We start from the raw sequence: 72,089 nt of genomic DNA on the forward strand, positions 1-72,089 counted from the left end.
GAAGGGTCTCATATCTAAAATATACTTGGAACTCAAAAAATTAAATCCCCCAACAACAAATCCTCAAAGAAACAACTGCCCAATAAATAAGTGGACTAAAGGCTTAAAGAGAAACTTCTCTGAAGAAGAAAGAAGGATGGCCAATAGACCCATGAAGAAATGCTCAACCTCCCTAGCCATAAAAGAAATGCTAATCTAAACAACATTGTGATAACACCTCACCCAGTTAGAATGGCAAAAATCAAGAACTCTAATAACAACAGATGCTGGAGCGGATGTGGACAGAAGGGAACCTTACTTTCATTGTTTGTGGGAGTGTAAACTTGTTCAACCACTTTGGAAAGCAGTATGGAGGTTCCTCAAAAGACTCCACATAGAGTTCCCCTATGACCCAGCAATCCCACTTTGGGGCATTTACCCAAATGTTTACAAACAAGAACACACTAAAGCTACCAGCACAACTATGTTTATTGCAACATTACTTACTATAGCTAAGATATGGAACCAACCCAGATGCCCCTCAGTAGATGAATGGATAAAGAAAATGTGGTATTTATACACAATGGATTTCTATGCCTCCATCAGAAAGAATGACATTGCCCCATTTGTTAGGAAATGGAAAGACTTGGAAAAAATTATATTAAGTGAAGTAAGCCAAGCCCAAAGAAACATAGGTCCCATGGTTTCCCTTATTTGCAATATCTAGTATATGCATGAGTCAAGCAGAAAAGGTCAGATAATGTGATGTTATGAAAATGAACCCTTAGATATGTATTTAAATGTTTTTTTTCTTTCATGAATTTCTTTCTAAAGCTTTTATAACATTAGTTCTTTGTTGCTTTGTATGTCTCTCCCCCACAGTATAACCCCTGCTTTCACTATATTTGATGTTGGCATAATTTGTGGAGGAGATGGGGGAAAACCAGTGGTTTAAGGATACAGGTGGACCCGTTGCAACAATGAGAAGTACAAGTTGTCCTGTCAAAAACGAACGTTACAACTTTGGTGCGGGGGAGGGGGGGTGCGAGTATTGGGTGTGGAGGCGGGGGGAGCCTGGGAAGGGATGTGAAGGGTAAACAAAGGAGGAGGCTGCAATGCTTGATAAGAAATGTACTCATTCTCTTGCCCATGTAATTCTAACCCCTTTGTACAGTATGTTCACAAAAAATAAACATAAAAACTAGAATAAAATTCAACATTGTTCCCTGTAAGACGCATAACCTTTTCTACCTTTTTGCTTATTTGATATGAAAAGGAACTTTATCTTTCAAAATCTATGTTCTTCTCTATTCACAACATATAAACATGCTGTTATTCACCTTTCAAATTTGTTATCTCCAAAACCAAACATTTAGATTGATTGTATTAGACTAACTTCATAGAATAATCTTTTTTCATTAAGATTACACTCAGGATTTTGGAAAGAATGCAAGGAACATGTACTTTCATGCTAGTGGCACATATGACATAATTTGTTGTATGTCAGAGTTTAAATTCAATCACCATTATTAGGTCAAAATGGAAACGTTAGACCAATTCAAGAGTTTAATATTACACTAATTTTGTTATCATACCTAGAAGTGTAATAAACAAATATATTGTTATATATTTTCCCAGTTGCTCACAAATAATTATTTCAAGTCTTTTGGTAATAAATACATCACAAAATCCATACATCCTTCAATAAATTGACTGTAATCACAAATTATTTGTCCTTTCATTCGTTCATCCTCATTTGTTTGTCATATAATTATTTTTCATGCTTTCTTGCGGCTTTTCACTTCTCTCTTGCAGCTTTTCTCCTGGGGACTGTTCTACCATCAAACATTCAATACTATTTTTTAACTACTTAAAAAAATCACCCTCATGTCAAATCCTACTTTTTGGAATATTCAAACCTGAATTTTCAATTCTAATTTCAGAAAGAGTTGGCTATATTTACTTTCTTCTTTCTCACCTCCTATTTCCTTGTGAACACACTTCCATTTCCACAAAGTGACACTTTGTTGAGATTTCCAGAAATGACTGTGTTTCCCCTTTGGCAAATTCTCAATGCTCAAAAAAGATGTGCCACAGATTTTATAGAGTGGATCACACCTTTTTTTGCTACACATATTATTTTCTTTTGATTTCTTTATTTTATTTTATTTTTTTGTTGTGAAAATACTGTACAGAGGGGTTACAATTACATGGGCAAGATAATGAGTACATTTTTATCAAGCATTGTAGCCTCCTCCTTTGTTTCTCCTTCCCATCCATTCCCATCCTCCCCCCGCCTCCCACCCAATCCTCCCCGCTAACCCCCCCCTCCTCGCACCAAAGTTGTAAAGTTCATTTTTCGACATAACGACATGTACATCTCATTGTTGCAATGGGTCCACCTGTATCCCTATTTAAACGATACCACTTTCTCCACAGACTTTCCTTTTATATATGTCCATAGTGATATGTATGCATCAGGACACATTCAAGCAAAAGTATTTTATCTGAAAGTAAAACACACTAAACCCATACTTTTCTTTGCATTATGAACTTAATTTGCTTTTTTTACTCAAGGCTAGACCTTTACTGCTTTGAGCCACCGTGCTATTTCTGGTTTTCTTGTAGTTAATTGAAGATGAGTCTCATGCACTTTCCTGCCTGGACAGACTTTGAACCATGATTCTTAGATCTCAGTCTCCTGAGTAGGTAGGATTACAGGTATGAGCTACCAATGACTGGTAGGAATGCAAAATGTAAATCATTCATAGGGGTACACAAATATAAACTCATTTTGTAACTCCAGCTACTTGGAAAGCTGAGGTAGCATGGTTTGTGGACAGCTAGAGAATAGTGCCACTCCCTATCTTAAAAAGCAAAAGCAAACTAAAGAGCAACAACTTTTCTCCTTTTGCTCCCTAACCAAAACAAAAAACAAAAAAACAAGCAAAGTTAAACTAGTTCATCTATGAATATTTACAATTGGAAAACGGTTAAAATTTTGGAGCCTTTATTCTCTATTATTTTGAAACTTTCTTCCTCATTGTAAAATGCAAAACTCAGCAGGCGCATATAATTCTTTAATCTCTCATTTTTACCATTTTTCTTATTTGTAAATTTATCAAAATATATTTACTTCTGGCAAATTGAATTAGGATGGCTTGAAGACAGCAAATATGAGCCAAGACTCAGTTACTCACACATGGTAGTCAACATGCACAGGAGGTAGATACCAGATTATCATGGTTTGAAGCCAATCCAATCATAATATTGTTGTTTGTTTGTTCATTTTAAGCACTGCTTACTGAAGCTTGAAAATATGATCTCATACTCTCCCATATGTAAGCCTAGAGTGACTACAGATATCCTTAGATCTCAGGTACCAGAGTATCCGGATTAAAGGCTTGGGCCACCAGTGACCAATTTATATACAGTTTTAATATACTTCTTTTACTAGAGCATTTTTAAAGTGGTTTTTTTTGTTAATGAATTTTACAAAGGGATTTAATTCCACAAGCCAGCTTATGAATACAGTGGATCTGAATCACTGTCACCTTTTCTATATTTCTCCCTTTTAGAACATTCTTCATATTTGTAGAAAGCTTGGAAAGCTAACACAAATAGTTCCACTCTCTTCACCCAGTTCTTCCATTTGTATATTATATAAATGCTGTGAATGTCTTATAATTAATGAATTTATGTTCATGCATTATGATTAATTAAAGTACATTAATGAGCAGTTTTAAATAACATTTTTCCTGGGCCTCAAATGGAGGCTCAAGTTCTATTCCATGCTACCTTACCTGTCCAGAAAAACTGCATTGTAATCCCAACTCATGCTAGATGTATGGCCATCGGCAGGTTTCCTAACACTTCTGACCCTTGATCTTGCGTTTGTGAAAACAGACTAAAGAAACTGTCAGGTTGAACTATTGAGAATTATTAATTAATTGGGAATTAATAATTGATTAATTAATTAATCTAATTGATAAGTACATTCATAAACTCAAGTTCTGTTCTGTGAAGTAATCATTAGTATTAAGGAATTTGGAGTGCATGATAAATGTATAGAATATAGTTCAAACAAATGATAAGAATCCACATTCATGTGCACATGTGCACATTCTGCAAGCTTACCAAGATGGCAGCAGTAATTATGTGAATGAGAAAATAGTAATGCAGTTTTTAGTGAAATCTCACCAGGACAAGAAAATGCTAAGTTCTTCCAACCCTAGATATAAATATGTAGCGGTTTGTTATAAGTCTTTTGGAGGAAAGAGTTCTAATTTTACATTAGTGAGTAGCAAATTAAACGGTTGTGTAATATTTTACTTTATTCCTTTTGTGTGCTTGGGGAAAACAAACACACAAATAATGTCAATATGACCTGGGTGGTGGTGGTTCATGCTTATAATCCTAGCTACTCAGGAGACTGAGCTCTGAGGATCAAGGTTTGAAGCCTCATTTCCAATTAACCACCAAGAAGTCAGAAGTGGATCCAGGGCTCAAGTGGTAGGGAACCAGTCTTGAATGTGTGTGTGTGGGGAAGGGGCACAAGGGAGAGAGTGAGGTCCTGAGTTCAAGCCCATGTATAGGCATCCATCCATCTATCCATTCATCTATCCATCCATCCATCAAGCAATCAATCAATAACATCAGCAAGTGAGTGTTTACTTAAAAAAAAAAACTAAAAAGTGAAAGAAGTAAATCAAATACCTGTTTTGGAAGCTAGAAATCTGAGAGGCAAGAACAAACAAAAGCTTGCCACAAACTAGGTAAATTCATGTGTAATATGTCAAAAGCATATGTAGTAGGGAGGCCAAGTTTGGTGGAGCAGAGAGGGTTAGGACCTGAGTAGGTCATGAAATGAGAAAAGTGATACACATAGTCAGGACCCCATCTTTTAGGCCTTATTAATAGCTATATCTGTTTATCCTTCTGACCCTAGATATAATTTAAAAAAATTGAAATCTACTGGAATATAAATCTTTTTCCAACATGATTATTCTTAAATTTAGATATTATTAAAGACTTAAAAATATTGATTAATTGTTTTCTTCTTCTCTTTTCATTTCTGTATCTGTCGTTTTGGGGTATTAACTTAGTACAGTTTATGGTGTTTTATTTACAGCTCTGTAATTTTACTTTTAACATTTCCAATTATGGCTTAACTTGATCCTCTTGGGCCAATTTATTCAGTTGTACTATCATTCTTCATTCTAGAATGGACACTTTCCTACAAATATGAGTTACATTCCTGCTGCTACCTCTTAGATTCTAGTCATTGTAATTAGCATAAATTAAAGTGTTTTTTTTCTAACTACCAATAAATAGTTTATTCTTTTGGGATTAAGAGTTTAAATTGGATATTATAACATAAAAAACATGGCAGAAACAGGTAATACTGGTACAAGTTATGCTTAATTACCTTCCATGGCTAGAAATATTATATGTAAATGTCAATTTTGTTTCACTATGCTGATAAGTATAAATTAAAGTATTATAAGAAAGCTTATGAACAAATATCAAAGTTCTAAATTCAGCACATACAGAGTATCTCTCACACTAAGAAATATTAACTAAAGAAATCATTTTACTTTTAAGTCAGATTTTATTTTTTGAAATAAAACAAGATGAATTATCCAATATGTAACATTGCTATTATCTAACTAGGTAAAATAGCAATAGGCTGTCAATGCACAATTTTTAAGGGACTAGTTTTCAAGTAGTATTTTACATTAACTTCTAACAGTAGTGTAATAATTTTAATGATAATATATTAATTTACAATAATAATGATCCCTACTCCAATAACATTAGTTCCCATTACTGATTTAGGCAATGTGAAGTTTATGAATCAGCTAGCCTTACTTAAAACTCCCCAAGTGAATTCATGTGATTGCATAAACATTGTTAAGAAATAATTGTTAGAGAACACTTTTTGGATATGATATGAACAACATTGCACACTCCCATACATTAGATATTACTTTACAATTAAAATAATAAAGGCAAGAAACCTGGAAAGAAATGACAATTTTAGTAAAGACTTAAAAGTATATTTTAGCCCGTCATTGTGCATTTCTCTAAGAATGTTTGTAAAGGATGATTAATATTGGATATATATTTGTCAATTCCCACCAGATAAAATCACCTTCTAATTTCCACATAAGCAATGTTACCTATTGAATATGACTATGAGCTTGCGATTGATTTAAATTACTTCCCTAAATAAACTTTCTAAGTCTTCTAGCATTCCTCTTAGCTTCTGTGGCTTCTGAGAAAATATTTTACCTCTTTTTTCTCTATTGCTTGTTAAGAAGGAAAAAACAGTTATTAAATGTGTGTTTAACAAGGTGAAGAAGTTGGTATTAGGGAGCAAGAATAATTGAAATAACATTGAAGCATAATGAAAAATCACTCTGGAAGTCAGTTAGCTCTCCAGTGTTAGATTCAGTATAGCCTTCAATTGCTTCTTGCAATTCGTGCATGGGATAGCCACTCACCCCCTGTCTTATAGCCTGCTGAGGAGCATTTGTGATGTCAGAAGTACTGCTCAAGGTTATAGGACTGTTACACTTCAGAGCTCTTCCAAGCTTGTCAAACAATGTACTCGAAGTCTGGAGTCAAAGTCTCAACTTACTCGAAGTCTCTCTCCTCTCTTGCTCATGAAACTTAATCATACACACAGTGGAAAATTATAGCATGAACAGTTCTAGAATAAAAGGTGTGTCACTGTGCTAGCAGAAGGAATACGCACCTGGGAAGGTGGCTCAGTGGTAGAGTGCTTGCCTTGCATGCCTGAGGCCCTGGGTTCATTTCCTCAGCACCACATAAGCAAAAAGAAAAAGCCGGAAGTGGCGCTGTGGCTCAAGTGGTAGAGCGCCCAGAGTTCAAGCCCCACGACCGGACCCCCCCCCCAAAAAAAAACAGAAGGAACACGCAGAGGTGTCTGACATAGTCAAAGTGAGGTACAGTAATCCTTGCAGATTGTTCTAGGAACTGATTTTAAAGGTACTAAGATAATGAGGTTTTCTACATAAATGATTACAACTCAGGAATAAAAACGACAGAATGAACATGTTAAGGTGCAACACAGTTATTCAGTGTTAAAGAAATCTTTTGGTGTGTAATTTTAAAGTATTTATTTATTTTCTGAGACCATTCATGCCAAAATTAATAGTATGATTACTCACTTGACATCATAAGTAGCTCTAAATGAAATTGTCACTGACAAATGCAATTGATTCAATAAAGTGAATTAGTATTAACATATAAAACTAGTTAAAAATTAGTATTTCAAACTAGTTGAATACCAGTTAAAGTTAGTAGTTTACTTTATTGAACCAATTAGGAAAATTAATACACACTTACATTTTAAGCATTTTAAAATTAATATTAGTATATACTTTGAATGTGCCTATAGGAAGAATATAAAAATTCAAGATGTAGTCTTACCATCTGATTTACAAAATAAATGAATGGTCTCAGATGCTTTATTTCTTTATAAATTTTCTTATATTTCTGCCACCAAAAAACCTTATAGTTTGCACTTTATTGAAATAATTCCCATGAAAGGTATAGAAAAAAAACATAAGAAAATAATATATACTAAAATATTTAAGAAAATATTCTTACATATTTATTTTTATATTTTAGTCAAAATAATACATATAACAAAAAAGGTCATAATGTAATATTTGAAGCTGAAAATAATAATAAGTGTAAAAATTGCTTCCCAAACAAGGAAACAGGATGACCCATTGCAACAATGATACTCACAAGACAGTATATTGGAAATGAACTTTACAGCTGCAGTGGGGGGAGGAGTGAGAGGGGTTGGGGAGGGAATGGATAGTGGGACAACAACAAGGGAAGGGGTAACAAGGCTCGACAAGAAATATACTCATTGACTTACTCATGTAACTGTAACCCCTCTGTACAGCATCTTTACAATAAAATAAAATTAAAAGTATTTGAAAAGCTAAGGCAAATACTGGGAGTATGTACTTGTAAAACATTTACGTGGTAAGTGTATGGAATTAGCATATTTATAAAAACATTGAAAATAGGGGTACTGGGAAGTTGGCTAAGTGGTAGAGTGCTTGCCTCTCATGCATGAGGCCCAGGGTTCGATTCCTCAGCACCGCATAAGCAGAAAAAAGCTGGAAGTGGCGTTGTAGCTCAAGTAGTAGGGCACTATCCTTGAGCTGAAGAACTGAGGGACAACGCCCAAGCCCAGAGTTCAGCTTCCACGACAGACCAAACAAACAAACAAACAAAAAAAGAAAACAAAAACAAATAGGCACAGAGTTAATTAACATGGAAACAGAAGAGCCACTATAAAGCTGATGGTGATCAATACAGTAAGTTTCTGGTCAGCCATTCTGATAGCAGTATGTGGAATAAGTAGAAATGAACAATGGAATAGAGGGAACTGTTTCTCAATTTTTTGGATATAAACTTTCAGACAAGGTGCGATGGCTAGAAATGTAAGACTAGAGGGTGGTAGCAGAGATGTTATAATCTCCTGCTTAGCTTAATGCAAATACACCATGGATATATAAGTTCATAGATACTCCTTAGTATGCAGCAATATACCTCCTTATTCTGTCATCTGAGAGAATTTCTAGGAGAAGACATAAAAGAACTAAACCCAATCTGATAAAAGATGATTTGGTCAATATTAAATAAAGAGGGAAATTCAAAAATTCCTAGAATCCAACAAAAAACCCAAACAAACACAACCTCCTAGTCAGGCAGCAGTGGCTCACTGCTCTTATCCTAGCTACTCAAGTGCCTGAGATCTGAAGCCAGTCTAGTCAGACATATACCAGGAAAGCTTTATCTCCAATTAATAAGTAAAATTCTCTAAATGTAGCTGTGGCTCAAGTGGTAGAGGTCCATCTTCCAGCAAAAATAGTGAAAGGAGAGAATGAGGGCCTAAGTACATACCCAGCACTAACACACACATTCCACACATGTACAAACACACATGCATACACACACACACACACACACACACACACACACACACACACACAAACAGAAATTCAAAACCATCCGCTAGAATCGTTGTGATTCAGTGAAGACAATATTTAGAGGAACATTTATAAATATGAGTCATAACTCTGTCTTGAAAAACTATGGATACAATATAGCACTGATTATAAGTCAAAACTTCTGTTTACTATTATTTAATGAATTGTTTCCTAGGGGTCTTTTGAAAGAGGTACTAATTTCTATGGGATTTAAAAGGGCATCGAACAAGTTTGTAAGTGTTCTCCATCCTCGATTATGAGAAGTCACAGCTTACTGCACATATCTATTAAAATTAACTGGTATTTTTATATGTAATTCATCATAATACATAGTTTTAGTAGAAAAACTGCAATACTACAATAAACATGCAACAAAATAATTACCATAACTTATTTAATAAAGCATCTGAAGCATCTATAACTAATCTCATAGAGTTGACAAAAAAAATCCTGCTCTTAGTGGTTGTGAAGTTATTTCAAATGGATGTGTTAATATTATATGCCTTCATTTACTAAAAAATTAAGACTTTTAGAATATAATAAAGCCTATGAAATGAGCAATTGTCTATCATCATAGTTTATGTATACATGCCCATTATTAATTCATCTTTCTATATTTTCTAGGATTCAATATCAATATTATAAATCTATTTATATTGGTTTAATATAGTTTTTCCATAATATGTTTTATCATAAAAATATTATGAATAATGTTATAACAAATAAGGTAACGTACTTTTATAACAAATATATTTTTCCTCACTCATTGATATGGTTGATGTATTCTATAAACAAATAATTTTTGAAAATAATTAAATAACTTATAAAAGATATGACTTTCATAAAACTGGTTAGGTCCTAGATGTATCCACATAAAAAATTCATAAAAAATATAATATGTCCTACATTCCAATATTTAAATTTGTATGCATTATATTTTGTCTTCCCTTTGGGAAAAACTGATATATATATATATATATATATATATATATATATATATATATATCATCCAATGCACAATGATTATTCTATATACTTATTGTTTGAGTGGAAGTATTCATAGAAATCCCTCACTGGTATCAACATTCTATGACTTTAAATCTAACTCTTGGATAAAAGAGAAACAATATGCTACGTGGTTCATCATACTTTAAGAAGCACCCAAGAATTTATGTGCAAGCCTAGACCTTCTAAATTATTGCAAGAAACTGCTCGTCATAAATCCTATAAATATTTCCTCTGATTTTCAGTCTTTGCTAGTGGCTGCCATAATCCTGACAATTTCTATAAGTTCCACTGGCTTCATTTTTTATTTTCTCTAACCCAAATCTCAAAAATCTTATGTTGCTGTAGTTTAGCAACAAACGGTAGCCCCTATCCTTCTGTTTACCCATAATCTCTTCATGAGTGGTAATTACTATGAGAAACATTTAACATAACCCATTATTTTTCTGTCCTTAGGACTGTACAAGGTATCTAGCTAAATATCAAATGTATAACTCTTCCTAAAGGATATATAGAAAAAGTAGTGGATTTAATCAGAAAATTAATATGGCCAGGTTTTCTTTCCTTTCTATTTGAATTAGGAGGGGACATTTTTTGTTGGATAATGATAAAATTATGTGGTTAGTTTCGGCAAACATTTTCCTAACATAATTTACAATGATGAGTAATTGTTATGATTTAATTTCATAAAACATGCACATAAGTGTGACTGGGAGCATTTATAGGACTACTTCATAATTTTCTATGATACAATAAAAGAAAATGGAATCATTACTGCAGAGTTAATTGTTGCACAAGGAATATATTGAAGGCATGACTAAAGGTCCAAGAGACGAAAGATATAGAAGTTTATAGAAAACCTTTTTATTGTCTGAATATGCAATGAGAAAGGAAAAAAAAATTAAAAAAACTAGATGCTACTGGCAAATCACTGTAGGTTTAGATACTAGAAGGCTGAGATCTGGGAATCCCGGAGTTCTCAGTTTGCAGCCAGCCCCAGTGGATCAAATGATAATGATAAAGTACCAATATTAACCTAAAAAGCCCAGCAAAAGTACAAGGCCCTGACTTCAAGCCCAAGTAGCAGCACTAACAATTTTTAGTAAGAATTCATGCATAATAATAATGATATATATAAAAATATTATATTATCATTTTATATGATGTATATATACATTACATAATGTATATATTATGTAATGAATATGATGTATGTAAGATATTATGTTTGTATATAATATTGTATATTGCATATACTCTAATATAATATATTATAATATATACTATAACAGTATATGTTAATATTAGCTATTGTATATAATGTATGATATATAATAGATATCATATGTTATACATTATATTATATGATGTATAGTTATATATAATGTGTTATATATCATACACAATATGTAATGTTATATTATATAATGTGCAATATATAATATACATTATATTATATATTATAATATAGTTATACTATATTATAATTCTATTATTATAAATCATATGGTATATTATACCATATTATATATGTGTTACAATTATTATAACTGTATTATAATAATTATTATTATACTGAAGAAGCTGAGTGCTGGTGACCTGCATATGAAATTGTAGCTATTCAGGAATCTAAGATTTTAGGATTACTGTTTGAAAACAGCCGAGGCAAGAAAATTTATGAGACTCTTATCTGCAGTTAACTACCAAAAAAAGCTCAAGGACAATGTCACTTCCTGAGTCCAACCCCCAGTATTGAGACACAAGAGAGAGACAGAGACAGAGACTTAAATAGATACAGAGAGACAGAGAGGAGAAAAAAGTATAGTTTTCTTAGGAGTAGTGACATATAAAAATTACTGATTGACAACTGTTTGATAGAATCAACTGTTTCTATACTCTATTATTACCATAACAATAAGTAAATAACAGGAAATAACCCATGTACCTAAATGGACAGTTATCTCAATTTCTCTGCAGAACATGATTTTTTAAAGCCAGACCAATGATCCAAAAATCACGGCCTTAGTCCACTATGCTTTCAATAACAAGATAAATGATACAACTTTAAATATTCATTGAGTAGTTGAAATTAGAATACAATGTGTAGTGGTATTTCTGAATATCTAGTAACAATATTCTTCATACCATTAGAATAGAAAGAGGTAACAAAAATCTCATTAATATTTTAGGAACATTCATATAGTATTCTAGATGGCATCATAACTTAATATGTATATTTCTATACCATTCACTACATAGAAAATAGATCCTCTACAATCTCTCTTTCAAAACTGAATGTAAATTGATAGCCTAATCACACACACTTGAGATGAAAGCCATTTATACCATGTTAATCCACTTTCCAAAAAGAAGATTTTTACATGATATCTTTGATAGGGGAATTTTCTCAAAGCTATTTGTCAAGTTGAATATGACCCCCCAGCCTAAGTGAAAATATCTAGTTGTTATTCATGAGAAGAAGCATATCAGTATAACAAGGTTGGCTTATTATAGGAGAATGGCAATTCTAGATTTCATTGTATTACTTTCATATACATGTGTATATTGACATTTTCCCTGAGAATATTTTATTCATGAATGATCTAAATTTTGAATTAATGAAACTATCTGACAATTAAGTTGCACTACTCATGGTTGCAATGCATACTTAAAATAATTACTTTTCTAAAGAATAATGCAACAGGCTATAGATGCTGTTGGTAGTTAATGGAGTAAATAAGCTTTGTGTAATAATTTTATACTAGAATGCTATTATGACAAATTTTAAGATTCAGATACACTGGTTCTTGCATTTATAAATGTATGTGTATACATGTATATCTATGTTTATAATGTATATGAGTATTTCTAACATTTTTTTGCAGATGATAAAAATAACTTTGGAAGACTTTAAACACTTGTCTAAGATTCCTTTTTTTTTTCTTTTTCTATTTTTTATTGTGAAAATACATTACAGAGGGGTTACAATTACATGGGCAAGATAATGAGTGCATTTCTTATCAAGCATTGTAGCCTCCTCCTTTGTTTACCCTATCCATCCCTTCCCATCCTCCCTCCCCACCCTCCCACACCACATCCTCCCCATCCCCCCCCATCAACGTTGTAAAGTTCATTTTCGACATAACGACTTGTACATCTCATTGTAGCAATGGGTCCACCTGTATCCCTATTTAAATGATTTGTTTTTCCCCTTCCCTTCCACAAATTATACCGACATCTAATAGAGTGAAAGCAGGGATTATATTGTGGAGGAGGTGATATTGTCCCATTTGTTAGTAAATGGAAAGGCTTGGAAAAAATTATATTAAGTGAAGTAAGCCAGGCCCAAAGAAACATAAGTCCCATGGTTTCCCTTATTTGCAATATCTAGTATATGTCTGAGTCAAGCAGAAAAGGTCAGATAAGTTGATGTTAGGGAAATGAACCCTAAGATATGTATTTAAAGTTTTTTTTTCTTTCATGTGATTATTTGTCTAAGATCCTTAAAGAGAAGTATTAAGGTCTATACAAAAGAGGAAAAAATGGGTGGTGCTCTGGTTGCTGACATCTATAATCCTAACTACTTGTGAAATTCAGATATGCGGATTAAGGACCAAGCCATTACAAGTAGCAAAACCCACGAGATTCTTACCTCTAAGCAAGCACTAGAAAGCCAAAAGTTGCGCTGAAGCTCATAGAGTTAAAGTCTTGAGCAAAAATGTCTTTTTTCTCAAGTCTTAGGCGAAAAGCTCTGGGATAGTGCCTAGGCCCTCAATATAAGCCCAGAACTGGCACATATATACATATATATGCACACACACACACACACACACACACACACACACACACACACACACACACACACACAACAGAAGCAGGAAGAAACATCTCACTCTTTAGAGCATTCTGATTCTACCATACCACAAACATTTTTCCATCTCTGCCATTTAAAGAGCTTAAGTTATGATATAACATCCATGATGGTGATACTTAAGAGTACTTTCTATTTCCCTGGCATTGTTCTAAATTATGTTCCATCTATCAATAGACAATCTTAGTAACAACCCTGATACAAAGATTCTGTGATTACTTTCAGTAAAAACTAAGAAAAATATAAATGACTAAATTTAGAAAATTACTGAAGTTATCACAGCAGATAACTGGTTTCAGAATGCAGTTTTAAAGAATTACTCGATTTTATCCAAGTGTCTTACTTGTATGATCTAGATCGTATCAATATTGTCCTTCAGAATGTTCTAGATTGAGTTGGTGACCTAAGATTCCTCTTAACCAACTATCTGGCACTGCCCAGTTGAGAACTTGGACTTCCTCATGTTATATCATTCAAAGTTGCAATGTTTCCATATGTATGGCCCTTTATCTCATAGCCAAGATTCCATGGTCCAATGATCAAAGGAAGTAGCATTGTTCATGGTTAATCATAGCTAATTCCAGTAATAATATTTTTTATTTCCTGTGTTGCCTCCTTAAGCTCTGCTCTTATTCTATTTCCAAAGTTAAGAGTGCTTCACAGGGGGACACAAATACTATTCAATCAGAAATCAAACCTTTGTCTGTGTAATGTGAACACCTCCTACCTCTACAGCTGGTGAAGAACAAAGTTATGATACTGGTTTTGGTTATCCTGGATACTAAAAGAAAATTGGACCATTGCTACATAAAAGTGACAATGAATATCGAGTATGGTATTGCTTAATACCACGGTGTCTTGTAAACAGAGGCAGTGGAAAAATTATGACTACTTAATCAAAGACATGACAAGATAATTATGGGCACTACTATAAACCCGGATGTGTCAGTATTGAAGATCATCCCCAAAACAAAGAAAACATGAGTAACTTTCACATTTCGGATTTTAAAAGTGAATAGAAGGCTGATGTATTAAAACATGGTCTCCAGGTTTTGATGCTATTGCCAGTTGTAGGGATCTTAGAGAAATGGGACCTACTGGGAAGTTCTCAGTTATTGGGATTTTGTCTTGTCCATTCCTTGCTGTCTTTTGCTTCTTAATATTCATAGAAGTGTTCTTGCCCTGTCATGTACTGCTTTTACAATGTACAAGAAATGTTACAAGTTAGCCAAAACTCTGTGCTAAAAAACCTTTTCATCTTAATTTAATCATATTAGTTAGGAATTTTATTACATTAGTAGAAAAAAATCTAGTACACCACCAGAGGTTCTTGTGAGGACAAGGTGCATATGAAATGATTAGAAGAATAAGGAAGTAATTCTAAATAGTAATTAAAGCCAAGTGGCTAGTTGTGAGTTTTGGTGAATACATATCTGGAATTGTTATAGTGATTTTTCTTAATATAGTTAGATTATGTACATATTTATGAGAGAGAAAATCTGATATTTTATTTTATTTCCATTCTTAACACTTTATAACCAAAAATGGTATTAGAATAGATTATTTTGTTCCATGTGATTTCAGTTATGGAACTATCAAGAAATATGACTTTCATAAAAGACATGAAGAAAAGAGTTAAGAAGTTTTCAGTTATAGGTATGACAGGCATATGTTGGGTGGAAGTAGGACTTTCCTATTATCTTTATTTGGATAATATGGTGGGAAGTCTTAATTTTCAAATTTATTGGATTGAAGAACACCTAGGAGATTGATAAATAATTCTGGGTGGTTTGGGGTAGACACGTTCAGAGACAATTACATGACAAAGGCTCTCACCTAAGGACTGCTTTGATGGGTTTGTAGCCTGATGAAACTGTTGGGAAGCCGTGCTGAGTTGGATGTTGGACCATTAGAAGTGGCTCACTACTGCATGTTCTCAGGGCTATGTACATCTTGCCCTGGCTCCATCTTATGTTCTTTTTCTGTGCTTCCAGGCCTACATCATGAAAGCTGCTCTGTTCTTCCTCATTCTTACTTCAATGATGAACTGAAGCTTGTGAAAACATGAGAAAAATAAATCTACGTGAATTAATTTGCTTATGTCCAAAACAAGCAGGCAGGGAGCTAAAACAGATCACATTGATATGTATGGGTGATATATGTATAGGTGTTGGTAAGAAAAGAACAGTGGCATGAGTTTTATGTGTCCATTTGCATAAGCAATATTACGTTACTGTCCAATTAAGCACTACTAATATTGGTGCAGATGTGAAGGCATTTTTTTAAAGTTGAGGATAACACATACAATCAATTGACTTTAAGTAAAGTAGATTACCGTCTTATACCTGACTTCATGCATTTGGTTGATAAGTCTTAATTATAAAACTGAAATTTCCCTAGGGAATTATGTTCAAGAATGAAACATCAGTGCCTGGCCAGGAATTTCTGCCTTGAAACAGCTTGCACTACAGATTGAAGACTGGCTAAACTGCACAATTTACATCAGCTGATTATGTACATTCATATATATGCCTTTATGAACTAAAAAAAAGTAGATACACACTCACACACTAGTCATAGTATTAGTCCTCTTTTCTATAGGTTCTACATCTATGGATTCAACTGAGAGCAGATAGAATATAATTATAAAATAAATTATTTCTTTACTAAGCATGATTATTATCAATAATCTCTAAGTAATAGAGAATAACAATGAATACAATTTGCACTTTATTAGATATTATAAATAACATGGAGATTATTTAGAGTATGCAGGGCTGTGTTCACAATTAATATGTGAATACATCACTGTGTCGTACAATGCAATTGATTTTAATATTTAGAGGGTTCCTGAAACCAATGTCCCCTGGATATCAAGGACCATCTATGTATAGATCATCTCCTACTAGCTGTTGTTAGCTAGAGAACCCTAACTGATACATACTTGAAGAAACAAAGATAAATATAATATCAATCCACTAACTGAGATTTGTAGCCTAAAATGGGCAAGGAAATGTGATATGAATTTCTTAACTTCCGTTTATCCACCCCTGGTCTCTGAGGATACAATCATGCTTCACATGGTTTTGCTCAGTGGGTAACATCTCTCTCCTGAATCAAAGTATTACTATATTCATTCTAACTTCCTCTATGTGCTATTTGTAGAAAAGACTGACATGTAGAATTTGGGATCAAAAACCATTATCTCACTAGGAAAACAAAATGTTCATCGTAAGGATCTCTTCAGAGACTCCGTCTTAGATCTGCTCTCTCTGCGTGTGTCCCTCTTCTGGTTATTCTAAATGAACTGCTTCAGTATGGCGCATCTCTCCTATAGTTCTTACGTGATGACTTATTTTCCACTGATTCAGTTAGTCCAATATTTTTTAATTTTAATTTTTGTTGTGAACATACTGTACAGAAGGGTTGCAATTACATGGGCAAGATATTGAGTAAATTTCTTATCAAGTATTGCAGCCTCCTCCTTTGTTTACCCTTCACATCCCTTCCCAGCCTCCCCCACCCCGCTCCCCTACCCAATCACCCCCTCCCATCCCCACCAAAGTTGTAAAGTTTGTTTTCGACATGACAACTTGTACTTCGAATTGTTGCAGCGGATCCACCTGTATCCTTGACGACTTGTTTTTCCCTATCTCCTCCACAAATTATACCAACATCAAATATAGTGAAAGCAGTGGTTATACTGTGGGGGAGGGACATACAAAGCAACAAAGAAATAATCTTATAAATGAGTTAGAACACATGCATGAGAGAAAAAAAGATTAAAATACATATCTAACGGTTCATTTTCCTAACATCATATTATCTGACCTTTTCTGCTTGACTCATACATATACTAGATATTGCAAATAAGGGAAACCATGGGACCTATGTTTTTTGGGCTTGGCTTACTTCACTTAATATAATTTTTTTCCAAGCCTTTCCATTTCCTAACAAATGGGGCAATGTCATTCTTTCTGATGGAGGCATAGAATTCCATTGTGTATATATATAGCACATTTTCTTGGTCCATTCATCTACTGAGCTAGGGACATCTGGGTTGGATCCATATCTTGGCTATGGTAAATAATGCTGCAATAAACATAGTTGTGCTGGTAGCTTTAGTGTGTTCTTGTTTGTAAACATTTGGGTAAATGCCCAAAAGTGGGATTGCTGGGTCATAGGGGAGCTCTATGTGAAGTCTTTTCAGGAATCTCCATACTGATTTCCAGAGTGGTTGAACAAGTTTACACTCCCACCAACAATGAAGTAAGGTTTCCTTCTGTCCACATCCCCTCCAGCATCTGTTGTTGTTAGAATTCTTGATTTTTGCCATTCTAACTGGGGTGAGGTGGTATCTCAATGTTGTTTTGATTTGCATTTCTTTTATGGCTAGGGATGTTGAGCATTTCTTCATGTGTCTATTGGCCATCCTTCTTTCCTCTTCAGAGAAGTTTCTCTTCAAGTCTTTAGCACACTTATTTATTGGGCAGTTGTTTTTTGAGGATTTGTTGTTGGGGGATTTAACTTTTTGAGTTCCAAGTACATTTTAAATACGAGACCCTTGTCCATTGTATGGCTAGTAAAGATCTTCTCCCAATTTGTGGGCTTTCTATTGATCTTGCTAGCTATGTTCTTTGCCATGCAGAAGCTCTGCAAATTCATGCAATCCCATTTGTCCAACCTTTCTTTGATTTGTTGTGTTTCCTTGTCTCTATTCAGAAAATTTCGGTCTGAGCCAAGCAGACCTAGGGTTTCTCCTATTCCATCCTGTAATGTGTTCAGAGTGTCTGCTTTGACTCCGAGGTCTTTGATCCATTTGGGTTGATTCTGGTGTAGGGTGATATATAAGGATCTAGCTTTAGTTTTCTACAAGTAGTTAACCAGTTTTGCCAGCACCATTTACTGAAGAGGCTGCCTTTCTTCCATTCTACTATTTTAGCTTCCTTATCGAATATTAGTTGACATTAGGTCTGTAGGTTCATTTCTGGGTTTTCCATTCTATTCTACGGGTACTGAGGTCTGTTCTTATGCGAGTACCAAGCAAATTCTAACCTCATTCTTCAAGGAAATGGAAGAGGCAATCCAAAAATTCATATGGAACAATAAAAGACCCCGAATAGCAAAAATGCTCCTCAAAGGAAAGAACACTGCTGGTGGAATATCAATACCAAATTTTAAACTCTACTATAAAGACTTAGTCCACATTTTGAGTTGTTGACCCAACTAAGCATATTATTTTAAGTAATAGCATCTTCCTTCAAACCAGATTCAATTGCTTACAGAATACTATTTGCTTATAGAATATTAATTGCTGTAACATTCTATATCAATGCTAAGTATATTCTATGCTATTTTTCTTAGTGAGTAAGCCATGTAATCATGTCTAGGAATTTTTAAAACATGACATTCTCCTTACTTCTTTAAGTATTGACTTTCCAATAAATCAAAAGCTTTCTCTTACAAGCTGTAATTCTGTTTTCTTTTCTTTTTTATTGTGAGAATACCGTACAGAGGAGTTACAATTACAGGGGCAAGATGATGAGTACATTTCATATCAAGCATTGTTGCCTCCTCTTTGTTTCCCCTTCCCATCCCTTCCCATACTCCCCTCCCACCTCCATCTGATCCTCCCCTCATCCTCCATCCAAGTTGTAAAGTTCGTTTTTCCACATAACGACGTGTATATCTCATTGTTGCAATGGGTCTACCTATATCCCTAGTTAAGCGATTTGCTTTTTCCCTTCCCCTCCACAAATTATACAAACATCAAATACAGTGAAAGCATGGATTATAACGGGGGTAGGGATATACAAAGTAACATAGAAATCATCTTATAAATATGTTAGAAACAATTGCATGAAAGAAAAAAAAAACAAAAAATCATTTGAATCTTATCTTGGCGTTCATTTCCCTAACATCAACTTATCTGAACTTTTCTGCTTGACTCAGACATATACTAGTTATTGCAAATAAGGGAAACCATGGGACCTATGTTTCTTTGGGCCTGGCTTACTTCACTTAATATAATTTTTTCCAAGTCTTTCCATTTCCTAAGAAATTGGGAGAACATCTTCACTAGCCATACAACAGAAAAGGGTCTCAGATCTAAAATATACCTGGAAGTTAAAAAATTAAATCCCCCCAAAACAAATCTTCAAAGAAACAACTGCCCAATAAAAAAGTGGTCTAAAGAGTTAAAGAGAAACTTCTCTGAAGAGGAAAGACAGGTGGCCAATAGACACATGGAGAAATGTTCAACCTCTCTAGCCATAAAAGAAATGCAAATCAAAACAACATTGAGTTACCACCTCATCCCATGTAGGATAGCTATAATCAAGAACTCTAAAAACAACAGATGCTGGAGGGGATGTGGACAGAAGGGAACCTTACTGCATTGTTCGTGGTAGTGTAAACTCGTTCAAACACTTCGGAAAGCAGTATGGGGGTTCCTCAATAGACTCCACATAGAGCTCTCCTATGACCCAGCAATCCCACTTTTGGGCATTTACTCACATGATCACAAACAAGACCACACTAAAGTTACCAGCATGACTATGTTTGTTGTAGCTTTATTTACCATAGCTAGGATATGGAACCAAACCAGATGCCCTTCAGTAGATGAATGGATCAAGAATATGTGGTATATATACATATTGGAATTCTATTTTCTTTTCTTTCTTATACTTGCAATGTCAATGACCTTATTTTCATGTTGTAACAGTCCTATTTCTTCAAATATTTCAGTTTATATAGTAGTCATGCTATTTAAAGCATATATTAAAAGTGCTTCCCATATATGAGACACTATGAATTAATTTATTTGAGTAACTACTACAAAGAGAAATTATTTTAAAAGCAAGCTGAGCTGTGAAGCATTACATGAAAAAATATCTAATTAATCAGTTTGAAGCATAGCCCATTGGAACTACAGTCAGTAAATATTTGAGACAATTATCATTAAAATAGAAAAATTTTCTACTACTTCAAAAATATTGTATGAATAGAGCTTTTGTTGGTAGTAAGCTAACCATTTAAATCAATATAGGTAGACTAATTAAGGATATCAGAACATAATATGCTGATATCAACGTGGAAGACTAGGACAGACATGTACTGAGTTGCCAGAAGACAATTATGTAAAATTCAAATGACTAATTAGATTTTCCAGTCCCACAGAAAAAAATAGAGCTAGAACAAACATCAGTCAACCATAGAGACATTTTTTACAAACATTCCAAAAAATAAACCATAAATAGATTTTTAGCTTTATTATTCTTCTCTTAACTAAGAACAAATTGTCCCTGAGAGAAATGTATTGACTAAACATGCTCTAACCTTTCATAAATTAATCCTCCTAGGATATCAGTTTGTCAGAATGAGAAAATAAACATGCATGTATGTGTAAAGGATTATTAAATATAATGACCATGGTGGAATCATAATTACACTTACAAGGAGACTTCACCTAATCCTTCCTCTTGGAAAAACAAAGGTGTTCTAATGATAATAAAGTTTATCTACTTAATTTGAAAAAGAGACATGGATGATGGTGAACAGAAGGTTGACATGTAAATATCTTAGAAAGATGCCACATTTACAAATACTCAAATTCAGTGTTTCACAAGAGACTCTAAGGACAATATTCTATTTTTAACACACAACAGCATGCCAAATGTCATACAAGTGATGTCTGTACTTAATAAATCTTCCATTGCATATACACATCCTTCTAATGATAGATGTGGTTCTGAAAATTAGCATTCCATAGACTTGCTGAGTAACCAATTTGCATGATGGACTTATTGATAGTAATAACTGGATCGGTGCCAATTCATTACCGGATTATATTTAATTCAGTTTAATAATATTAAATTGTATGTGTGTAGAAATGATTTGCTATAAAAAGAAAAAGAATTGTGATTAAACATGTAAAGCTTTGAGGTAAGGTTAACGAGTTTAATCCTTATGTTTATTTTCAGTCCAAATATCGCAAGACCTAAAAACATCATGGTTAAAGCCACCTATATTTGTCACTCTCCTAAGGTCATAATTTTGAGAGAGATATACAGACCCGGACACAAAGAGACTCAGGACACTTAGAAGGGTACAGCAAATCAGGTCCAGTTGCAATATGCTTTTACGGTTAAGAGTGCCATTTGAATCCTGAACTTTTGTTTTTATTTTTTATTTATTTCATTTAATTTTATCTTTTCATTGTGAAAATACTGTACAGAGGGGTTACAATTACATGGTCAAGATAATGAGTACATTTCTTATCAATCATTGTAGGCTCCTCCTTTGTTTCCCTATCCTATCCCTTCCCGTCCTCCCCTCCGACCCCCCATCCAATTCTCCCCACTACCCCCTCATCGCACCAAAGTTGTAAAGTTCATTTTTCGGTATAACGATCTGTACATCTCATTGTTGCATTGAGTACACCTGTATCCCTATTTAACTGATTTGTTTTTCCCCTTCCCCTTCACAAATCATACCGAAATCAAACACAGTGAAAGCAGGGGTTATACTGTGGGGGAGGGAGATACAAAGCAACAAAGAAATAATCTTGTAAATGTGTTAGAAACAATCACATGAAAGAAAAAAAAAAACATTTGAATACATATCTTAGGGCTCATTTCCCTAACATCACCTTATCTGAACTTTTCTGCTTGACTCAGACATACACTAGATATTGGAAATAATGGAAACCATGGGACCTATGTTTCTTTGGGCCTGGCTTACTTCACTTAATATAATTTTTTCCAAGTCTTTCCATTTCCTAACAAATGAGTCAATGTCATTCTTTCTGATGGAGGCATAGAATTCCATTGTGTATATATACCACATTTTCTTGATCCATTCTTCTACTGAGGGGCATCTGGGCTGGTTCCATATCTTAGCTATAGTAAATAGTGCTGCAGTAAACATAGTCGTGCTGGTAGCTTTAGTGTGGTCTTGTTTGTAAACATTTGGGTAAATGCCCAAAAGTGGAGTCTTTTGAAGAACCTCCATACTACTCTCCAAAGTGGTTGAACAAGTTTACACTCCCACCAACAATGCAGTAAGATTCCCTTCTGTCCACATCCCCTCCAGCTTTTGTTGTTTTTAGAGTTCCTGATTTTAGCCATTCTAACTGGAGTGAGGTGATATCTCAATGTCGTTTTGATTTGCATTTCTTTTATGGCTAGGGAGGTTGAGCATTTCTTCATGTGTGTATTGGCCATCCTTCTTTCCTCCTCAGAGAAGTTTCTCTTTAAGTCTTTAGCCCACTTATTTATTGGCTTTTCTGTATGCCAACAATGAGAAAAAAATGTGGCTGAAATTAGGAAAGCAATTCCATTCATAATATCCCCACAAAAAAAAAAACCTAGGAATTAACTTATCCAAAGAAATGAAAGACCTCTATGATAAAAACTTTAAAAACTTGAAAAATGAAATCAATCTGAACTTAGAAAGTGGCAAAAACTCCCATGCTCCTGGATTGGAAAGACCAACATCATGAAAATGGCAGTGCTTCCCAAGGCTATCTACAACTTCAATGCGATACCTACCAAATTCCAATCTCATTCTTCAAGGAAATAAAAGAGGCAATTCAAAAATTCATATGGAACAATAAAAGACCCCGAATAGCAAAAACGAACCTCAACAGAAAGAACACTGCTGGAGGAATATTAATACCAAATTTCAAACTCTACTACAAAGCCATAGTAAATCAAAACAGCTTGGTACTGGCACAAGAACAGACCTCAGGACCAATGGAATAGAATTGAAAACCCAGAAAAGAACCTACAGACCTATAGCCATCTAATCTTCGATAACGGAGCTAAAAACATAGAATGGAAGAAAGACAGCCTCTTCAGTAAATGGTGCTGGCAAAATTGGTTAACTACTTGAAGAAAACTTAAACTAGATCTTTATATATCACCCTGCACCAGAATCAACTCCAAATGGACCAAAGACCTTGGAGTCAAAGCAGACACTCTGAAAACATAACAGGATGGAATAGGAGAAACCCTAGGTCTCCTTGGCACAGGCTGAAATTTTCTTAATAGAGACCTGGAAACACAACAAATGGGTTGTTGGACAAATGGGATTGCATGAAGTTGCAGAGCTTCTGCACGGCAAAGGACATAGCTAGCAAGATCAATAGAAAGCCCACAGAATGGGAGAAGATCTTTACTAGCCATAAAACGGACAAGGGTTTCATATCTAAAATATACCTGGAACTCAAAAAATTTAATCCCCCAACAACAAATCTTCAATGATCTTTTGTTTTTAATTTGGCAGTTTGTGAACTGGCCAGGCTGCCTTGTATACGAACTATTATTTCTTTTTAAGAATTTGAGGATCAAATTTAGCCCAGGGTAACAGAATGCAGCCCAGAATACTGCCTTACCTAGAGGAATGACTGAAGGAAATCTGCCATCAGCAAATTTCCGACACATTCCCAAACAGAGGGAAGAGTCTAGAAATGTATTTGAAACACCCTACATTTGGTCCAGTGGGTAGATGGCAAAACTGGAATCACTTCGTGTTATAGTTTTCTCCTTAACAAATGCTTTAGTTTTCTTTTATCATTTAACTTCTGTTTAAAAACTCTACATGAACTGAATACCAGATACTCACTAGGCTGAAGTCTGTGGATCATAGTTAGAAACCAGCCTAGGCAGGAAATAAATCACATACACACAAAACAAATCAAAACAAAAGAAATAAACTCGGAACTGGAGCTGCGGTTCAAGTGCTAGAGCATTGGCCTTGAGCAAAAATGTTTTGGTAGGCGCTGGGAATGTGGCTTAGTGGTAGAATGCTCGCCTACCATGCATGAAGACCTGGTTTCGATTCCTCAGTACAACATAAACAGAAAAGGCTGGCGGTGATGCTCTGACTCAAGTGGTAGAGGGCTAGCCTTGAGAAAAAGAAGCTAAGAGATTGTGTCCAAGCCCTGAGTTCAAGTCCCAAACTGTCAAAAAAAAATGCTTTCGGACAGCACCTAGTCTCTGAGTTCAAGCCCAAAGACCAGCATGAGAAAAAGACAAAAACCTCATTTCTACATAAACAAGATATCTATGTCCTACGGTGCAAAATAGTATTGCAGCAGCTCACAACTATCTAACATTATTATTAACAGGTTTTGTGAATTATTTTCCCTTTTTTAATAGAGTCAGGCTTCCAGTCATTTTCTCTCTCTCCATTGTCAAGAAATCGGGGAAAGGTTCAGCTACAGAGACTAAATTCCAGACAATTGTAAATGAAAGTTGAGGACTCTTTTTCTTCTATACAATCACACCTTTCAGGGAAAATGTGGTAGAATTGGAAAAAAATAATAACAACCAAATGAAAAGCTAAGTTCTTACATTCTCTTACTTCAGATCAATCATAATGTAGATTTTCTACACTGAGAAATGTGTGAAAAAAGAGGCAGTCATCTCTGTGACATCACTTAAACCAGCATTGTCATTTCTAAGAGAAATAGTCCATCTATTCTCCATTGCAAGCACTAGAGAAGAAATAGAGATTTTTTACACAGAGATGGAGGGCAAACCATAAGGATAGGGAACAACAGAGCTCATAGAACATGTTTACATAACATGATTCTCATTGTGAGTACTTTTGCATCTGAATTGTATATAACTACATCTTAAAGAAATTAAGTCATGGTTACACATATTTTAAATGATTGTTGGTAAAATATTTGATCACTAATTTTCCAGTTGATCAGCTGGCCAAATTTTAAATGCATGAATTATAGGTAAAAGTTACAGCAGAGCAAGGCAAAATATTGCTATTATTTCATCATTTGAGCATAGCTTGTTCTTCATATTAACCAATGGTGATCAAGTACACAATTTTTCAATAAAATAAAATTTATTCTTAACCACACCCCCTCCTAACTACACCAAGCATTGGCTGCTACTCTATAACAACACAAAAATATGGCATACACCACCCAAATTAATGAACCTATTCTGTAACAAAACATAACTTTTTTCTTTTTTTTATTGTGAAAATACTGTACAGAGGGGTTACAATTACCTGGGCAAGACAATGAGTACATTATTTATCAAGCATTGTAGCCTCCTCCTTTGTTTCCCCTTCCCAACCCCTCCCATCCTCCCCCTGCCCCCCAAAACTCCCCGCTGCCCCGCCCCCTCTCACCAGAGTTGTAAAGTTCGCTTTCGACAAATCTTGTTGCAATGGGTCCACCTGTATCCCTATTTAAATGATTTGACAAAACAGAATTTTTAATTTGCATTCTATATTCCAATAGTTCAGGATAATTATGAGAGTAGAAGAGAGAGATTTCTTTTTCACATTACAATCTGTAGCCTTATGAGACTTGGGGATATTTAAAAGTACTGAAACTTTGGAAGAATCTTTTAATATTTTAGTACTATTTTAAAGTTTTTTCTCCAGGCACCAGTACCAAAAGATAAAGAAAAAAATCTTAGTTCAATAGAAGACACATCACAAGTCTTTGTAAAACCCATGAAAAATACATTTCAAAAGAAAGAGAAGCTCCAGTCATCACATAAGTATATACTAGAGGCTTCTGTTGTTTTTGTGGTTTCCTCAAGTGAGAAAGTTAAGAGAAATATAGGAAATGAAGTTATGAAAGCAGCTCAAAATATAATTCGGATGACTTCATGAAGGAAAATGGCATCAGAATCGGATACTTCATCCAATACAGTTGCACTACAGATATCAGATAATAGAAATACAACTTTTAAATAATGACAGATATTTTCTCTTTTTTATCTTGCTTTCTTCCTAATAAGGAATTACTATAGATTTTTGTAATTTTCACACACACAAATTAAATTACTCAATGAAAAACTTAGCTTGAATAACCCCAAGTGCTCACACAATACATAAATTAGTGTTTTAGTAGGTGAAATCATCCAACACAAAGACAATTTCATAATAAATTTTTGAATACCTCCTGTCACTTATTGCACACTTATATAAAAACATACCTGCAACACAGCATCCAGAAGTCAGCTGTTTATGTTGCTTTTACAGGGCTGCATGTGGTTGAGGATCAGCACAGCTGCCCAGTTTGTAACAGAGAGTCATCTACCATATATGTCTAGTCAGAAACATATCAAAATTCAACAACTGAAGTAAAATTACTCCTCAAGGTGTGCCCCTTTCAAACTTTTGTAAACTTCAACAATACAATGTGCACCATCATATGACAGTAAACATGTATATTTAATTGTATACAATGTGTATCAGTATTATTTATAAACATATAGTTCAAATGTGTTTTATCAATACACAATAGATAAAATACACACAAATATATATGTTAATAATATATTCATTTATATTATATATAACTGTGGGTATATTATGTATTTATATACTGGTAAACTTTATTATCAAGTGAATTGCAAGACTCTAGGTATTCACATACAAACAAGAAGTGGAAACATGGGTTATTGTTTTTGTTGTTGTTGGTTGCGATTGTTTTCCTTTTTATTGGGGGCAATGAGAGGGTGCAGAAATCATGAAAATAAACATGAACAAATGCAACCACTCTTCAGTATACACTATGTGGAAAATTCATTATGTAAATTCTCTGCAGGGATAGGAGGGAGAAACTTTGAAAGTGGAAGGAAGGGGTGACATTTCCAAAAAAGTAATGTACTCATTACCTGATTAATAATGGCAATGACATTATATTTTAAAATATCTAACTTAAAAGCACACAAATTATCAGAGACCTCGAAAGAGAATGTCTTCAAATTATATAATCACACAAGAAAAATATGTTTCCAAGAGGTACAGAGCATACTCTTCATGAACATTTTTTCATAAGAATATTTTCTATTGTGCATTTGGATGGTGTATTCAATGAACTTGTTGAATCTGCATTGACATACCATTGTTAATCAAAATCTATAGTTTAAATTAGGATTCACTCTCAGTGTTGTACATTCCATTGGTTTTTAAATTTAATTTTACTTGATTCTTTATTTTGCCTAATCAAGACATGAACACACCAAGATATTAATACTGAGAGATGGTATATATGTGTCTACAATCCCACTCAATACCTCTCTAAAACTACACTGAAACCAGTATAATTTGTGATTTCATAAGTAAATAAGCCGATCACTGAGGCTGCCAGCAAATAAAGATATCTTGGAATATTATGAGGTTATTATACCCAATCTATGAGTCTATGAACACATGCTGAGGTAATAATACACCTAAGGCATTGATTACGTAGAATCAGTTCTGGGCAAAACTAATGTCAGTGATAGTTTAGTTTTCCTTCATTCTTTCTTTCTTGGTGGCTGAGGGCTTCCCTGAACTCTGCTCTCATTTAGAAATAATCCAGACCATTTTATAGTTTATAATAATATTTATTAATCAGAACCAACATCATAATGACATTAGCAAAATAAGTCTGAAAAATAATGTGTTAATATGTATTAATGTCTTGCAGTTTTGTTCTCCTATATAATATAGCTTGCTTTTGAGATGATTTTCTATGATATTTCAATTTTAAGTGTACAGAATGAATATGGCAGCAGCAATTTCATGCGAAGCTTAAATGAATGAGTTTCTCAGTAATCTAAGCCTCTTAGCACTTCTTCTAATCGCATACTTTGGAAAGGACTAAGAAATACATTTCCATTTTTGGGAAGCTAAAATGTTGACCTTTTAGTTGCATCTAAATCTTTGAGACTACACCAGGTATGTATTCTGAGTTGTATCAGTATTCACCAGTGATTCAAACATCTAAAACAATACAATGAAGAGTTCTCTTTCTGAGCTATTTATATGAGGTAGAAGAATCTTTGAAATGTATATGTTGGTTTGTGTATATGTATACATGCATGAATTCATATATTATCTATAAGTTCTACAATGAAAATTCATAGCACACTAAAATAATACAATTGAGGTATAAATATGTATTATATATTTCACATATATCCTAATTTATCCTTGGGATATTAATAAAACAACTAAACTCTAGTAAACAAAGTAAATCTGTTGCTTAATGTTAGATTTTTCTCCTTTTCATTAACATGGTGTTGAGTTTGTTTCTACTTTTTTAATTATCGAAATGGTTAATTTTCTTTCCAAGTCTTCTATTATTTAGTTTAAATCACATACTTTTATCCTGAAATCAAACACAGATGTCATCATTTTAGATGTCATCATGGTTATTTCTCTTTTTTATCATTTTCTTTAACTCCACTGTACAATTCAAAGATTTGGAGATTTCTAGTGCTTCTTCTGCTGGTTCATGGGGCAAAACACACCCATGACAGTGTTTCTGACCCTGGTCTCCGTGATGATTTCATTAGAGATCAGTACACTAGGCCTCTCCAGCTCTGTTTTCTGCACTGGCTTCCTGACAAACAACTGCTCATTGGCAATCTTCTATCCCCAATTTTCTGATTTGTGCCTCATTTTCAAATGGATCCTTTTCAAATAACAGGAAGATAATGATGGCTCTTGCATCACATAAATGCCGTAGAAGGAACATCTAGGTCCTGACACTGTAAGTATTCTGTGATTCCTGTTACAAGTGCCATTCTTTTCTAAGGGCTTCTTGCTTCTTTGGCTATAGGAATAGCTTCAGTGTTCTCTCTCTCTCTCTCTCTCTCTCTCTCTCTCTCTCTCTCTCTGTATCTTTTTTTCTCTGTATCTCTCCCTCCCTCCCTCCTTCCCTCCTTCCCTCCCTCCTTCCTTTTCCTTCCTTCCTTCCTTCCTTCCTTCCTTCCTTCCTTCCTTCCTTCCTTCCTTCCTTCCTTCCTTTCTTCCTTCCTTCCTTCCTTCCTTCCTTCCTTTCTCTCCTTTTTTTCTACTTTCTTCCCTTGCCTGTATCTGTATCTGGGCTTAAACTCAGGGCCTGTGCTCACACATGGCCTTCCTTGCTTATGGATGATGTTCTACCAATTTATTCTCTTTTTAAATTATTTCTAATGAAGTCTCATAGACTTTCCTGTGTGGCTGGTTTTGAACTACCATTCTTCAAATCTCACCCTCCTGAGTAGTGAGGATTATAGATGTGATCCACCAATGCAGGGCTCTCATCTTTGGATTAAGTAGAGAAGATAGTACAAGTACAAATGCAATAGTATAATGAATTTCAGATTTGGTCTAAAACTCAATAAAAATATATGCACATATGCTTTCATATATACTTAAGAACATTAAGATATTAGCAAAAAAAAGGCCTGTACGTGAGGATCATGGAAACACGAAACATATTTTCTTTACCTTTAGTCACTAATTTTTTAAGGTTTCTAAATAGATAACATACTACAAATATTTCAACATTTCACTATCATAACTAAACCTCTTCATCTTAGCTCCTGTATGTTACCATAATTAAAACATATGTGGGCTATTTATGAGCAATATAGGTGTATTTTTTATGATTATAGAGGTTCGAATAGCTCAGTTGCTATCAAATGCTGATCTGGCCTCTGGGGGCAGGCTCCTTGTTTCTTTCTTAGACGATGCCTCTTCATTCATCCTCATGTGGGAAATGGGTCAATGCTGTATCTTCCTTCCCATGTAAAAAGAGGTGCACCACCTCCTTCCTTTATTTAAAGCACAAACTCCATTCATGAAGCTGGAATCCTCATAATTTAATCACTTTTCCCCAAATTCAGCCTCCTTTTACTTTCACAATGAGGGTTTGGTTTCACCCTATGTTTTGGAGGTAAACATTCACACTATTCTATACATTTTTAGAGAGCAATGCATATGATAAATATAAATAGATGAAACAAAGATTGATAAAGACCTAATCAGTCAAAATCTCTTCAAGCTATCAGGAGCCACATGGTATTAATGTAGAATTTAATAGCAATTTGTATAACCACTGGGGTTACAGCTTGCTAGGATAAAAAGCCAGAATAGCATAAAAAATTACAACATGCAAGCCAAAGGATCTGGTGGCTCATTTCTGAAAACCTAGCTGCTCAAGAAGCTGAGATCTTAGGTTGCAGTTGGTAGCCAGCCTGGTCAGGAAAAATCAGGGGACTGTCTCCTATAAACTACCACAAATGCCATAAATAAAGCTGTGGCTCATGTAGAATGCTAGAAGCTCAAGGACAGCATCCAAGCAGTATGTTCAAGCCCCAAGAGTAGGAAAAATGTAACATGCAGCACAAAGGTAGAAGGTTGTAAGCAACTCTGTAAATTTACTGCAACTTAAAAGGTTCTCTAAGTCCCTCTATCAGTTTCCTGATTGGATCCACAAAAGTGAGTAGTCATGTGATGTTCACATTTTTTTTAATCCTTAGTCATTTGTCTCAATTTCCAAATTCGATTAGACTAGATTTTATTGAAAAAACAGAATTAGAAAGAATTAAAGCATAGAAAAATGTGTACAGACACACAAAGAAAGTAATGCAAAGAACTGTCCATATTTCCAAGCAATTAAGGATCTTGCAACATCCCCACCATCCCCAGCCAAACAAAGAAGAATGATGACAGTGTAGGAATGGTAACACTGGACCTGTGCTCTCTTAGGATGCCCCGTAGCGCTTAATTAAACTGACAAAATTGATAGATTAGTAGGACAATGCAAACAAATTTAAATGCTATGTGACCTGGATTAAAAAAATGAAGTAACAGAGCACACATGCTTTCATATGAAGTGAAGAGAAGAAGTTATATAAAATGAAAATAAATGAATGATATGGACAGTAAAGAGAAGATAGTAGTTTTGGTTGTTGTTGTTGTTGTTGTTTTTGCCAGTCCTGGGGTTGAAGTCAGGGCCTGAGCACTGTCACTGGAGCTCCTTTTGCTTAAGGCTAGCACTTAAGCCAAAGCACCACCTTCGCTTTTTCTGTTGATGTGGTACTGAGAAATCGAACCCAGGGCTTCATACATGCTAGACAAGCCTCTACCACTAAGCCACCTTCTCATCCCCAAAAGTAGTTTTAACAAATTGCCCCCAACCCAGAATTCTCATTTCTGTCACTCCAGGTCTAAGAGTTTGCTTTTAGATATTTTATTTTATTTTTCTATTCTGGGATTGCAATTTTTTCATGGGAGTTTTTAATCTCCTGGCTTTGGAAGAAGGGTGTTGGGTAAGGGGATCTCTTTTATCTGCTATTGCATGTAGCTTTTCTGACAACAATCCTAATACCCACCAAAGCAGCATATTTGGGGGAAGGGGGTGCGTTCTTCTTCCTTCCATCAACATCTATGAAGATACTCCAACTTCTTTCCTCCCAAGGAGTCATAACAGTTATGATTGTTATCAGAGAATTTCAACGCATTTCTTTATTGTTTCATCTTTGAAATAAGATTTCTTTTTTTAATAGATTTTTTTATTGTGAAAATATCATACACAGTGGTTACAATTACATGGGCAAGGTAATGAGTACATTTCTTATCAAGCATTGTTGCTCCTTCCCATCTCCCACCCCACCCCTGTTCCCCGCTACCCCCTTACCGTCCCCGGCCAAAGTTGTAAAGTTTGTTTTTTGACATAACATCTTTTACATCTCTTTGTTGCAATGGGTCTACCTGTATCCCTATTTAAACAATTTGTTTTTTTCCCTTCCCCTCCACAAAGTATACCAACATCAAATACAATGAAAACAGGGGTTATATCATGAGGGAGGGACATACAGTTTCTCTTCAGATCATATAAATCTTTGGCCTTTTAATACATTCTTTATTGTAGAAAAAATGTACAGAGGGGTTACAGTTACATAAGCAAGGTAATTAGCACATTTCCTATCAAGCATTGTTACTTCTTTATTTGGGGTCAATACTGGAATTGGAAGTCAGCACCACACACTTGATGGATAGGTTCTCTGCCACTTGAACCAAACTTTGTTTCCTTTTGTCATAATTTTGTCGTTTTTTAGAGTGTCATGTGCTTTTTACCTGAGCAGACATCTGATGATTAGCCTCCTACTGACACCTCTAAAGTAGCTGGGGTTGCACCAGCAAGCTGTTGTCCCAAGCCACAGAATTTATACAATCATTAGACGTACTTTGGATTTTCCTAATTTGATCATAACATAATGGATATTTTAAGGTATGTTTTGTGAGATCCAGCTTCCTTTCCTAAACAATTGTTTTGAGATTCATTTATGTTACATGGATTTATTTCTGGTCTATCATAATAGATTTGTATGTCCTTTTATGAAATTATATTGGCTTGGTTATAGTAGCTTGTAATATATATCTTAAATCAGAAATGGGGCCGTTATTCTGATACAAAAAGTTTAGCTTAAATATGACTCCTTTTGAAGAATTTACTCCATCCAATTACACTCCTGCATATACAATTCTTCAGTCAGCTTGATTCTGTACATATACATATACCCCCAAGTATGTGTTGATATCGGAGTTTGTATTATGCATTCACAAACACACAAAAATCCACATGTGATGGACTGGGAAAATGGCTCAGCGGTAGAGTGCTTGCCTTGCATGCATGAGGCCCTGGGTTCAATTCCTCAGCACCACATAAGCAAAAAGAAAAAAGCCGGAAGTGGTACTGTGGCTCAATTGGTAGAGCACTAGGCTTGAGCTAAAGAGCTGAGGGACAGCGCCCAGGACCAGAGTTCAGGCCCCACGACTGGACCCCCCCAAAAAAATCCACATGTGAGGGAAAATATGCTTGGGCCTGAATTATTTCACTCAGTATATTTTCCAGATATCTTTTCCCTGCAGAAGACATAATTATGTTCTTAACTAATGGTTGCAGAAAATTCCAGTGTGTGTGTGTGTGTTTGTGTGTGTGTGTGTGTGTGTGTGACATTTGGGGTTTAGGTGAGGGGTTTGTGGAGGGAGAGATCGATTAATAATAAAGGAAACAGAGGACAAATACAGTCAGAATACTCAATGTACATATGCAGTAAAGCAAATGGGAAATGGGAAATGAGTGGTTACATGTGGGATTGTTTAGAATGGTAGCAGAGGTAAGTGATCAGGAAGCACTGGAGAGGGCTGGGATGTAGCTCAGAGGCAAAGCACTTGCTCAGCAATTGCAACATCCTGGTTCAATCTCCAGCACACAAAAATAAAAGAAAAACAAACAAAAAATAAAACCACTGGATATATTGGCAGTCATATTTGACTGTAACCATTTTGTATGACCATTTAAAGTTTAGAAAAATTATTCTTTTCTCCAAAGTGTAGAAAATTAAATGAAAAATAACTTATTATGCTGTATGTTGCCTTTTTATTTTGTGATCATTCCTTTAATGTTTCCAGCCTTAGTCACTTGATGCAATCTCACTTTTCAAATTCTGTTTTCTTACATTTGTGTGTAGGGGGGACATCATATAAATAAAATAATAGCAAAACAGAAATAAAGTCAAAATATTTTAACTCCATTTTTTTTCTCCTGGGATTTTTTTTAGTTTGAAGTCTAATATTTTAATTTTTAATTCTTCTTCAGTTAATTTGCTTGATTTGATGTAAAATAAGGTTTGTTCCAGGGAATTTGGAATAATATTGGTGTTGATTGCTCCTAAAATATTTTGCAGAGTTAAAACAATCTGGTTTGGGCTTTTTGTTTGGAAGTTTTTGATTTATGATTCTTTCTGAACTTTTTTTATGTGTTTGTTCAGGCAATCTACATTTTCTGATTTCGTTTTTGTAGATTGTATGGTGCTAAGAATATACTCATTTCTTCTGAGTTATCCACATTGTTGGCAAACCATTTTTCACACTAGTGTCTTATGATTCTTTTAATTTTCAGTAAGTTTTTTTCAATGTGTCTCATTTCTGAATTTATCCAAAGTCTCCTCTTTCTCTCTTTTTTCTCTCTCTCTTTCTCTCTCTCTCATTGATATTAATTTTTTCTAATTTTCTAGGTCATAAACATGTAAAACTAAATTTTAATTTAAGATTTTTTCTTCCATAGGGTTGGCATTTCTCAGTACAAACTTCACTTGTCATAATGATCTCATTACAATTAAGTTTCTCTGTTTTTTTATCTTCATACACCTTGAACTATTGATGATGTATTTTAGTATATGAATCCTTCATAAAACTTGAAAATCTGATGCTTCCATGTTTTTCTTCTTTCTCAAGATTTCCTTGCTTGCTTGTTTGCTGGTGCTACTATTGGGGCTTGAACTCCAGATCTCATGATCTCACTTGGCCTCTATGCTCAGGGCTAGTTAGCACTCTGGCACTTGGACCAGACCTTCACTTGTGGCTTTTATCTTGTTAACTGGAGATAGGAATCTCACAGATTTGTTTGTTAGGTCTGGTTTGGAACAATGATCCTCACATTCCAGCCTCCTGTGTAGTCAGGATTACAGAAGTGAGCCACCAGCTCTTGGCTAAAATCTATGCTTTTTGAATGTAATTCATTGGCTGACTACCTGTCAGGTGTATATGTAGTGTATATAATAAATACAATTTTGCTCAGGTATGTGCTTATTAACCTATATTGGTTTTTTTTCCCTAACACCCTATATCCCTAAGTTCCAAACCACTCCCCTCCCTCCTTTTCATGTGCAAAACTAGATTTTAGTTTCAAAAGTGCAGAACTTCAGTCTTTTCCTTTATCGTTACTCTTGCACATCACCATTGATTCTGCCCAAATCAAGTGCCTCATTCTTACTCTCAGAGCTCACACCTGAAACCACCCTATGTCAACCAAAATAATTCATAATTCAAAATGTTGGTTATCGTTATTATTTTAAAAAGTTCATATATCTCTGTTACATTTTCCTTTGAACCTCATATAAAATTCATGTGATATTGCCAGGCATCTGTCATGAAAACAACACATTTCATAAAGAAGTATCTTCTAAATGTCCTGTAAATTACTAATGTCAGGGTCTAATGTTACATGTTAGAGGTTTTCTACAGAATTGAGTAGCCTCATCTTACCTCATTTAATAAATGTATCTATCTCATACTTTCAAGTGATAAATTTTGATCTAACTTCACAGAATTTTAAGAAACTAGGAAATCTGTGATTTAAAAATTAATTAATATTTTTATTTAAAATGATTTAAAGTTTAAAATGAGGACCCCATTTTAACATCGTACGATTTATTAATATTTATATTGTTTATACTCAATATTACTATAAAACAATTGCTTTAAGATGTACAGAACATAATACAATTAAGTGTCCTAAAAATATTATAATTATGCTTAGTAAGCTTGATGCCAAAGTGATGAATCCATGCTTTTGTTTTCTTTTGGAAACTGGTACATTGCTGTGTTGGTAAAGACTGATTTCTTGTCTGTGTAACAAAACTGCTATGCTTATGGTTAATTCATACTCAATCTTCTCTTTTTGCAAAATTAATTATATGGCATAAGAGAGAGATATGAGTGAGAACAGAAATTGATGGCTTTATGAATGACAAATTTATAATCCTTACAATAATGTACACTTCCCAACATTCTCCTATAAATGCTACATGAACCTCGATATCACAGGAAACAAAGGTTATAAAACAGAGATGAGCATTACCTGAAGTGTATTATCTCGATTTAAAAGTGCAAAGTCTTATTTGAAATCATTTTAATATGTTTTTTGTAAATATTGTGAATTCATGTTGCTCACGTTCTAAACTACATAAATCTTTTGCTGAAGAAAGTAGAGTATATTATTATATCTCTACCCTTTATTGCTTCATTTTGCCATTTGTTAATTAAGAAATATAAGTAGCCGGGCGCCTGTGGCTCACGCCTATAATCCTAGCTACTGAGAAGGCTGAGATCTGAGGATCGCGGTTCAAAGCCAGCCCGGGCAGGAATGTCCGTAAAACTCTTCTCATCAATAAACCACTAGAAAACTGGAAGTGGCGCTGTGGTTCAAGTGGTAGAGTGCTCGCCTTGAGCTGAAGAGCATAGGGACAGCGCCCAAGCCCAGAGTTCAAGTCCCAAAACCGAAAAAAAAAAAAAAAAAAAACCAAAGAAAAAAAAAAGAAATAGAAGATATGGATTTGTATTTTATTTTGAAATACTTACATTTTTGCTTTCCCAGTAACCAATGTGCACTTTCTAAGAAGTATATTAATTTGTAATTTGCTCAGCTCTATATACTTAAGCATATTTTATCAACAATTTCATTAAAATATAAAAATTATAAAATAAGAATTTAAAATTAGATATTATTATGAGATGTAATAGTTTGTCATTAGTTAATGTGTACAGGATTTTAAATCACTTTTTGCAGTTTTAAAAGTTACATTCATTTACATATATATTCTAATAAAATTAATGCAATATTCAACTATGAAAATGTATATTACATATTGGGTAGGTTATATAATAATAACATATTAATAATTTATATTAACATGTATTTATGAATTAATTAAAATAAATGAATATACAATAAGAAATTGTTTCTTTAATATTATCTTTCTATCACAAAAGAAAAGTGATATCACAGACATATATTTAGATTATAAATCAATAAATTTATGAACTGTGTTTTTGAAAAATCTCGCCATGATTCTTAAAATGGAAACAAGTAGATAAAATGATTATTAAAATAATTTTACTCTATGTACTTAACTACTCTTTTATTTTACTTGGACCATGGAACCTCAATATTTAAATTATATATTTCCTTGTTGAAGATCTTATATAATATCTCCTTAGTTTCAAAACATCAGAGACTCTTCTAGTTAAAGAGATTAGTTTGTCATTAATTGTTCATTTCCCATCAGAATCTTTTAAGAAATACGATTAGAATTTACTTGCATAAATTATTACTTGATATTTTTGTGGCTGACATGCCTCAATAAATCAGTAGCTATCTGGCCATATAGTTTCCAGTATCGGATTACAAGTACATGATTTAGTATATTCTAATTCATCTAGAATATTTATAATAAATATAAAATATTATGATGAAATATGTTTAATATTGCTAAGGCTGCTTCAGTAAATGCAATTAAAAGACATGCTCACTGATATTTTAGAGGGATGTTTTCTAATCTAAATACAAATAGCAGAGAATTTTAAATGCCTTTTTGGTGAAAGCAATATTCCTAATCTAAGTTTTCTTAGTTTTTACCTCTAGGATTCATCCTTTCTTTGGGGAGTAAAACACGGATTTGAGAAAGCAGAGCTATTTCAAGTGTGAAGTAAGTCAATCTGTTTTACTGCCTTTATTTTTTTCATTATATAAAACCAAACATGTTAGGAGAACAAGGCTGGCAGGAGAGCGTTTTCAAATAATCTTTGGCTAGAAGTACAAAATGCTGCTGATGGCCTTTACTCAACGTTCAACAATTCATTTTGGTCACATTATCAAGTACTGTTTCCCTGACTCCATTGCTGGAAATGATCAGGAGCAGAAGCTGAGTTGTGCATTCAAGGTTGTTTACCAGAACTTATAAAGCTGAAAATTCTGGAGAGAAGACACTAATATTAAACAAAAATGAATGTTTAGCTGAAGTACTCCATGTATGTATGACTAAATAGGAAGTAAGAAAGAAGCTTGAGGGTAACAATGGTAAGTAAAATAATGAAAATAGAAAGAATTACCTCTGTGTATGTAAACTAATTTACAATTCCATAAAGTTTAATGTATTTCCATAATTATGTATACACTTTATGTTTACATATCTTAAAACAGACATACACATAAATATAAACATCATGAGAGAAGAAATGTATTCAAAAAATTAAAGAAAATTAGAGAATCTAGGGTTTTTATGTTAATTTTTAAATAGAAACAAACATAGGAATATTAAGCTCTCAGAGCAGTTAGTAAATAAATCTACAATGTCCATAAATTTCCCCATCTCTCTCCTTCCCTAAGTCAATATTCTGTAGCCATTACATAATCACAAATTTGAGGTAAAGGATGTATCAAAATGTGTTTACAATGGCTGAACAAGTTTGTTCATTTCTGTAATCCCAGCTACTTCAAAAGCAGAGATATGAAAATTAATAGTCAAGGCCAGTCTAGAAAAATTGTTAGTGGTAGCTTGTGCTTGATGTTTGTTATATTATACATTTTGTACCTTTTCAAGCTTTTTTCCCATTTTTGGGGAAGCAATGAGGCTGTGTTTTGCACTTGCTAAGTAGATGCTCTAACTCAAAACCACATATTCAGCTTTTTAAAAAAATGTTGCATTGCTTATTTAGTGATGAGGGTTAGCCTTCTGCCTGGCATGTGCCTATATTGTAATTATTCTTTTTCACATTTATTGATGTAACTGAGAAGGCAGGCACACTACTATTCCTAACTACTGGTTGAGAAGGGTGTTAATTTTTTCTCATGATCTAAAATCATAATCTTTCAAATCTTGATCACCTGAGTAGCTTGCATTATAGGCACAAGCCACTATACCTGGAAAGCTGTTTCAATTAGGGAGGAGTTACAGTTACATGAATAAGGTAATGAGTACATTTCCTATGGAGCATTGTTACCCCCTCCTTTGTTTTTCCCTTGCCATCCTTTTCCTCCCCACCTCCCCAACTCCTTTGTAGGTCTGACTGATCCAAAATAAGACATCTCTGAAACGTATAATATTTGATTATAGGACTACTTGAAAAGTAGTGTAGAAAATGTGTAAAGGGAGTCACAAGAAAAAGTTTTGAGTTGATTTTTTAATCTTAGAAATTACTTATATGTTTTACGAAAGTTTCTCCACAAACACAGTACACTTACATTTAACACTAGTATGGATGGTGTTATGATTACTTACTTATCTCCAAAGCTACTCTCTAACCTACATGATTGCTTGTTTCTTTATTGTTGAGATATTTCCCAGAAGAGCCCAAAAGATAGAACTTAGAAGAAAAGTTTTCAAAGCAGCCGTTTTCAATATTTCCAAAGTAAAAGAAAACCACACTGAAGATTTAACTGAAATTTTGGTGACATGAGTCATAAAATGAATAGCAATTATATAAAAAGGAATCAGGTGAAAAATCTAGAAGTCGAATTGTACAAGAGCTAGAATGAAAAATCACTGCCAGGGCTCAATGGGCTTCTTGACAGAAGAAATAATTAGCAAATTTAAGATATGGCTGAGACTGATCTGAAGAAGAGGGGAAAATGAGAGTAGATTATTCTTGAGCAACCTGTGGGTAAGATAAGAGAAGATAAAAAAAGAAGAGAGAACATGAAAAAAGATTTGAAGATACAACCATTGAAAACTATAGTGTTAATCTCTAAGATGGTCTACAAAGACCTCATAAAATATATATAAATATCCATACATTTTACTAACAGATTTAACAAACTACTGAAAGCCAAAAAACAGACAACATGCCTGAAACTAATAAGAATAAATCAGCTTACATCATGCAGTGAACTACACTAAGATTCACAGCTGACTTCCTTTAAGAATTTCCCTAAGGCATCAACTCAAGAGAATTATAAGACTGCCACAGATTTTTTTTAAATTGTGAAGATACCGTACGGAGGGGTTACAATTACATGGGCAAGGTAATGAGTACATTTGTTATCAAGCATTGTTGCCTCCTCCTTTGTTTCCCCTTCCCATCAGCCCGCCCCCCAACCTGCCCCTGCCAAAGTTGTAAAGTTTGTTTTTTGACATAACGTCCTGTACATCTCATTGTTGCAATGGGTCCATCTGTAAACGATTTTTTTTTCCCTCCCCCTCTACAAATTATACCAACATCAAATATAGTGAAAACAGGGGTTATACCATGGGGGATTGGCATACAAACAACAAAGAAATATCTTATAAACATGTTAGAAAAAATAGCAAGAAAGGAAAAATATTTGAGTCCTTATCTTGGGGTTCATTTCGCCTAACATCAACTTATCTGACCGAGAAAACAATGAAGAGTCACTGGTGAAATGGTTAAGGAAGTTAATTAAGAAGCCAAAGATAATTACAGTTTAAAAGGAAATGTTATATATAATCCATGGCCTGTTATTTCATATGAAAGTAACTTTTACTGTAAAAAAAAGTTTTGATCCATATGAACATGTGCTTTTTGGGAAGAAGCATCTGAAGTATCAAAAGTATAGTGCCATTGTGATGGTTTATTACCTCCCAAACTGGGGAGTAATTGCTGAAAATTTTCTTGCATGTCTTACTAGTATGTAAAGGTGAGTTAGTCATTAAATACAATTTTAAGGACTTTAGTCCACAGTTGAATAAACCCAAAATATTTTCATTGACCTAAAACTTTAAGCACATCATTAGAACAGACTTTTGAATTTGGATGGGTAAGCTGGAAGACTTTTATCATGCCCACATCATTCTATCCACATTTCTTCTCTCTGACACATGTAGAACTGATGTGCCAGCTCTGGGTTTTAAACATTGGGATGTCCACTACACATTTCCACAACCCCATTATTTTGACAATATATCTGGGAGAGAGGAGATGTACCACCTGGAAAGGGGGTAATGGGTGCTGGCAATATGAGCACCCAAACCCATGATCCCTCCCCCCCCCCAAATATATCATTCTTGAATAGCAACAATCTGAGAATAACAGTGAGTTGTGACTCACCAATCAGAAATTTATTTCTTCCTTATAAGAAAACTAAGGCACCAGATTCTCATTCCTATTTTGAGAGTGGATCTCATTGTAAGCCTTATGGCAACTCATAATTAAATATCTATAAATAGGTATGTACGTGCACAGTTTCACATTTGAATAAAACACACATTTTAGTAAAACAAACTCCATGGAAATAATCATATTGAAGAATGTGAAGAATGGATAGCTTTCCAGATGTATTTCATGTGTTAATCCAGACAATCCATAGTGATTGTGTCATTATGTCTGGGCAGAGTAAGGTGATGTCAGTATCTCATTTTCACTCATGTCCCTTATTTTACACATGAGGAAAATATATTCTAGTCCTACATATACAATACCATTGAATAATATTTTCTATTTTCCTGACTTTACTTCTCTATAATATTTTGTTTGGAAAATTATCTTGGGTTTATAAGTACATCCTCTTTTGTGATACCTTTTCTAGAGTTCGCAAGGGGTAAGAGCATCAGAAGCCCCTGTGTTGTAGCCCAGCCCTTAGCAGCTTTGCATGGTAGAACCAACAAATTGTGTTTCTTTAGTATCTACTAAATGAATGAAGGCAGAAAATTGACCTAAGTTAATGACTCATTCTGAATTATTTTTAAATATGGTAGAGAAGTGCAATATAAGTTTGTTAAGATATAAGATGAGAAGCACTAATCTTCATGTTGCCAATAACAACACAATCCTACATGAACTTGAGAGTCTCTATTCGTCTAAAGACAAAATCCAGATAATTTTTTTTTCTCACATAACTAACACATCCTGGCCTTGACTTTTCAGCTTTGAAGGAAAGACAGACTTTTCATCAGGAAAAGCCTTTGTACTGCTAAAGGTCCAACTGGAAAAGTCAGATTAATATTTTCTCCTTTTTTATACTCTTTTCTATACTAATGGTGTAAGAACTTAAGACTTTATCTGGTTCAGAGATCACTCTTTTAATAAATAATTTCAATCTGTAACAATTGAGATCTTCCCAGCTAAGGTGAATTCCTAACAACTGTGTAGGTGTTACACATATCCCTTATCCCAGTAAAATCTACTTTATTCATTTAATACTGGCCCCCTCTTGGAGAATAATTAGAATTTCCCAGTCTTATAGAAGTGTTTTATAGTTGAATCTGTTCACTTGTCATGATATAAAAATTATTTTTATAATGTTGGGGTTACTTCAATTCTTATTTTTTCAGTTCCTATTAACCCTTTGCCAACTGTGATTTTTTTCCTCCTCTTTCTCTTGTTATACTATGGAAGACAGCAGTTAAGTCTTTGTAAATCTCATTTAGTTAATATGAGTTCTGTCTTGATTTCTTGCAATGAGACTCTCTCTCAGAGTTTCCAATTTCTTTTAATGATGAATACATCTTCTTTTCTACTAATCCTGTTTATTTTGGGATGTTACAAGAGTTTGAATGTATATCGCTTCTCAAAATATCAACAGAAATGCATTACTCTTAGGTTGGAATTAGAAAATGAGGGTATTGTGGTATATTTATGTCATAAAAACCAAACAAACAAATAATAAGCATCACACACTCCTGCATAGACTAATGCTATGGTTACTGGAGTAAGTGCACAAGCTCTTGTCCTCTCTCTTACTCTCCTGTCACATGATGTATTTCACCAACAGATGATGCCCTTAACAGTTGCCCACATTTTGATATTTGGCTACCTACAGTGTATAACCGTGAGCCATTATGTCTTTTTAATTATGTTATCTGCTCTAAACTAACTACTCATTTACAATAGCACAAATGGTTACTACAGAAACTGGAATGTAAAAGTAGAGCAGTGGTGTAACAAATAATTGAACCTTTAGAAGAATGTTTAAGCTAGCTGATGAGAAGAAGCATAAGAACTTTGGAGGAGGCTAGGAAAAGCCAATATAATCAAGAATGATAAGGCAGGTAACGTTTTAGAAGGAGAAATCTGTATAGAACATCTAAAACTTCAGAGAGGTTAGTGAAGTAGTATGTTCTAAATAGTGGTAGAAATGTGGAAAATAAAGGTAGCTCTAGTGAGCCTCTGGTGGAAATTAAGAATAAAATATTGGAAACTGGAAAGAAGGCAATTCTTCTTATAAAGGAGGAAAATTTGTCCAAATTTTGTCCATGTCTAAAGACTTTGTGGTAGACAGAATTTAAAAAATAATGCATTGAGAACAACTCAGAGCGTGTGCTTCATGAAGGAAGTCACTCTTAGAAGAGTAGAGTGTGATCTTATTTCTATGAATTAATAAGAAAATGGAAATTTACAGATAATGAGAATGAAGAAGTACTATGAACAGCCATAGGTTATCTACCACTTTAGGGTTGTTGAAAGAATATAAAATTAGATATTTTTCCAAATGAGGTGACATTTCAGAATTTCTTTTTTTTTTTTAATTTAATTTTATTTTATTTGAGAACATACTGTACAGAGGGGTTACAATTACATGGGCAGGATAATGCATACATTTCCTACCAAGCATTGCAGCCTCCTCCTTTGTTTACCCTTCACCTCCCTTCCCAGCCTCCCCCCTGCCCCCCACCCAATCATACCCCCCCCACACACCGACATTGTAAAGCTGGTTTTGACATGACATTTTGTACTTCTCATTGTTGCAACAGGTCCACCTGAATCCTTAAACGACTTGTTTGTCCCCATCTCCTCCACATGCTATACTGACATCAAATATAGTGAAAGCGGGGTTACACTGTGAGGGAGGGACATACAAAGCAACAAAGAAATAACCTTATAAATGCGTTAGAAACAAATGCATGAAAGAAACAAAAACATTAAAATACATATTTGAGAGTTCGTTTTCCTAACATCACATTCTCTGACTTTTTCCGCTTGACTCATACCTATACTAGATATTGCAAATAAGGGAAACCATGGGACCTACGTTTCTTTGGGCCTGGTTTAATTCACTAAATATAATTTTTTCCAAGCCTTTCCATTTCCTAACAAATGGGGCAATGTCATTCTTTCTGATGGAGGCATAGAATTCCATTGTGTATATATACCACGTTTTCTTGATCCATTCGTCTACTGAGGGGCATCTGGGTAGGTTCCATATCTTAGCTATGGTAAATAATGCTGCAATAAACATAGTTGTGCTGGTAGCTTTAGTGTGGTGTTTTTTGTAAACATTAGGGTAAATGCCCAAAAGTGGGATTGCTGGGTCATAGGGGAGTTCTATGTGAAGTCTTTTGAGGAACCTCCATACTGCTTTCCAAAGTGGTTGAACAAGTTTACATTCCCAACAACAATGAAGTAAGGTTCCTTTCTGTCCACATCCCCTCCAGCATCTGTTGTTGTTAGAGTTCTTGATTTTTGCTGTTCTAACTGGAGTGAGGTGATATCTCAATGTTGTTTTGTTTTGCATTTCTTTTATGGCTAGGGATGTTGAACATTTCTTCATGTGTCTATTGGCCATCCTTCTTTCTTCTTCAGAGAAGCTTCTCTTTAAGTCTTTCGCCCACTTACTTATTGGGCAGTAGTTTCTTTGAGGATTTGTTGTTGGGTGGTTTAATTTTTTGAGTTCCAAGTATATTTTAGATATGAGACCCTTGTCTGTTGTATGGCTAGTAAAGATCTTCTCCCAATGGGTGGGCTTCCTATTGATCTTGCTAGCTATGTCATTTGCCCTGCAGAAGCTCTGCAACCTTATGCAATCCCATTTGTCCAACCTTTCTTTGATTTGTTGTGTTTCCGGGTCTCTATTCAGAAAATTTCGGCCTGAGCCAAGGAGACCCAGGGTTTCTCCTATTCCATCCTGTAATGTTTTCAGAGTGTCTGCTTTGAGTTCAAGGTCTTTGATCCATTTGGAGTTGATTCTGGTGCAGGGTGATATATAAGGATCTAGCTTTAGTTTTCTACATGTAGTTAACCAGTTTTGCCAGCACCATTTACTGAAGAGTCTGTCTGTCTTCCATTCTATTGTTTTAGCTCCCTTATCAAAGATTAGATGGCTATAGGTCTGTAGGTTCATTTCTGGGTTTTCAATTCTATTCCATTGGTCCTGAGGTCTGTTCTTATGCCGATACCAAGCTGTTTTGATTACTATGGCTTTATAGTAGAGTTTGAAATTTGGTATTGATATTCCTCCATCAGTGTTCTTTCCGTTGAGGAGCGTTTTTTGCTATTCGGGGTCTTTTATTGTTCCAAATGAATTTTTGGATTGCCTCTTCTATTTCCTTGAAGAATGAGGGTGGAATTTTCATAGGTATTGCGTTGAATTTGTAGATAGCCTTGGGAAGTATTGCCATTTTCACGATGTTAATCTTTCCAATCCAGGAGCATGGGAGGTTTTGCCATTTTTTAAGTTCTGTGTTGATTTCCTTTTTCAAGATTTTAAAGTTTTCATCATAGAGGTCTTTCACTTCTTTAGTTAAGTTAATTCCTAGGTATTTTATTTTTTGTAGGGCTATTACAAATGGAGTTGCTTTCCTAATTTCAGCCACACTTTTCTCATTGTTGGCATACAGAAAAGCCATTGATTTTTGGGGGTTAATTTTATACCCTGCTACTTTGCCAAAGTTTTGAATCAGCTTGAGTAATTTGGGAGTGCAGTCTATGGGATTCTTTAAATATAAGATCATGTCATCTGCAAAGAGGGAGAGTTTTATTTCTTCTTTCCCTATTTGGATCCCCTTTATGTCTGCATCTTGTCTTATTGCTGTAGCTAGGCATTCTAATACTAGATTGAAGAGAAGTGGAGAGAGTGGAAATCCTTGTCTTGTTCCTGAGTTAAGGGAAAATGGCTTTAGTTTTTCACCATTGAGTATAATGCTGGCTGTAGGTTTGTCATGTACAGCCTTTATTGTATTGAGGACTGTTCCATGGATTCCTAATTTTTCCAAAACCTTCATCATAAAGGGGTGTTGGATCTTGTCGAATGCTTTTTCTGCGTCTATTGAGATAACCATGTGGTTCTTATTCTTGCTCCGGTTGAGGTGATGAATAATATTACTTGATTTGCGTATATTGAACCAGCTTTGCATCCCTGAAATGAATCCTGTTTGATCGTGGTGTATGATTTTTTTGGATGAATTGTTGAAGTCGGTTAGTCAAAATTTTGTTGAGAAGTTTTGCATCAATGTTCATCAAAGAAATGGGTCTATAGTTCTCTTTCTTTGATGAGTCCCTGCCTGGTTTTGGGATGAGGGTTATGATGGCTTCATAGAATGTGTTCGGTAGTGAGCTTTCTCTTTCAATTTCATTGAAGAGTTGGAGGAGAATTGGTTTGAGCTCTGCTTTGAAGGCCTTGTAAAATTCCGCTGTAAAACCATCTGGTCCTGGACTTTTCTTAGCTGGGAGGTCTCTTATTGCTGTTTCTATTTCAATGCTTGATATGGGCCTGTTAAGATAGTTTACCTCATCTTGGTTTAGTTTTGGCATGTCAATATTTGCTAGGAAGAGGTCCATTTCTGTCAAGTTCTCAAACTTATTAGCATAAAGTTTTGAGAAGTATTCCGTTATAATGTTCTGAATCTTGGTTGTTTCCGTGGTGATGTTTCCATTCTCATCTCTGAGTTTATTAATTTGGGTGTGTTCTCTTCTTTTTCTGATAAGATTTGCTAAGGGTCTGTCAATTTTGTTAAGTTTTTCGAAGAACCAACTCTTTGTTTTGTTGATTCTTTCTATAGTTTTTTTGGATTCTAATTCATTTAATTCTGATTTAATTTTGATTATTTCTTTCCGTCTACTGGATTGGGGTTTATCTTGCTGCTCTTTTTCAAGGAGGTTTAGATGTGTCATTAAATTGTTAGTTTCATGTCTCTCCAATTTGTTGATGGAGGAGCTCAGAGCTATAAACTTGCCTCTGAGTACTGCCTTTGCTGTGTCCCAGTGGAGCTGGTATTTTGTGTGTTCATTTTTGTTGAATAGCATGAACATTTGAATTTCCTTTCTAATCTCTTCCATGACCCACTCATGATTCAGCAGTGTGTTGTTCAGCCTCCATGTGATACCGGACTTTCTTTGGTGGCTTTTGGTGTTGAGTTCTAATTTTATTCCCTTGTGGTCAGAGAGAATGCAAGGTATAACTTCAATGTTTCTGAATTTAGACAAGTTTGCTTTGTGGCCTAAAATGTGGTCTATTTTAGAAAACGTTCCATGTGCTGCTGAGAAAAACGTGTATTCTGATGCTGCTGGGTGAAATGTTCGGTAAATGTCTGTTAAGTCTAGTTGATCTATGCAGCTGTTTAGATCTGCGGTTTCTCTGTTGAGTTTTTGCCGAGTTGATCTATCTAGTGGGGAGAGTGGTGTGTTAAAATCCCCAACAATTAATGTCTTTGTATTTATATGGGATTTGAGGGAAAGTAGTGTTTCTTTGATAAATTTGGGTGCTCCATTGTTTGGCGAATAGATATTTAGAATTGTAATATCCTCCTGAAGGAGAGATTCTTTAATTAGTATGTAGCGACCTTCTTTATCTCTTCTCACGAATTTTAATTTGAAGTCTATTTTATCTGATATTAGGATTGCAACTCCCGCCTGTTTATGGGGGCCGTTTGCTTGGTAGATTTTGTTCCAGCCTTTAACATTGAAAATGTGTTTGTTTTTATGGGCAAGATGTGACTCCTGCAGGCAGCAGATAGAAGGGTCTTGTTTTTTAATCCAACTAGACAGTCTATGTCGCTTAATTGGAGAGCTCAGTCCGTTAACATTAAGAGATAGGACTGAGAGGTATTTGGGAGTTCCTGCCATGTTATCTACCTTCTTGGGGGCTGCGAAAACTGGGTTCTTCCTATGGTTCTTGGATTCTCAGTTTGGGTGCAGTTTCTTGGCCTTTATTGCTGTCTTGTTGGTTTTCTATGTGTAGGACATCTTTAAGAATCTTTTGTAGGGCTGGTTTGGTGGAGATGTATTGTTTCAATTTTTCTTTGCTATGGAAGGTTTTTATTTGGCCTTCAGTTATGAAGGAGAGTTTAGCTATGTACAGTATTCTTGGTTGATAGTTGTTTGTTTTTAGGGCATGGCATACATCATTCCAGGCTCTTCTTGCTTTGATTGTCTCTGCTGAGAAATCTGTGGTGATTCTAATTGGTTTCCCTTTATAGGTGATTACCCTTTTCTCCTTGACAGCTTTAAGGATCTTTTCCTTGTTCTGTGTTGATCCTGTATGGATTATAATGTGGCGGTGGGATGTCCTATTCTGGTCTGGTCTATTTGGGGTTCTAAAGGCTTCTTGTATCTGGACAGGCCTATCTTTTTGCATGTTTGGGAAGTTCTCTGCTAGGATCCTGTTAAACAAATTTCCTAGACCATTAACTTCTGTTTCTAGGTGCTCCTCTACACCCATTATCCTTAAATTAGGCCTTCTGATGGTGTCTTCCAGGTGTTGGATAGATCTATCATATTTCTTGGACTTGTCTTGGATGGTTGTATGTTCTTTCTCTATAATATCTAGGCTGTCTTCAATCCCTGAGATTTGATCTTCTGCATGGTCTAACATGCTGTCAAGACTCTCTACTTAGTTTTTTATCTCTTTTCCTTCTAGTTGGTCAGCTTTGATGGCTTCAAGTTCTTTGTTGAAGCTCTGTTTTAGGTCTTGTATGAATTTCTTTACTTCTTTAATTTGGTGTTCAGTGTTTGTCCTCAAATCACTTAGTTGATTGGTTATTGTTTCTTTGGGCTCCCATTCCTTCTGTTGGGTTCCATTCAGCATTCCCTTTGTGGTCTCCCTGACTTCCTTCAGCTCTTTGTTAATGGATTCCATGAATGCCTTTAGTGATCTTTGTGTGTTCTCTACCTGGTCTCTCATTTCCTGTATTACTCTTTGATTAGCTTCCTCCCGTTCGTGGGATTTCTGTAGATCTCTTTGAGTGTTCTCAGCCTGCTCACGCCATTCCTCCCTTTCTCTTTGAGTATTCTCAAGTTGTTCACTCAAATCCTGTATCAGTTTTTGAGTCGCTTCCTCACGCTTATGATATTCCTGTATAAACTTCTGGGATGCCTCCTCTTTCTCCCTATCACGCTCATTCAGAGTCCTTTGTACGTTGTCAAACTTCTCATTTATCATGTTTGCCAGCAGTGTTTGTAGAGCTATTTGGTAACTCTCCTCTGGATTATTCATTATCTGTTCTGACCTCTGATTATCAAGATTGGGAATTGAGATACCCGAATTTGCCATTTTTCTTGTGTTTTTCCGGCTTACTCTGCCCATTTGAGATGAAGATAGCACCAGTTTTGTGCTAGAACACTATCTTAAGGCAACCATCAACCAAAGTTTGCATTTGTACAGTCAATATTCTACAGATACAATCTAGTTCAACAGATACATCTATTCGACATCAAACAACTATATGTTAAAGGACTTCAAACCACAGAGAAGAATTTGGAAAACCAGAAATTATTAGGGTTAGGGAGAGATGTGCGTAAAAAATAGGAATAGATTGGTGTGGGGAGGCACAGCGAGAGTTAACTATGTCCTAATCACAATGCAGGAAATAGGTTGGGTAGGATGCAAGTAGAGAGAGAAAAAGGAGAAAGGAAAGGGGAATGAAAAGAGACCAGAAAAAAATAGAAACATAAAAATTAATGTTATTATAGATATTAAAAGACCATCTATTTAGAGAGGAATGTGAATATGTTGAGAGAAAGGGAGGGACATAGAGGAGATGTGAAAAACTTTAAAAAAAATGCTTAAAATATTATATAGGTATAAAGAGGTAGTATTGCTATTAATGAATTTAAGTCTCAGAGGTTTTGAATTGAGTAATAAGTTTGTGGATTAAGTGTGTACACAATGGGGGATAGGGTCTACTAGTTAACTACGTGTTTATCTGAGGATGTGCAGGACAAGAGTTAAGTCACATAAAGAAGAACAAAAGGGGAAAAGGTGGAAAGGATAGGAAAGTGAGAAGAAAAGATCAGAAGTTCAGTAGAGCTAGACAAAAAACAAAAAGATAATTAAGAATGAAAGAAAAAGTGAAAAAAGAAAAGAAAAGAAAGGAAAACACACATTCACGTATTCCTAAAATAAAAATTATAAGAGGAGAAAAAAAAAGTTACTGAAAACAATTATTTTTTCAGAAGAGGCAAAAATTAAAGATTAATAAAAGTTTTAGAAAAAGAAAAAAATTTTTTTATATATAAGGTAACAAAAAACGAAAAAAAAACAAAACAAAGAAAAGAAAAGAAGAAGAAGAAAAAAAAAATTTCTTTGATTTTTTTTTTTTGCGGAGGGGTGGGAAGAGTCCTGTATCTCCCTTTTGTCTGTAACCAGAGTCTGGTTGGAGTCTCTGGTCAGCTTGAGGTCCTGTGGCTTGATTGGTTTCTTAAGTCAGTTTGTTGGAACAGGCAGAAAAATGCTCTGCTTTACCCAAGATTTTGAGATCCCCCTCCCAGGTTAGTTTACTGGGAGGGTGATCTGCTTTGAGAATCACAAAAGAGAGGGATGCAGTGATGAGGCTAGGTTCTGGGTAGAGTTGAGGCCTTTCAACAAACAGTAGCTTTTCCCTGGGGCTATTTTGTGAAAAAAACTCACAGCACCCAGCCTGGAGGCATTCTCAGGGTTTCTGTTTTTCAATTGATTGTGGTGGCTGCTAGAGGGAGGGGCAGCCTCTGGCTCTGGTTACCCGGTGAGGAGAGCCACTCCAATGGCTGGCGCCTGAGCTGGGTGACTTTTCCCTGGATGGAACTGAGTCTGTGAGGTCACTTCCCCGTTAAGTTCTTGTGACCTGCTAAATGACTCGTTTTATTCCAAGGCCTGAGCTGGAGCTAGCTGCTCCTCCGAGCTTTGTCGGTATGCAAGATGGAGATCACCGGTGCTGGGGGGGAGGGGTGGCCTTCCCTCCTCTGCTCCCTGAGAAGGAGTGAGGAAGTCGGGCTTCTACTCACGCCGAGTCTTGGATCCTGGGTCGTCTCTGGTCTGCAAATTGCAGGATGAAGTTGTCCACTCCTTGTCGGTTCTTGCTGGTGTTGAGTAGAATCCGCTCATCTGCTACGTCTGGCTCCTTTGTCCCGGACTTTGTCTCAGGTATGCCCCCGCGGTGGTGGTCGCCGCTGCGACCCTGCCGCCGCCACAGCAGCTGCTGGCAGGCGCTCAGATGTGTCTGCTTGGCTTCCCCTCTCTTGACTAACTCTCTGTCCTGTGATGGCACACTTGGTGTGATTCTCTGGCTTGGGACTGTTCACTGGAACTCTGAAACTGATTTCTATGCAAGAGCTTGTTCAGATTCCAGCTTCTCCTCCGCCATCTTCCCGGAACTCCCATTTCAGAATTTCTAAAACCACTTCAGATAGATAAATAAATGCTATGGTCTGTAAATTACATACCAATTAAGCTGCTATATTTACTTAGGGAAGGTCAAGGTCGTATGAAAACACACAAAGAATGAAAAATTTTATTAATCAAGGTGCATTGTACTTAATTATTTGTTGAATGGTAACCCCCTTTTACAACTACTTAACAAAAGTAAAAATACTTATATGGAAGAAATGAAATTGTCCAAAAAAAAATATACTCTTTACCAGACTTATGTAACTGTAACCCTTATGTATATCACCTTTATAATAACAGTAAAAATAAGGAGGTAGCACAGGTAAAAATGAAATGCAATTTTCCTGTCAAACAGAGACACTTAACTTGATAATGTTAAGATTTATTTGCTATACCTTGTCATGTCTACCTCAAAGAAACTCAAAATAGACCAAAGTAGACATCAATGTTGTTGGATATTTTTTTTAATTGATGTTTTTTTTTTTTTTTGTGAAAATACCTTACAGAAGGGTGACAATTACATGAGCAAGGTAATGAGTACATTTCTTATCATGCATTGTTGCCTCCTCCTTTGTTTCCCCTTACCATCCCTGCTTCGACCCTCCCCTTCCCCAGCCCAATCCCTTCCCGCCTCTCCCCCCTCCAAAGTTGTAAAGTTCATTTTTCAACTTAATATATTGTACATCTCATTGTTGCAATGGGTCCACCTGTATCCCTATTTAAACAATTTGTTTTGCCCTTCCTCTCCTCAAATTATACCAACGTCAAATATGGGGAAATCAGGGGTTATACTGTAGGGGAGGGACATACAAATCAACAAAGAAATATCTTATGAATATGTTAGAAACAATAGCAAGAAAGAAAAAAACATTTGAGTACTTATGTTGGGTTTCATTTCACCTAACATCAACTTATCTGACCATTTCTGCTTGTCTCAGACATACACTAGTTATTGCAAATAAGGGAAACCATGGGACCTATGTTTCTTTGGGCTCGGCTTACTTCACTCAATATAATTTTGTCCAAGTCTTTCCATTTCCTAACAAATGGGGCAATGTCATTGTTTCTGATGGAGGCATAGAATTCCATTGTGTATATATACCACGTTTGGTTGGTCCATTCATCTACTGAGGGGCATCTGGGTTGGTTCCCTATCTTACCTATGGTAAATAATGCTGCAATAAGCATGCAGATGACTTTAACATCTCTCACTCTCATCTTCATAACATTTTTCTTCCTCTACACTGGACTTGATAGCATAGTTTACTCAGTTAAGCATAAGCAAATATAAACTTTTCTGCCTTGGTAGGTTCAAGTTTGCTTAACGATTTGAATATCAAAGCAAAGACTTCAGGGTTTCAGGTTTAGATATTACTCTGGTTGGTGTTATTGTTGAACTGTAACTTAGCTTACAGAAAAGAGATATTTGAAGATTATTTGAATGGTTCATTGCCTGGTCCTCATTGCTTGTGAGTCGAAAAGATGTACAAGATCCCTGAGTACTGAAAAGAGCTGAGGCTCTAATTTTAAAGTGTTGTATCTTTGTTGCTAAGAAACACTACATTTAATTTCAACCATTGGCAGTCAGAGACATCCATCAGATGTCCATTAAACAGGAACCATTTGAAGTAAGCTTTGTGGGTGACAGAGCCTATGTTTTTACCACTAGCTGAAAAAACTAAAGCCACAAACAAACTCTTAAAAAATCACACAACAAAGCCCTACAGATTAATGAGACATACAAACATAAACAGACTTCATAGTCTGTTTTACTAGTTGTGATTTTTATTAACTATGCCATTAAATTTGAAAGCAAGCCAGTAGATCCTCTTTGGCCCTCTATCGGTCTCTGAATTAAATGAAGATACATTTAGCTGTAAATTCTGAGAACCTTCCAATTTGGGGTTCTGGGGGGAAGAAGTGATGTTCTTATCCCTGTATATTTCCACTACTGTTTCCCTTATAAAAACCCAAAAAGAATTTGAAAAAAAAAACATACCCCAGATATGGTAATGTTGCATTTCAATACCTTTTTATCTTTTGTGTATTCAGAAATATTAGAAATCAAATACTTCTAAGCACGTTTTTCCTCTACTCCCACAATGGTATTTTAAACTTTTTTGTGGTTTCTAAGGGAGGTAATATTTGGTGCTTCCTGCCATAGCCTGAGGCTACAAATGCTCTGAGTCCACCGAGTTTATTCTCCACAATTGTTCAGGCAGCCTGCATGAAGCCATTTTGCCTCTCACATCCAGATTCAAGCTGCATACATTCCTTTCATTTGTAATAGCACGTTGAATACTGAATGTACCATAGGCTGATCTTAATTTGGTTGAAAGCAAGGACTCCAATAAGTCTTTCCAAAAGATTGGACCCCCACAATCAAAATCTAGGCAGAAATAAAGAAGTAATGACAAGATTAATTCCTACCTGTCATCCCACTATGGACTATGGATATTATTGATTACGTATTATTCTAGGCCTAACTGTCACCAAAATGATAAACAAATTATCTATCTAGAGTCACTTTTAGCTATTTATAAAATGAGCATTAAGAGTATTTCTTTGGATTTTTAATCACCTATATATCACACCACGTAGGATTGCATTTCCATGTTAGAATAAACATGCAAGTTAGAATTATAATGGCTATCCTTGCCAAAGGTTTGCCTACTTTGGTGCCACCAAAGATAATAAGAAAGAAAATTACGGCATCTACATTCTCATATTAGGTCTTGTACCAAATATAGTAGGTTTATTTATTCAGACAAACCCAAATCACATCATTTGAGCAAGTTCAGTGAGATTGTTTATTTTGGAAACTTGGAATTAAGTTGGGACAAATTGCTGGGACAGAGGACAAAATGAATGGGACTATTATTAAATCCTGTTACTTACTAATGTTTCCATTTGTGGCAGAATAAGAATGGAAGTAGGGATGCTAGAAAACCTAAAGGAGGTACAGCGAAGACTAGGCAGAGTTTTAGACGTTTAATGAGTTTAAGTCCTGTCATTTGGGAGAGTGCTGCACTAGAATGACATTAGATATTCTAGTGTGTGTGTCTCTTTTATATTGGCTTGACTTCGCTTAGTTGCCAGCTACGAATCAGTCTAACTACCTTTTGTGTAATGCATATTTAGTAAATATATAGTCACCAGAAAAACAAGGCATCACCTATCATTTCAGATAATTCAACAGTGAACCCTAAGCAACAGTGAACCCCTCATCAGTAGTGAGGCATCTAGGTTGTTTCCAAATCTTGGCTATTGTGAACAGTGTTGTTATTATGCAGCCATTAGAAAGGACAAAATAATGGCACTTGCAGAGAAATGGATGCAACTAGACCAGATTATTTTGAGCAAAGTAAGCCAAGAACAAAGAGACAAATGGCACATGGACTCCCTGATATGTGGATGCTAAAGCCAAAATGCAAGAAGATATGACAAAGTAAACAGGACTCAAGAAACAATGGACAGCCTCTCATTTTGCCATATCATTGCTAAATGACCATGTTCTTAACCTATATAGGGTAGACATATGCACGCAATGGAAGGAAGCCATAAGGAGTAACAGAATAAGTGGGAAACAGAAAAACATGCAACAAAGGGGCCCATCAACTGCACTGAACATAGAAGAAAAAGAACTAAGCAACCCAAAGACAGAGATGGGAAGGGAGGAATTAGAGGGAAAGGGAGAACAGCCTACACTAAGCAAAAGAAAAGAAATCTAATCATTACCTAATGTGGAAGAAATAATTTGTATTGCCAAAGCTCATAGAATTCACAAACGTTATAGACCATGATAATGACAATTTGCCTTATGAAGGTTAAAATGTGTTTGTGACTTTAACTAAGTATCACTACTCCACAATACTCTAAAATATGTGAAATTTATGTAATCACTTAATCTCATTTTTTAAAAAAGTGAGAGTAGGGATGGGTTAGGAGTGATGAGTGACAATGTAATCAGACACCTTGTACTCATATATTGTTTTGTAGAATCGGAACTCCTTTGTATAACTACTTAAAGATATAATAATAAAAATGTAAAAAATGCGATTTTTAGTAGCCAAGTGGGGGGAATATATGGGGAAGTGTTACTCCTGCAAGGAACAACCTGAAGGAATGGTTTTGCTGTGCCTGAGAATTAGGTGAAAGTCCCCTGACTTTGTCACTTTGTTCTTTGATCTGAAGTATTCTCTGCTGCAGTCCCTTTGCGATCACGCTGGGCTTCAGGAAAAAGAAGATTTGCTGGTTAGCATCTTGTGTGCAAAGCAATTCTACCCCTCAAACAGGTAATGCCTTTTTCCTCACATCTTAAAAAAAACTGCCAAAAACTGAGATCACCTGCCAAAGAACTAGCTCCTGCTCTGTCTCCAAGCTAAAGTGACAACAATTTCTCCACAATTCCTCCAGAGAAAAAGACTGGGCCACACACTTGCAATTTGGCGCTCTTTTAACATTTCACGATGTTCTTGTTTACACACACACACACACCCCCACTCACACACAGAGTTCTTTCTGTTTAACCTGAAGCTAATGTCTGTAACCCTGAAGATCCCTGAAGATGTACTTAAGTGTTGTCTTCCCATGGCTGCCATGTAGGAAATCTCCATTCTCTACACTTTAGCATGTTTATTTGGGAAAAGGAGGCCAGAGCTAACATGGGACTCTTGTAATTTGGGTTTGGGGTCGAATAAACAGTTCAAAGCCAATCACAAGATTAACTATTAAACTTTAAAGAACATTCTGAGCTACTATTTTAAGATTGGGATTATAGTCAGAACACTTCAGAATTCAGAATTCCATTGTGTATATATACCACATTTTGATGATCCATTCATCTACTGAGGGGCATCTGGGTTGGTTCCATATCTTAGCAATGATAAATAATGCTGCAATAAAAATAGTTGCGCTGGTAGCTTTAGTATGGCCTTGTTTGTGATCATACGGGTAAATGCCCAAAAATGGGATTGCTGGGTCATAGGGGAGCTCTATGTGGAGTCTTTTGAGGAACCTCCATACTGCTTTCCAAAGTGGTTGAACAAGTTTACACTCCCACCAAGAATGCAGTAGAGTTCCCTTCTGTCCACATCCCCTCTAGCATCTGTTTTCATTAGAGTCCTTGATTATAGCCATCCTAAATGGAGAGAAGTGGTATCTCAATTTTCTTTTGATTTGCATTTCGTGCATGGCTAGGGAGGTTGAGCATTTCTTCCTGTGTATATTGGTCATTCTTATTTCCTCTACAGAGTAGTCTCTCTTTAAGTCTTTACCCTACTCTCTACACTCCTATTCAATTTAGTATTAGAATGCTTATCTACAAGCTGCAAACATAAAGGGGATCCAAATAGGGAACGAAGAAGTAAAACTCTCCCTCTTTGCTGATGAAATGATCGTATATTTAAAGAATCCCACAGACTCCACTCCCAAATTACTCAAGCTGATTCCAAAGTTTGGCAAAGTAGCAGGGTATAAAATTAACCCTCAAAATCAATGGCTTTTCTGTATGCCAACAATGAAGAAAGCATGGCTGAAATTAGGAAAGCAATTCCGTTCATAATAGCCCCACAAAAAAAATATACTTAGGAATTAACTTAACCAAAGAAGTGGAGGACCACTATAATGAAAACTTTAAAAACCTGAAAAAGAAAAACATAACTTGGAAAGTAGAAAAAACCTCCCATGCTCCTGGATTGGAAGGATCAACATTATGAAAATGGCAATACTCCCAAGGCTATCTTCAAATCAATGCAATACCTGTCAATGTTCTAATCTCATTCTGCAAGGAAATAAAAGAGGCAATCCAAAAATTCATATGAAACAATAAGACATTGTCCCACTTCTTCGGAAATGGAAAGACTTGGAAAAAATTACATTAAGTGAAGTAAGCCAGTCCCAAAGAAATATAGGTCCCATGGTTTCCCTTATTGCAATAACTAGTATATATCTGAGACAAACAGAAACTGTCAGACAAATTGATGTTAGGCAAAATGAACCCCAAGGTACAGATTCAAATGTTTTTTTTTCTTTTTTGCGATTGTTTCCAACGTATTTATATGATAATTTCTTTGTTGCTTTGTATGTACCTCCCCCAGAGTATGAGCCCTGCCTTCACTGTATTTGACATTGATATAATTTGTGAAGGGAAAGGACAAAACAAACTATTTAAATAGGGTTACAGGTGGACCCATTACAACAATGAGATGCACAAGACGTTATGTCGAAAAACGAACTTTACAACTTTGGCGGGGTGGGGGGGGTGGTGTTGGGTGAGTGAAAGGGGGGTGTGGGGGTTAGGGGGTGTAGAGCGGAAGGGATGGTATGGGGAAACAAAGGAGGAGGCAACAATGCTTGTTAAAAATGTACTCACTATCTTGCCCCTGTAATTTAAATCCTCTGCATGTTATTTTAATAATAATAATAATGATAATACCCCAAAAAACAAAAATGATCCTTAACAGAAAGAACAGCGCTGGAGGAATATCAATACCAAATTTCAAACTCTACTACAAATCCATAATAATCAAAACAGCTTGGTACTGGCTTTTTTTAAAAATGAGTTTTTATTGTGAGAACACTGAACAGAGGAGGGTTACATTACATGAGCAAGGTAATGAGTACATTACTTTTTTTTAATTTTTTAAATTGTTATATATTTTTTATTGTGAAAATAGTATACAGAGGGGTTACAATTACATGGACAAGATAATGAGTACATATCTTATCAAGCATTGTAATCTCCTCCTTTTCTTATCAAGCATTGTTGCCTCCTCCTTTGTTTTCCCCTACCATCCCTGCCTCACATCTCCACGACTACACCCCCCACCTCACCGTCAGAGCTGTAAAGTTTGATTTTTGACAAAGCATCTTGTACATCTCATTGCTGCAATGGGTCAACCTGTATCCCTATTTAAACAATTGGTATTTTCTTCCCTCCACAAATTGTACCAACATTAAATACAGTGAAATCAAGGGTTATACCATGGGGAAGGGACATAGAAAAAACATCAAAAAAAATTCCCTCATCAATATTTTAGAAACAATAGCAAGAATGAAAAACACTTGAGACCTTATATTGGGGTTCATTTCACCTAACATCAACTTATCTGACCATTTTTGCTTGTCTCATACATATACATTGCAAATAAGGGAAACATTGGACCTATGTTTCTTTGGGCCTGGCTTACTTCACTTAATATAAATTTTTCCTAGCCTTTCCATCTCCTAACAAAGGTGGCAATGCCATTCTTTCTAATGGAGGCATAGAATTCCATTGTATGTGTGTGCATATGTATGTATATGTACATATACATATATTTACCACTATGTGTATATATATATATATATATATATATATATATATATATCACATTTTGTTGGTCCATTCATCTACTGAGGGGCATCTGGGTTGGTTCCATATCTTAGCTATGGTAAGTAATGTTGCAATAAACATAGTTGTGCTAAACGGTCATATGTCTATGTTTTATAACTTATAATTACCATGTTGAATATTTGAATATTTTCTTGTTCTGTCTGTGTATCTAGTACTTACATTATCATACATTTTCCTTTAAAATTTAACTGCTTTCTTCTTGTTTCTTAAAATGCTCTTCATTTGTCCCTTAATTATTTTTGAGTCCTACAGAAATGAAATGATATAACAAGAGAAAATAGTATTTTTTAAAATAAAAATTTTATCACAAGGGAACTAGCCTGGCACACATAGCTAGGGCATTCTCAGGAAGAGATAAAAAAATCTGTATGAGGTCTTCGCTTAGCTGACAACATTTAGTTTTTGGATGTTTTATAATTTAAAGCCATCTTGCAATCCTCTAAACGGTTGTAACTTAGATGCATCATTTGAACTTCCACAGTCACATTCTCTTCCTACTATTACTCAAGCTGAATTTAAAAAATTCCCCAGCTATTCTTAATCTGATATTTTATCAAATAAAGAGACAAATGAATTGTTCCATAGAGCAGTTAAATAAAACAATGAGAAGAATGCTAGATGAATACATTGTCCTTTAAAGCCAGAAAAGGCTCCTTTCTTCCAAGGAGCAATCACAATGCCAGAACCACAAGAATTTGGTGTCACTAAGTGCAACGAAACCACTGGAGAAACAAGAAAACAGTCTACATGTCTGCAAGTGGAATTTTCTTGCTAAAACATGTTCTCACACAGTATTTGGTTAACATTTGGTTAACATTTTCAACACAGATTCAAATGTTTATTAAATTATATGCTGCATCAAGTTCTTCTTCAGGTATCTGAGAACAATCCACAACTTCAAATTATGTATATCTGGAATAAAATCTTAGTTCTATCAACTTCTATCACAAAAGTGTTGGCAATAATTTCCCAACTTTAGCGATTGTGTGTGTGTGTGCAAGTGTGTGTGTGAGTGCATGTGAATGAGTGTGCATTCAGAAGTTCTGGGATTTGAACTCAGGACCAGGGCACTGTTCCTGGGCTTTCCTTTTGCTCAAGGCTCATGCTCTACCACTTGATACACAGCTTCCTCCCTCCCCAACTGACCACATCAACTACTGTAATCACATAAACTGATGGGTAGTAAGGTTAATATTGCTAAAAGAGGTCTCTTCCAAGTTCAGAGTTAATTATTTAAATTATGTAAGGCCAAAATTCTTCTTGAGTGTTACTACAGATTTAAATCTGGTCACATAATCGACCTACATAAACTCTTTTACATAATCTAATATTTTGCTTGTGAAAATTCTGAAAGGTCCCTCAAAGGGTGTCTAATCCATTCAGGGTTATAGTGCACTAGAGTGAGACTATTTTGCCCTTAAATCGCATCACAATTCACTGTACCAAGTTATGAAAACTTCAACGTGCCCAACAATGGATGAACACATAAAAATTAGTTATAGTATGTGGGTGTGTGTGTGAGTGTGTGTGCGGTATATGCCACACATATATATATGGAGAGAGAAATTAAGTATTATTTAGTCATAAAATAGAATTAGACTATATGCAGAAAAAAGGATGGCATTGGAAATCATGTTAAACAAAGTAAGCCAGACTCGGATAGATTAATATTGTGTTTTATTTTATATATGAAATTATAACTTAAAAACAAACAAAATGAAGACAAGTGTGAATAAAGATGAGAGAACAGCCATGGAGGAGGGGCAAAAAGAGAGAATGATGGGAGATATTTATGGACCCAATATTGCTTGGTTGTTTGAATATCAACTTCACAGAGAGCAGTAATAAACTTTTTTCATAATTGTTGGATTGTGTTTTTCTTATATGTATTAATTCACACATACTGTTTCATAGATTTTGATATTTTGCAGATGCTTTTTAATGCATTGCTTGTATAACTCTTCTTGTACAAGTCTTCTGCAAGTGCTCTACTTCTTGAGCCTTACTCCAAACATTACATTCAATTTTATATGTAAATAGTAAGGAAAAAGTTATTTTGTAAGAGTGAAATTTTAAGGATATAAGGAAATTCCAACATATCAAAATAAATGATAAATATAGAAAGTGTGAAAACTGTAAGTCTAATATTGTGTATATGCATCTCACAAATAAAGTGTACATGCACTGTATGTCCTCTATATATTTTATATACTTTTATATATTGTATATTTATTTTATATGTACTGTAGTATGGCATGTATATACAGTGTATATATAGTGCCTTTTATATGTATATGACCCCATTTTAAATATAATGCCAATCTATATAAGTGCACATAATATATAATATATATATATAAATATATGTGTGTGTACACACACAAACACAATTCCATTCCTGGGACTTAAACTTACATCCTGGCCACTGTTCCTGCCTGACCCTGGACTCCTTTTGCCCAAGTTAGTGCTCTACCACTTAATCAACCTTCTGGCATTGGTGGTTAATTGGAGATAAGAGTCTCAAGGCCACTCCTGCCTTGTTGGCTTTGGACTGGGAGTCTTACATCTCAGTTTCCTGAGTGGCTAGGATTACAGGTGTGACCACCTCCATCTTGTGACAAATCTGTTAATTTTAAACACACTATGTATTCTCAAGTGCTGCTAGTTAAGTTTGCTGCACATCAGAAGACATGTGAAAACATGTTTTTAATACTAATGGATGGAGGATGGTGTTAAAACAAAACAAGGAACATTTGCATAGTAAGTTACATTATAGTAAATCAAGCCATGTATGTAGTGATGAGAAGCTGTTGGGGTTCAGTTTCTTTACATTATTAACAGAACCATTAAAAATATACAAAGTATAATTGTTTTTAAGCTATTTGCAGAAAATGACTAATTTTATACATTAATATTTATATAATTGTAACTAAGTTAGTTAAAGGTGAGGAAAGGAAGTACTGGGGCTTTAAACACAGTGCCTAGGCCCTGTCCCTTGGCTTTCACTGCCCAAAGCTAGTACTCAATCACTTAGCCACAACTCCATTTCAGGCTTATTGTTACTTAATTAGAAATAAAGCTGTCAAGATCTTTTCTACACCACTTGGCTTTGAACTGTGATTCCCAAATCTCAAACTCCTGAGTAGCTGGGACTGCTGCCTTGACGACTGACATAAAGTTACTTTTTGTTACTGCTACTTATGAAGTAAATCCTGTGTAGGCTATAAAATCATGTTAAAATTTATGTCAAGTATCTAATCAGATTGTGAAGAAGACAGTATAATCTGGTAGTTTAACCAAAAATTTAGCCTAGGGAAGATTCCCAGACAATCTTTAAGCAACATATAATCGTGATGATAATGTGACATTTTTTCTTGCTAGAACGCTAGTTATGTACTGGAACTCACTGAGTTACAAATGCTGGTTTATTTTACTCGTTGTTCACTTTCAGGAGTGCTGAGCTATGTATAAATGGACATTGAAGTTCAACATATATCACTGCTCTATATAACAACTATTAGTATTTTTTGACAAGGAAGTCATCAGAAAATTTTGCTGTTTCCTTCTCAAACTATAATCATATTCTTTTTTGACCTTAGACTTTCCTGCCTTACTCAGTTCAAACTGCCTGAAGCTAACATAATCTTTGTTTTGTTTGAGTGAAGCAACCTCCTGACAGTTGCCCCAGCTTGAACCTCCTTCACTTTTCCCATCTCTCAACTCTCCTATAGATTATGACACACCGGGCTTGATTTAATTAAGTTGAATTTAAACTCCAGTTTAAGGTCATTCTTCACATTTTGGGCTTTGCATTTCTGTGCGCTGCTTCTTCCTTAAAATAAAGAAGCTAATATTTTAATTTGCAATGAGAGTTTTTTCCCTTCTCTGAAACCTCATCATTATTCCTTGTGAAGAATACCCTACAACTGATGTGTTCTGACTGGTCCATTTTTCTCTGTAGAAGCTCACATAGCTCAGTTACCTTTAACTCTGGATCTATTATAGACCTGTAGAAATATAGTTAGTACCTCAACACTGACAGATAAAACATCTTCGAACCATTTTTGTCATCTGACTTAGATATTAAACCTTGTATTTTATAAGTCACTTAAGAAGTGGCATTAGGTTTTTCAAAAGGAAAAAGATGTATGTGGAAGTCTTGATTTTTCTTAAAAAATCTCCCTGAGTTGTGAGAGAAAATGTTGAAATTCTGTTTCTGCACTTATGTAGAATGGTTCTAATGTTTAGAGAAAATGGTTGCTTGAAAAAGAATGAAGACTGTTGAATTTATTTTCCATTTTTTGAGAATAAAAGGGAAATCTAAAAATATATAAAATAAGTAGCAAAATCCATATATGCTAACTTTTCTTCTCATCTACTTTTTTTTTTTGGTCGGCCATGGGGCTGGAACTCTGGGCCTGGGCTCTGTCCCTCAGCTCTTCAGCTCAAGGCAAGCGCTCTACCACTTGAGCTACAGCGCCACTTCCGGTTTTCTGGTGTTTTATTGTAGATAGGAGTCTCACGGTCTCTCCTGCCCGGGCTGGCTTTGAACCGCGATCGTCAGATCTCAGCCTCCTGAGTAGCTAGGATTACAGGCGTGAGCCACCAGCTCCCGGCTTCTCATCTACTTTTAAGAGGCTCAAGCTACCTTCTTACAAGATTCCAAATGGACCAAAAGGAGAAAACAAGTTTTTATATTTTAACATAGAAAGTTAGAATAGTGTGGTGAAATATACCTGGAGCATTTCGTCTGTATATGGAGTTTAAGAGCTCATTTAAAGTTCATTTTGTTCTTTACCCAAACTAATTAACAGGGATATCAATACAATCAATTTGTAATTATACATATGTGAAATATCAAATTGATTAATTACAAAAATAACATAATGTTTTCTAATCCAAATAAGTTTGCATTTAATATTATCCTGGTGGATTCCACTCACTGCTTTTTCTAAATGAACATTTTATTTACAAATTCTATAGAATTTGACTCCTGAATGACCACTAGCTTCATCTATTTCCTGTATGTAAGTTTGATGTTTTAAATAATTGAATATTCATCATTTAAAAGCTTATATGTCAAATGTTCCTTCAGAAAACAAGTTAAATGTGATCAAAGAATTGTATGTAAACAAAAGTAAAGGATTCATCTTATGTGTTTAAATTTGACTTAAAATCACTTTGCCCAAGTCTTTCCATTTTTGTACTAATGATACATTATCATTCTTTCTGATGGATGATTAGAATTCCATTTTGTATATATACCACATTTTATTCCATCCCTCCTTTGAGGGGTATCTAGATTGGTTGCATAGCATGACTATAATAAACAAAGCTGCAATGAATATGGTTGTGCTTACAGCTTTAGTGTGACCTTGTTTGTAGTCTATGAGATAAACGCCCGTGAGTGGAGTTGCTGGGTCATAAGAAAATCTATGGTCAGTCTTTTGAGGAGCCATCATACTGCTTTTCAGTGTGGTTGAACAAGTTAATATTCCCACCAAAAGTGAAGTATGTTTCTCTTTTCCTCACCTCCTCTCCAGCATCTTTTGTTATTACATTTCTTGATTATAACCATGCTAACTGGGGTGAGGTAGAATCTCAATGTTGTTTTGATTTGCATTCTTTTTATGGCTAAAGAAGTTGAGGATTCTTTTTTATATAAATATGTTTTTAATTGTAAAGATACTGTACAGAAGGGTTACAGTTACATGAGTAATGTAATGAGTACATTACTTCATTTGTTTTCTCCTATGATCTTTTCTTCCCGATCTCCCCAACTCCTCTCCCCAAAAAAGTTGTAATGTTCATTTTCAACATGGTACATCTAATTGTTTCTATGGATCAACCTGTATCCTTGTTTCAGCATTTTGTTACTATCCTTCCCCTCCCCAAATTAGAAAAATGTATATAGAAGATGCAGAGCATCAGAATCAAATACAATAAAAACAGGGGTTATACCATAGGACAAGAATATACAAAAGAAACAAACAACTCACATAGTACGTTTTAATTTTTTTAAAATGACAGCAACAAAGATAAAACACCTTGTTTTCCTATTTTGGGGTTCATTTTGCTTAATACCATCTTATATGGTCATATATGCATAGCTTTTGACCTTTTATACTTGGCTGGTAAGATTATGCTAGACATATACTAGTTATTGCAAATAAGGGAAACCACGGGATCTATGTTTCCTTGGGCCTGGCCTACTTTATTTAGTATAATTTTTTCTAAGTCTTTCCATTTTCTAACAAATGGGGCAGTGTCATTCTTTCTGATGGAAGCATAGAATTCTATTGTATAAATGTGCCACATTTTTTTTCTTTTTCTTTTTTTGTCAGTTGTGGGGCTTGAACTCTAGGCTTGAGCACTACCCCAGAGTTCTTCAGCTCAAGGCAAGTGTTCTACCACTTGAGCCACAGCCACTTCTGGTTTTCTAGTGGTTTATTGGAGATAAGATTCTCACAGACTTTCCTCCCCGGGTTGGCCTTGAACCAAGGCTGAGATCTTCAGATCTCAGCCTCCTCAGTAGCTACGATTATAGGCATGAGCCACTGGCGCCCAGCAATATGTCACATATTCTTGATCCATTCATCTACTGAGGGACATCTGGTTGGTTACATATCTTAACTATGGTAAATAATGCGGTGATAAACACAATTGTGCTGGTAGCTTTAGTATGGCCTTGTTTGTGATCATTAGGGTAAAAGTCCAAAAGTAGGATTGCTGGGTCATAGGGGAGCTCTATGTGGAGTCTTTTGAGGAACGTCCATACTGCTTTTCAAAGTGGTTGAACAAGTTTACACTCCCACCTACAATGCAGTAATGTTCACTTTTGGCCACATCTCCTACAGCATCTGTTGTTGTTAGAGTTCTTGATTCTAGCCATTCTAACTGGGGTGAGGTGGAATCAAAATGTTTTGATTTACATTTCTTTTATGGCTAGAGAGGTTGAGCATATCTTCATGAGTCTATTGGCCATTTGTATTTCCTCTTCAGAGAAGTATCTCTTTAAGTCTTTAGCCCACTTATTGATTGGGCAGTTATTTCTTAGATATAAGACCCTTGCCCATTGTATGGCTACTTTAGGTCCTCTCTCAACCCATGGGCTTTCTATTGATCTTGCTTCCTATGTCCTTTACCATGCAGAATCTCTGCAATTCCATGTAATCCCATTTGTCCAACCTTTCTTTGATTTTTTGTGTTTCTGGTTCTCTCTCACTCCAGTTAGAATGGCAAAAATCAAGAACTCTAATAACAACAGATGCTGGAGGGGATGTGGACAGAAGGGAACCTTACTTCATTGTTGGTGGGAGTGTAAACTTGTTCAACCACTTTGGAAAGTAGTATGGAGGTTCCTCAAAAGACTCCACATAGAGCTCCCCTATGACCCAGCAATCCCACTTTTGGGCATTTACCCAAATGTTTACAAACAAGACCACACTAAAGCTACCAGCACAATTATGTTTATTGCAGCATTATTAACCATAGCTAAGATATGGAACCAACCCAGATGCTCCTCAGTAGATGAATGGACCAAGAAAATGTGGTATATATACACAATGGAATTCTATGCATCCATCAGAAAGAATGACATTGCCCCATTTGTTAGGAAATGGAAAGGCTTGGAAAAAATTATATTAAGTGAAATAAGCCAAGCCCAAAGAAACATAGGTCCCATGGTTTCCCTTATTTGCAATATTTAGTATATGTATGAGGCGAGCAGAAAAGGTCAGATAAGGTGATGTTAAGAAAATGAAACCTAAGATATATATTTAAATGTTTTTTTTCTTTCATGCATTTGTTTCTAATGCATTTATAAGATTATTTTTTGTTGCTTTGTATGTCCCTTCCCCACAATATAACCCCTGCTTTCACTGTATATGATGTCGGTATAATTTGTAGATGGGAAGAGGAAAAAAAGGCGTATAAATAAGGATACAAATGGACCCATTGCAACAATGAGAAGTACAAGTTGTCATGTAGAAAACGAACTTTACAACTTTGGTTGTCGGGGGAGGATTGGGAGGGGGTGTGGGGGAGACTGGGAAGGGATGGGAAGGGGAAACAAAGGAGGAGGCTACAATGCTCAATAAGAAATGTACTCATTATCTTGCCCATGTAATGGTAACCCCTCTGTACAGTATTTTCATAATAAAAAATGATTTCCAGCCAAAAAAAAAAAAGTAAAGAAAATTTCAGCCTGTTCAAAGAGGATTTTTTCTTATTGCTTCCTGTAATGTTTGAAGGGTGAGTTGAGCATTTCTTCATGTGTCTATGAGCCATTCTTATTTCTTCTTCAGAGAAGTCTCTTGTTAAGTCTTTTGCTCACTGATCAATGTGTGTTTGTTTCCTTGAGGATTTTTTTAGGAGTGGGATTAGTTTGTTGAGCTCTAAGTATCCTTTAGATATAAGGCCCTTATATGATATATAATTAGTAAGAATCTCCTCCCATTCTGTTGGCTTGGGAAAAATATATTAAGTGAAGTAAGCCAGACCCAAAAAAGTTGCAGTTTCCCTCATTTTTTGTGACTACAATGTTCCTGTAAGTCCACAAATACATGCAGTAGATGGTAAAAGAGAAAAAATATATACTTAGATATAATAAATTATACAAAACTTTAAACATTCACATGCTGGATTCAAAGGAGGATATTCTTGGGACACGATCACTAAGGCTCACTTAATCTGTGCATATGATCATATAAAATGATGTTTATCGAAATGAACTCCAAGAAATGGAAAGAAGAGCATTTTTGGTAGTTTTTGTTCTTATTTGCCACTGTTCTTTGTTTCTGTACCTTTTGTCTAATATGTAAGATTATCTTTTGGGGGGAAGGAATGGAGGAACACAGAAATGGTGGGATAAAGTGTGAACAAATGCAGCAGTGACACTCACTAGATGCTATGCTGAAAATGAACTACACAACTTGTGAGGGAAGGGGGTCAGGAGGGAAAAACAGAGAAAATAAGGGAAGAGGTGACACTGTTCAAAAAGAAATGTACTCATCATCTGACTTTTGTAACTGCAGTCCCTCTGTATATTACCTTACGGTAACAATAAAAAAGAAGTAAAAGAAAAAAAAACAGTTTGTGCTTCTTTATAGAAGCATTAAGAAGAAGAAGGATTTGGTCCAAGTTAAGACATCTGTTGAAGATTTTTTTATAGAAAAGGCCAAAAGAGAACTTGTTTATATTAATGTTATTTATGTTATTCATGATTATTGAATCTGTTCTAGGCACCAAACACATTTCTAGATTATTGGTAACCAATAATGATGCAATCAATGTTTTATGTACTTATAGGATCTAAATATATGTGGTGAGAGAAACAGGAAATGAATCAGTAATAAATATGCAATGATAGAAAATAGTAAATGCTATTGGAAAAGGAGATAGACTAGAATGAATTAAAGAGTACAAAAAGGCACCTGAGAGATAAGAAGTAGCAAATTTAGTACTCAAAAGGTTGAGCAGGGAAGAAAACACAAAACATCAGATTTCAATCATGGTTTTCTTATCTTGTTTTATTTATTCATTTAGTTTTGGGACAAGATCTCAATTCTAGTGTAGTAACTTAACTATCTTACTGTCCCAGCTTCCCAAGGCTAACAATTACAGATATGTACATCCATGTTTGCAAAAATCCATGTTTGTAAGAAGAATGAAGTTGTTACATGTATAACCTATGGGGTAAAGATTGCAGGAATAAAAAGTAAAGCAGTCAGGAAAAACCAATATTCTCTAAGTACATACAATTTGTTAAACAAAACAATACAAAACAAAAGTAGAGGTTATCACAGGAAAAATATGGTAAATCTTTTAAGGTCTTGACAGTAAATGTAAGCCTTTAGTTTTACTCTGAATAAAATGAGTTACTAGAGAATGTTGAGTACAAGAGTGACCCAATCTCACACGTTTGGAACTGTGTTGAGAACCTGTATAGTGATCCATATGTAGTTGTAAAAAGGTGCAATTTGAAATAAAAACCTATGTTCTGAGGTATGTTTGTTGCAGTGAAATTGTGTTAATTTGTTCCATTTTCCTTAGGAATGAAATCTGATTCTATCTTCCAGTATTAGTAACAATGTGTCTGTAGAAATAAATATAAAATTTTACTGAGGGAGCTGGGCTCTGGTGATTCACATCTGTGATCCGAGCTCCTCAGGAGGCTGAGAGCCCAGGCAGGACAGTCATAAGTGAAAATCTTAAGTGACAGTGTGGCTAAAAGTGGCAGAATGCTAACCTTGAGCAAACGTGTTTAGGGACAGCTGCCACGACCTGAGTTCAAGCCCCATGACTGACCAAATAAAAGTTACTAGGGGACATTCAAGGGAAGTACCTTTTAGAAATCTAGAGTGCCAGATAGGAGTTAGAGGGAAGGGAAAGATATTTGAATGTGCTGCTCTTCTAAATCTCTCAGATGAGCAGAGACAGGGGCCATCACAGATTTTTCATGGACTGTAATGGACATTAGGTTAAAAAAATCTAGCTTAAAGAAAATCTTACAGGAACATAGATTTGTTGCTTATATATGCTATTTTGACCAACAAATAACATAGATTAACTAGGGTAAATATGGGCAAAATCTAGTATTGTCTTTATATTGATTAAACACATTAAACCTAATTTTAGGGAACATGTATAATAAATTTTGACTTGAAGTTTTATCTGTATGTCAGCTCAGGAAGACACTGAACTATCATTCCCTTAACATTTAGGTTAGAGAAAAGCAGAAGCTGTAATGCCTATGACTATTTGTATTTCAACAGATTTTGAGAGACATTAAAGGCATTTAGAATTCCTCAGATGGCACTGGTTTTAAACATCTCCAAGTAAAATAATATTTAAATGGAAATTTTAAGAAATTTCTATGATACTAGGCCAAAAGATAGAAAGAAATAAGGGAGTAGGTATCAGGAATCATGTCCCTTTCTAAGAAAGGATTGTAGAATTTAACACTTGCATCACAATGAATTTATTTTTTTATTTTTACAAGGAATTTATTATAAATAGAGAATATAGATTATATCTTAGTTTTAGCATTTCGATCTTCTCATTACAATTTTCTCAAATTTTAAGAATATGATTATTATTTATTAACTGACATAAATATCTGAGTGAGGTTTTTGTAGTTTAAAAGTAATAGTTTTACTTTTCTTGATTAATTTATTTTCTTAATCTTTTCATGATTTTTACTTTAAAGACAATTCCATTGTTTAAAATTTATCATGATTTTCACACCATATTTGCTCTACTTTATAGTGTATATGAATACTTAATATTTCTCATTATTAAAGGACTGATATTGGTATTTGTTAAAAATTAAAGACTAAATTTTGCCAAGTACTAATGGCTCATGCCTATACCTAGCTTCTGTGGAAGCTGAGATTTGGGGATAATGGTTTTAAGCCATCCTTGGCAGCAAAGTCTGTGTGACTCTCATCTGCACTTAACCACCAAAAATACTTAAGTGAGTTGTCTTAAGTGGTGGAGCACTAGGTTTGAGCATCAAAGGTCAGGAAAACTGCCCTTGCCTGGAGTTCAAGCCCTGGACTGGAGAGAGAGAGAGAGACAGACAGACAGACAGACAGACAGACAGACACACAGACAGACACACAGACAGACACACAGACACACAGATAGACAGACAGACACACACAGAGACAGACAGACAGACAGACGGACGGATGGACGGACAGACAGACGGATGGATGGACGGACAGCAGACAGACAGACAGACAGACAGAAAGAGACAGAGTGTGATAGAGAGAGACAGAGAGAGAGAGGATGGAAGGAAGGAAGGAAGGAAGGAAGGAAGGAAGGAAGGAAGGAAGGAAGGAAGGAAGGAAGGGAGGGAGGGAGGGAGGGAGGGAGGAAGGGAGGAAAGGAGGGAAGAAAGAAGGGATGGAGAAAGTGAGTGGCAGGCAAAGAGTGCTTCTGAATACAACTTATTTGTAGACTTCTAGACTCTATGATTGTAAAAGATAGATTTCACACTTAGAAAATACAATACACCAAGGAGACCTAGGGTCTCTCCTACTCCATCCTGTAAGGTTTTCATAGTGGCAGGTTTGACTCCGAGGTCTGTGATCCATTTGGAGTTGATTCTGGTGCAGGGTGATATATAAGGATCTAGCTTTAGTTTTCTAAAAGTAGTTAACAAATTTTGCCAACACCATTTACTGAAGAGGCTGTCTTTCTTCCATTCTATTTTTTTAGCTCCCTTATTGAAGATTAGATGGCTATAGGTCTGCAGGTTCATTTCTGGGTTTTCAATTCTTTTCCATTGGTACTGAGGTCTGTTCTTGTGCCAGTACCAAGCTCTTTTGATTACTATGGCTTTATAGTAGAGTTTGAAATTTGGTGTTGATATTACTCCAGCAGTGTTCTTTCCATTGAGGAGCTTTTTTGCTATTCAGGGTCTTTTATTGTTCCATATGAATTTTTGGATTGCATCTTCTATCTCCTTGAAGAATGAGATTGGAATTTTGATAGGTATCGCATTGAATTTGTAGATAGCCTTGGGAAGTATTGCCATTTTCACAATGTTAATCTTTCCCATCCAGGAGCATGGGAGCTTCTGCCATTTTCTAAGTGCTGTTATGATTTCCTTTTTCAAGTTTTTAAAGTATACTTGGAACTCAAAAAATTAAATCCCCCAACAACAAATCCTCAAAGAAACAACTACCCAATAAATAAGTGGGCTAAATACTTACAGAGAAACTTCTCTGAAGAAGAAAGAAGGATGGCCAATGGACACATGAAGAAATGCTCAACCTCCCTAGCCATAAAAGAAATGCAAATCAAAACAACATTGAGATACCACCTCACCCCAGTTAGAATGGCAAAATTCAAGAACTCTACTAACAGATGCTGGAGGCGATGTGGACAGAAGGGAACCTTACTTCATTGTTGGTGGGAGTGGAAACTTGTTCAACCACTTTGGAAAGTAGTATGGAGGTTCCTCAAAAGACTCCACATAGAGCTCCACATAGAGCTATGACCCAGCAATCCCACTTTTGGGCATATACCCAAATGTTTACAAACAAGACCACACTAAAGCTACCAGCACAACTATGTTTATTGCAGCATTATTAACCATAGCTAAGA

This window comes from Dipodomys spectabilis, unplaced genomic scaffold (genome assembly GCF_019054845.1).
Source record: "Dipodomys spectabilis isolate Male_0828 unplaced genomic scaffold, ASM1905484v1 ptg000567l, whole genome shotgun sequence".
NCBI classification, from domain to species: Eukaryota; Metazoa; Chordata; class Mammalia; order Rodentia; family Heteromyidae; genus Dipodomys; species Dipodomys spectabilis.